General features: G+C 41.6%; 2 protein-coding genes across 7 annotated transcripts in view; both read right to left on the reverse strand.

Moving 5' to 3' along the window:
• Positions 1-8222: 8222 nt before the first annotated feature.
• Positions 8223-39048, reverse strand: LOC144521548 (A-type voltage-gated potassium channel KCND2-like). The gene is made up of 6 exons (XM_078256096.1): positions 37937-39048; positions 12383-12545; positions 11841-11939; positions 10841-10939; positions 9659-9879; positions 8223-8397 (listed from the first exon to the last, which is right to left on the reverse strand). Exons 1-6 carry the CDS (start codon positions 39046-39048, stop codon positions 8223-8225), a joined length of 1869 nt encoding a protein of 622 aa, XP_078112222.1.
• Positions 39049-60514: 21466 nt separating this feature from the next.
• Positions 60515-72089, reverse strand: part of LOC144521549 (filamin-C-like) — a 22565-nt gene continuing 10990 nt past the window's right edge. For 2 of the 6 annotated variants that reach the window (XM_078256101.1, XM_078256102.1), the window contains exons 18-44: positions 72063-72089; positions 71867-71984; positions 71506-71768; positions 70778-71375; positions 70087-70260; positions 69108-69270; positions 68691-69019; positions 68470-68593; positions 68179-68335; positions 67895-68098; positions 67427-67654; positions 67230-67329; positions 66925-67065; positions 66617-66745; positions 66322-66495; positions 66008-66172; positions 65683-65886; positions 65421-65573; positions 64787-64909; positions 64051-64317; positions 63765-63902; positions 63516-63631; positions 62567-62699; positions 62266-62442; positions 61899-62117; positions 61215-61442; positions 60515-60702 (exon numbers count right to left, since the gene is read on the reverse strand). The exon at positions 72063-72089 is cut by the window's right edge and continues 143 nt beyond it. In XM_078256101.1, coding sequence (XP_078112227.1) covers positions 60515-60702; positions 61215-61442; positions 61899-62117; positions 62266-62442; positions 62567-62699; positions 63516-63631; positions 63765-63902; positions 64051-64317; positions 64787-64909; positions 65421-65573; positions 65683-65886; positions 66008-66172; positions 66322-66495; positions 66617-66745; positions 66925-67065; positions 67230-67329; positions 67427-67654; positions 67895-68098; positions 68179-68335; positions 68470-68593; positions 68691-69019; positions 69108-69270; positions 70087-70260; positions 70778-71375; positions 71506-71768; positions 71867-71984; positions 72063-72089 — 5040 coding nt within the window. Of the gene's footprint in view, positions 60703-61214; positions 61443-61898; positions 62118-62265; positions 62443-62566; positions 62700-63515; positions 63632-63764; positions 63903-64050; positions 64321-64448; positions 64698-64786; positions 64910-65420; positions 65574-65682; positions 65887-66007; positions 66173-66321; positions 66496-66616; positions 66746-66924; positions 67066-67229; positions 67330-67384; positions 67665-67781; positions 67810-67894; positions 68099-68178; positions 68336-68469; positions 68594-68690; positions 69020-69107; positions 69271-70086; positions 70261-70777; positions 71376-71505; positions 71769-71866; positions 71985-72062 lie in introns of all 6 variants that reach the window. The other 4 variants (XM_078256099.1, XM_078256097.1, XM_078256100.1 and 1 more) reach the window with 4 other exon arrangements.

Below are 72089 nucleotides of genomic sequence, written 5' to 3' on the forward strand. Positions count from 1 at the left end.
GCAGCCAGCGCTAGGAAAAGTCCAGGATGTTCCAAACTTCTTCCATTTAAGATTCTTTTTGTGCTCGTCGGAACCTTCAATGCAGCGGAAATGTTTTTGTAGCTTTCCCCAGATATGTGCCTCCACCAGACTGTATAAAATAGGATGGTACTTTATTTCCCAAACTCACACAGACACCTTTTGTTCAATTATCGCTCTAAATTTCAACACTTCTCACTTAAGTTACGTGTTTACTTTGGTGCATGCCCGTTTAACGTTGGTAAGCATACGGTGCTGTTAGCTGGGCGTCTTGCTCCAAGGCTAATCCCTTCTGTCTATTGCTAATTAGCGTGCAAATAATGCTAACGTCAGTTAAATGAAATATTAGAATTTCACTCAACAAAAAAAAAGAGTGCAGACTTCTTGGAGTGTCTGTTGGTACAATTAAACGCACAACAAGCCACATCTTTGTCAGATATTTGTATGAATAATTCTGCAAAAGGCACAAAAGCAGTTAGGAGGATCAAGTTCCTCGAATTAGCTTAGCTGAAGTGACGGGGCTACGCTATGCGGCTACCATCCTGTCACTAGCCACCTGTCACTCGAAGTGACCACGCCCTTAATTATGCAGAACTTTAAGCCTGAATATAATTTAATCAGGTAATTTTTTTTTTTTAAATCACTCCCCAACAGTTGTCATGAAGGGTAACTTCGCTGTAGAGACCAAAGCAGTTTTTGTACCAAGCTGTAAACATGTTTAATTCTGCTGTAAATGTGGGCATTTTATACTCCTTTTTGGAGCCAACTCATAGACTGTTAATATTAATGGACAACGCATCCGGTTCGGCAAAGTGTTATTTATTCATGCTTTTATGTATTTATTCATTTATTTATGTATTTATTTATTTAATATTGAACAAAAAGGCATTCCATAAGTGACGTCACACATGCGCTGTCCATGAATATACAGTCTATGAGCCAACCTCAAGTGGCCATTCGATGAACTGCAGTTTTTGGCACTTCTGCATTGGCTTCATATTTCGATAGACAGTGAAAGAAATGGACACAGCAACGCCATAGACTTCAGCCAGCCTGGTTGCACAGAATTCCGTGAAATGATCACGAATTGTTAACAGCACATTACGTGGTACGGAATGTGTGAAAAATCCGTCTAGCCACCACGGAAAACAATGCCAATGTAAAGTCAATGAGAAGATGACGTAGCATTAAGAGCGACTAAGGTAGTGAGTACTATGTAACGCCAAAATTCCGCATAAGGAGGTTGGTTGGGGTGGTAGATGGGTCAAACAACAGGACTTTCACCTAGGAGACCGGGGTTCGTGTCCCGCATGTCAAGTTTCCTAAAGTTACTTTCTTCTTTTCCGCCCTGTTCTTCTCGCGTGTCACAGAACCATATGCCCACCCACAACCTTTTCCTGAACCGAGCCGTCCCGCTCTTCCCGCGTGTCACAGAACCGTAAGCCCACTCATGACCTTTTCCTTACCTTAAGGGGCCGTGTTTATTTAACGGAATTCTTCCGTGGGCCCATCACAGAATGTTTTGCGATTCTGTGAAACTGCCACAGATTTTGAGTTAACCTTCTAACACTGTTCCGGTCAAAAATGACTGATTTACATATTCCCTGTACCATAAAAATGGCATTTTTCATCAGATTGCCTCAAGACCTTATTATATCCTTCACAAAAGGCATTTGAACACATAACATTCATTACTTTCTTTGAATTTTTTGTGAATGGGAAAGAGTATACTTTTTATCCAGGAGATAAAAGACATCTCCATACACACACTCCTACAACTTTCCTGTGCTTGTGTACCCATTCACAGGTGCAAAGCTTCCATTTGCAAGGGACACTGCACCATGACTTCAATTTGCCATTTGTACGTGCGAACCCCCAATGTTCGCACACACATGCATGCACGCACGCACACACACACAGAAACACACACACACACACACACAAACACCCACACATACACAAACAGACACACATACACACACATATGTACACTCACTCTCACACACACGCACACACACACACACACACACACACACACACACACACACACTCGCTCACAAACACACATACTTTATGTTGTCAATTTATGTTGTCATGTTGCCACTTGTGCATGTGAACCACCAATGTTCGCACACACATGCATGCACGCACACACAGAAACAAACACACCCACACACCCACAAACAGACAGAGACACACACACACACACACACACACACACACACACACACACGTACACCCACTCTCACACACGCACACACACACACACACACACACAGTTCATGTTGTCATGTTGCCACTTGTGCATGTGAACCACCAATGTTCGCGCACACATGCATGCACGCACACACAGAAACACACGCACACACACCCACACACACATACAAACATATGTACACTCACACACACACACACACACACACACACACACACACACACACGTTGTAGATGTTAATGTTCTAATAAGGTTCTTTTACAATAAATATTCTATTAAAAATACTTTTGTCATTTGAATTGGCATGTATGTTAAAATAAGAGCAGTTAAAACTGTCCGGTCATTTCACGGAATTCTGTGAGATCAGGTTGACTTCGGCGGAGACCAGTGAAGTCAATTAGAAGCACCTTTCCGAGAAACTCCCCATACGCTTTCCTGATGCTCGCTTACCCCCTTGCATATTTCAGCACCTGAGGTTGCCGCTTATGTGTTATTATCACTATACACCCATGCTTGGCCTCGACACAATCCTCTCTCTCTGAGCTGTGCAGGCAGCTTCTTCGACCTCATGGATTGGTTTTTGCTCTGATTGCATTATCAACTGTGAAACCTTAGACATCATGTCCAATCAGTTACATTTACCACAGACCAATCGCGGTGTAGAAACATCTCAAAGATGATCAAGAGAAATAGAAAGCACCTGAGCTAAATTTCAAGTGTCATAACTGAATACTAAATTCTGTTTTTTCTTTTTAATACATTTGCAAAAAATTCTAAAATCCTTATTTCACTTTGTCATTATGGGGTATTGAGTGTAGATTGATGAGTTAATTCATTTACACAATTTTAGCATTAGGATGCAGCATAACGAAATGTGAAAAAAGTGAAGTAGTCTGAATACTTTCTTAATGCACTGAAAGTGATTTCTATTAGGCTACTCTACATACACCTTTTGTAAATAATATGTTAGGCCTTTTTCCATCCCATGGCACTTGTTTGGCACGCTGGATGTAGGCTAAATATTATAAATGGTAATCTGTTTCTAAATAAACCGCTTTTTCATTTGCAACTCTTTTGTCTTCTCGTTTCTATTTGAGCAAGTTGCTCATTATGTTGTCACAGTTTATGGTGTCCTAAAAAATTTACAGTTGTTTGTTTTGCACCAAGACGTTTGATGCATAGTTTATTTTCCAGAACTTCTAGTTTTTACCTACATGATTTTGACAGATAATGGATCAGTATAATATGTAGAATGGTCAGGAGGAACATGTATTATGTTGATCTAATCCCAGATTTGGCATAGTCCATAAGCCTGCACATTTGAAGCAAAGAGCATTTCACACTTTATCTTCAAACAGGATTACATAGTGTCATTCTATAATCCAGCAGCAATGCTCGCTGTATTTCCTGAGCCAATTCAAGAACTCCCAAGTCATCCATCTGGCATGCTTGATGCAAAGCTTTTTTCTTTGTGAGGTACTGTATTAGATTAAATGGACAGCTGTTCACTTCACACACATACTGTGATGCATATCCTATGTATCACAATGCCATACCATCATCATTAGCCTATTGCATTTCTGCTCTGAGCCATTTATTGGCTTTTTAAAGTTCTGAATCAGGATTGAAATAATAGTGACGTAAATACTTTTCAATTAACAACCATCCTTTTTTTCCCCAGTTGTCTATGCTGTGAATACACTGCACAGTCTTTAATGAATGTGAACAGTGAGGACTCCCAGGTGACGTTCTGCTGCAGTGAAGTGATAATGAAAAGGGCGGATACTTGTCCAAGCTACAGGTTCACCCATTAACATTATTCACTCAGTGGAGAATCTCTTGCCAACAAGCGAAGCTAGGCTTACTGTGGGAGGCGTAGAGAGAATGAAGATACTGAAATGAAGAACTAAACATGTTAACTCTTTGAACCTGGAGATGAGAGGCAAGCTTCCACCTGCATGGGACTCTGGGAACAACACCATTTGGGAGGAATACACTGACATCGCCTTTGTTGTGGCAAACAGCTTGATTCTGTTGATCACTTCTGCTGTGGGGATTGCAGCAAATCTTTTTGTTATACTGGCAGTTCATTACCAAAAATCACTGCAAACTATGAATAATGTGCTGGTGGTGAATCTTGCAGTCATAGACATTCTGAGATGTGTAGTTGACTGCCCCATTCTCTTAACCATCGTCACGACTGTGTATCAAAGAGGATATGTGGACGAGTTGATCTGTGATATACAAGTGGCCTTTTTCTCTTTCAGCTGCTGCATCCAACTGTTGACACTGGCCTGTATAAGTGGAGAAAGGTACCAGGCCATTGCCCAACCCTCCAAAACTAGTCAAAGGCGAAGACGGATAATGGTACTGATTCCTCTCACATGGGCCTTGGCTATTCTGGTGGCTGTTTTTTGTGTGATATTTGTGAAGGACTCACCCGTGTATGAAAAATGCAAAGGATTATCAAGAGTAACATCCTCCTCCTATGACACCTTTGGACTTTACATGTTGTTCCCACTTTGGGCAGCTTGTTTTAGCGTTATCATTGGATTCTATGCTCGCATATTTATCCTTGTGAGATCACACAATCGCAAAATATTTGACAGAGGTACTTTTCCTCTTTCAAAAACAGACAAAACAAAAGATAAGCAGAAGAAAGAAGAAACCACAGCGGTGGAAAATGGACACGAAAAATCAGAGCAAAACCAGACCCTGAGCAAAAGTGTTGTTCAGGTGGAACTAGTGACACAAGCTGAACCAAATTCATCCAAGAAAGATTCTACGACTGCTCTACTGGCCTCAACAAAAGCTCCACAATGTGCCTCCATCAGTTCAGAGAATAAAAAAGAGTTAAAAAATACATTGGAGATAACTGACTTGGAAACAAAACAACATCACCCTCCTGCAATGCCGACTGCAGTGCAGACTGAGGAGAAACCTTTTAAAACAGAGCAGTCCAATCCCTGTGGCGCAGATGTTGAAACAAACCCATCAAATGGAGATGCTGCTGCTAGTGTTCAGAGCTCAACCACAAAGCCGCAGAAGGTGTCAAGCAATTTCGACATAGAAAAGCAGTCCAAAGAGACAGTAAAAATTGACAAAACGCCCTCTGAAATGAAAGAAACCAGCCCCCATGTTCCCTCGTCTGCACAGTTCGAGAATACAGAATCCACTCCTGTTTTACTGATTGAATTAAAACAAGCTAAGAGCAGCAATGGAGGAGAAAAATTGACTGTAGATCAAGTGTCTTCATTACCTCCCGGCATAAGTAATGTCCCTGAAACAGAAGCTACAAAACAAAACATGGAGGTGGATGGTGCTGTTTGCATGATGCCTTCCAAAGCAAGTAAAGAGAGAGCGAAAAAAAAGAAGGAAAGTAAAATGGCGAAGCGTGCTGGCTATATTATTATAACCTTTGTCTTATTCTGGCTACCATTGATCACAACTATCCTGATGAATGCTGTTCACAGAACACAGGTAAGTATTTGTGAGACAAGGATGCAAGTTTTCTGGCATTTTCTATGTCAAAAATGTAAAGTTTTTCTTTGTAGTATAACTTAAACTGTAGTGTGTAGTAGGGCCTCTCAACTGTTTCTGGCCCCTGAACTCACCTTTAGGCTCCAAGAACATACATCACGTCATAATGCCATAAATTATATATACAGTATATATATATATATATATATATATATATATATATATATATATATATATATATATATATATATATATATTTATATTTGCATGCATATGTGCTGCTTACAACAGCAAACCAATTGTATTTTTATATTTTATATCAAACTAATTCTCTGAACCCTAGGTTTAAAAGCTGTGTAATATACTGTATATTGATAGCCGTTACACAAAGTCTTCTTTAATGTTCTCTAACACTTTTTCATTTTCTATGATTTTTTCAGATAACAATCATTCGGGACATGCAGATTCTGTCAGTCTCTATCGCCTGCATCACATCACTAAGTGACCCAATAATATATGCTGCAGTGAACCCTCAGTTTCGGACAGAGTTTTATAGGCTTAAAAACAAGTTTTTGTCCATATTCAATAAAGAATTATAATATTTCTACTTCTACCCACTTCTGAGTGGCACTAGACCAAATTACCATATTCAATATTCACTATGTAACTGAATATTAAAATGGTTAACATTTATCTAGTCATTGTTAAAATATTAACTAAAAGAAACCCCAGACGTCAAAGTGTGAATTTTGATTTGGGGATAGGAGGTATATTATGTAATATGCCGCTGTGTTATCTTAGATTTAATGCAGGCTGACTTTGCAGCAGTTACTAAACACTGCAGAGCAGAGGTGCTGCATGCTGCTAGAAACAGCCTGGGCCGACGCAATCAGCTCAGCAGGGGGACGCTGCCAGCATTCGTTGTCAAACAATCACTGAGGCCTGCTTGTCTGTCTCCAGAGATCCTGCAGGCAGGACCCACCACTGGGCCAGTCAAGTCCTCACGTGTCCTGGCGGCACCTAATTATTATTCCATCCTCTCATTGGTGATGATCTTTGAGTAATCAGGCAAAACGTTATGAGATCACATTATTGTGCTCTCATAAGAAACAAAAGACATGGGTCATTTAATGGATGTTTCAGTAGAGCTACAGTATTTATTCTAACCACTGCACCAAATGCACAATGTGTGATCATTTGTCCTTTTTCCTTACCTCTTATATATGTACTCCATGACAAGGTTTGCATTTCATTAAAAGCAAAGCTTTGCAGAATTTACATCATAATATACCAGTCTCTTTGTGTTTCCTTCCATCAATCTCATTTTTACTGACAAACCTCCAACAAGAAGACATACTTTTAATAAAACAGAATTCTGCAATGACAGCATGCAAATCCTTAATTCAACCAGTTAACAGACAGAAATAGTATGCCAACAACTGTCAACTAAATCTAGAAATAAGAGGAGCCAACTTCAAATGCAGTTGATAAAGTTCTAAATGAGATATTTACAATATGAAAAATGTACAAAATGGCCCTTTAACACAGTGAAATCTACCAAGTCTCACTTATTATAATGAATATTATAATTTAAGAGCAGTGCAATGGAATTGTTCAGTACTCTTTCATATGGTTTTCCAGGTCAATCTGTGTCCACATCAGGGTTAGTATTAGTTGAGTGTTGTGGAGAACATTCACTTAGATTTCTACCTTATCACCTAATTAATATGTACCCTGCATTGTTCTCAATGTCCATTGTTAATTAATGACAGTGGCTTTCACATAGATCCATACCAGGTTGTCAAATATGTAAGTTAACACAGATTTTGTCATTTTGACGTTCACTTGCACATTTCAGAAACATGTCAGGATGCGTTGTATTTTTTACTCATCAAGCTATGAAATCAACCAGTTAATGAGTCAGTTAATGAATATTCACAACAGTTATCCATTCCAGTGGATGCATGTTTTCTGAATTTACAACAGTGAGGGGACAATTAGAAACAGTGTAGTTGAAGGGTTTCAAAACAATCTATTTAACTGGGTGGTGATTGTTTCTAATATGTAAGTAGATGATTTAATATTCACAAAGATGGTCCTCAGTTAATTAATACGTGTGCTTTGTCATCAGAGGCTATCAAGAATGATCTTTTAACATCTGCCTTTCCTCCTTAGTATCAGAAGACAACAAATACAACTACATTACATGTTCAAAAATAAAGTTTTCTCAGTATTTTTAGGCAACAACGATAACCACGCAATACCAACACTTCCTTGCTCTGCTGTGCTTAATGGCGCAAGATGTGCTGGTTTGCTTTTATTTCCAAGGCAGCCGTCCACATCATTTTAATACCATGCAGAGTGTGACATCAGATGAGATCACTACTTCAAAAACCCAGATTTTATATTTATAATCCCTCTAAATTATGGCAGGTTGATGCTCGGTGGTCCCTCTCCTCAGCATCTGGTGCTTCTTGAGACCAGTTAGCTGATCAGATAAGCATGACATCTACAAGGCAGATACTCGGACAATGTTGCTCTGAGAGTATGCGGTGGTGGTGGAGCCGTGTCCGTCCGATGAGGTCACCACCGGTGCAGATAGGCTGACCATGGAAGGAGTGATGTAAGGTTTGTCACATTTCAAGGGCACAGTCTCATCAAGTTTGGCATTCAGGCTGGATCGGCTGTAAAAGAAACATAGGATGAAAGAGGATGAGAGTCTTAACCTTGTGAATGTATTACACAAGACTTTATTTCACAGAGTTCTTTATTCTTATACTGTACAGTATAAAAGCAACGATACAGAAATATTCATGTTCTTTGTACAGAGTAAAAATGTAAAGGTGCTTTGGCTTATGTTGCTCATCAGTTTTCAGTGTGAACCTCCGCAGCTTTTGTCAGTCTAAAGATAATACTGTGGAGGACTGTGCATATAAAGGTTGAGACTGACTATATACATCAAATACAACAAAAGAATCCTCACCTGTATGAAATATTTCACACTATGGTAAATGGGTGTTAGTTCACCTAATTTATGAAGTAACAAGTTTTCTCACTTACCACTCGTGGTATCAAGAAATAATAGTTTTACAGCACATGCCTGTATTCTGAGATATCCATCTCTGAGAATTATGCTGCTTACAACATAAAAAAAAAACATTCAACAGCAACACCAGATACAGTGTCCTAGTTGCAGTGGATTATCCACAGAACAAGCTGTTTTCACAGAGAGAAAGGATTAGTTATTTGGTAAAAAGAAGTTCCACTGAAAACTGCAATGTCTGTGGATTAACAGTGATGGGACATGTTGTTTCTATTTTTCTTTGAGCACCACAAACACAATTGAATTCACTTTTAATGTCTTTGGTTGGAAGCAGAAATCCCAGAGACAACCATAATTAAATAAAACCAAAACTATACCAATAGAGGTAGAGGTATTAGTAAAATAAATAAATAAATAATTTGGCTGAACTTGACTATCACATGCAAAGTGAAAGTACCTCACTTATGAAACCCAACATGTCAAAAAGTCACACTTGCTTTGAACTTACATGTGGTTGCTGTCCAATCAAAACCATGTATCTCCAAAATGTAAACATTTCATTAAATAAGAAAAACAGCCTTGTTTAAAGGTTCATGACAAAGCATTTTTGATCATTCAACCTAAGAACTAAGAGAAATTTCAGAATCCACAAAAGAACCTTCTGTTTACCTGAAACCCTAAAAACTATATATGGAGATACTTTTCATTGGATAGCAACAATATGTTGTTTTTTTCTTACTTCCTTATAATATATACTTGTTTATATATCTGTATAAATTAATCCATGATTTAATTTCCCAGCGAGGAGCAGCTGTGTGCATGCATATGTGTGTATTTGGTGTTTGTGAGTCGAGAGAGACAGAGATGTAGAGACAGACAAAAGAGCTAGACTGAGATACTACCTGTTGGCCACAGGCCTCTCTCTTATCTGTATGGTGCTGAGCTCCTGGTTGTTTGTGCTGGGCAGGCTGAAGCTGCTCTTCTTCCTGTGGCGCCGAGAGCAGCACGAGCTGAGGCCGTGTGGAGACGAGGACAGCGAGGACGCACGAGACCCTGACTTGTTCATCACAGAGATTTCCATGCAGTTAGCCTGAAATGTCTGCTCGTCCACAAACTCGTGGTTCTGCAGAGGAAGACGGTGGAACATTTTGATTCAATGTTGCTCATGAATCACTCTATTACATCAATGATTGGCTCTGCTAAATAATGACTAAAGATGTTTCACAGGACAGACTAAACAGACTGAACAGAATCCACAGCAAAATTGTTTAATAATTCGAAAATGAATCATCAAGGGAATAGAAATATATTGGCCCAGATGTTCTTATTAAGTGCCATCTGTGAAAACATTCACAACTGTTATGACTGTGACAAATGAGAATGACTTGAAGGTCAGGCTTCAAGTGTGTTTCAGGCTTAGCCAGCAGGTGGCAGAGTGACACTACGCAGAATCAGATGCATCGTGACGCCTTTCTTATACCTCCCCTCTGTCACTCCTGCCATCTATAAGGCACACCATGAGATACCTAATATATTTTCCAGCAAGCCTTTCACTGGGGGAGGATCATCTATAAGGAGGGACAATGATTTACTGCCTGTCCATGTCTTTGTGCAGGGTTTGGAGTGTAGAACTCATGTCACACCCAAGCATTAAAGAGGCTCTTACTGTATCTCAAAATTATAGATAGTGTTAAAATGAAGTATGCTGCTTTGTTTGGAGGGAATAATGTTAATGGCTGGCTGAGTCATGTTATGTTTAGCATGTAATGCTGGCGAGGGGACTCAACATTTCCCTGTCCCATTTACAGCTATTTTTAACTCATGTTGCATATAGAATAGATTGTGTACAGTTTGTGAATGGATGAAAAAACTCACTTTGTTTCAATTTGCAACACACTGTAACAGACGGTCACTAATGATGTTATAGCACAGACATAAGTGATGCAATTTAACATAAAATAAACAATTTTTCACAGTGAGCTATTTCAAACTGTCTAAAGTATGTTACCAAGATAATGAGAATGAAAGATGCCAAAGTGAGTGGCAAAGTGAGATTTAAGTTTTAGAAAAAAAATATATTTTACCGTGGTTTTCTCCAGGCAGTGCAGCAGGTGATTATGTTGGCTCTCAAAAGGAGGGCTGGGGGCCTTCGCCACCAGGGCTCGTCCTGCCTCCTTGGAGGCCTTCGAACACACAAAGTAAAAAATAACAACAGTGTAGATGAACAGGTTTGGATTTTACATAGAAACATAGTCTCAGGCAACAGCTAGCTCTGTGATGTAGCGGAGAGTATGCAAAGCATTGAGGGTTGAAATGCTGATCTGTAGCACGGCAGCCAATCTACTGACAACCTAGTGAGATGGGGATGTTTTAGAGATGCATAGAGACAGTGGCTGACTACAACATGTTTGACTGCTGGTTTTACCATTCTTTCTCTGATTTGGTGAGAATAATCAAAAAAAAGTCAAATTAGAGCTCAGTTCAGTGCAACAGCAGTGGCACACTTAGACACAGATCGAACAGATTGCACCAAACACATCACAGATTCTGGACCACAACAACACTACACATTTTGATGGAGCTCTGCACAGCTCTGGTATGGAAGGTATGTTATGTTAGTTGCAACCTTGATGCTCTAGAAATAACACACAGAACACACAGCAGATCAAAAACAGAGTTTAGAGGAGATGCGGGCCGAGCAGACAGCCACCATAGGCAACCTACTGTCCAGTAAGCCTTTGGTTCCCTCCTTCCCCTCCAAACCCTGTTGGACAGACATGCAGAGCTTGGTCATGAGTTAGTGTGACTGTAATGGCTGTGCTCCGCCAGAAGGCCTGCCTGGCCCTCCTGCTGTTTGGACAGAAAGAGAGTGTTGAGGAAGCATGTCAATGCTGCAACTAAGAGGTGTGATGTAAGAGAGAGGACAAATACACTGAAGCACTGGAATGACAGCAGTCCCTGTGTTACAGAATGAACAGCCCCCCCTCCCCAGTGCGTGGTGGCATGGCCCCCGAGCAGAGCGGCATGCAAGCGTCAGCATGGCCCCGGTCAGTCAGCCCCCAAGCCGGTGCTTGGTCCCGTTACCTCCTCCAGTGAGTTGATCAGGAGCCCATTTTGTTTGTAGCGCATATAGACATTAGTGCCTCGAATCTTCGCAGCGCGGATTTTACCAAGCCGAGCTTTCTGTTTGAAAAAACAGACCTCTGTTTTAGCCTCTGACGGTTTGTCTGTCACACTAATTGACTCTGGCAGCCACAGTATTTAGTAGGGAGAGGCCATGCTTAACTCTATGATTAGGAATTTTTGCCTTAGCAAACACTTTTAGAAAAAAATGCACATATTGCTATTGAAAAGCTGCTGACACTATACTCTGAAGATCATTTGTTCAGTCATTGTCATTCCCTCTCTTATTTCTTTCTCCCACTGAAATACATTCAAGGAAGTTGAGCCCACCCAATACACAGAAACACAATAAAAAAATTAATATTCTGGAAGATAGTGTTTGCCCTGTCATTCTGTTACATGCGGATAAGACAGGGGCAGAGGAAAGAGGCAGACAGAAGCAAAATAAAGAGAGATAGAGAGAACAGGGAAGAGAGAGGCAGTGGGAGGGGGAGAGTAAGTACCCTCTGGGCTCGCCGTTTCTCTGCCCGCTGGCTTTGGTGGTAGATACGGCTGAAGTTTGACACTATGACAGGGACAGGCAAGGCGATGACCAGCACCCCACTCAGAGAGCATATGGACCCAAACACCTTCCCCACGATTGTTTTTGGCACCATGTCACCATACCTGAAATACATAAAACGGACAACAGTGAGCACACTGGGTAGAAAAACAAGAAGAAAAAAATATTCCTTTGAAAGAATCCGCCCTGGAGGCTTGTTTCATCACATTAAGTTGTTGTCTGTTTAATGTTATTTTTAATAGTCTTGAAATAGTTGAAGTGACCTTGGATTATTTCACAACTTAAAATACGAAGTCACACATTTGAAGTGGGTGAGGAATAAATAGGACTTTTCTGAAGTCTCTTCTTCCTGGCCTACTTTCTACATGCCATCGTGATGTTCCTCTTTTAAAACCCTGTTTCATATATAATTACACACCTGCTGGCACCGACTAATGCTTTCACATCATGACCAAATGCGCAACGTATCCCCTGTGACCTCTGTAAGCAAAACAGCTTGAGAAAGATACGGGGAGTAGTATCACATAAAGTCAAAGCAAAATGGGAAGGGAACAGTGTGATGCGAAACGCTGGAGAAAAGGTTTTTGAAAGTGTGGGCCTCAGTAACAGGCACTCGTGTGATTTGTTCTTCCCACATCAAAATGGACCTTGAATAGTGAATGCAGATATGCAGTGAAACCATCAAAACAATTAATGTTCGAGATAAAGTGAAAAGCAGCTCTTTGGAAATTGTGCACAAGCACAAGCATGACATTTTTCAACATTATACAAATGTTGAACAGGCTACATTCAGCATGAGCATATTAATGGTTGTACATATGTCAGATGGGACTGAATCATCCCTATTAAAGAGATTAATGTGCCTGTCTTCTATCAGGCAGTCGGACCTGTCTGCGTTCAAGGTAAAGCTAAAATCAAACTGTCTTCATGATCTTACTTTCTTTACATTTGCCGACACATCCAGTGCTGCTTTCTAGAGGTGGAAATTACAAAACCCCTGCTTTGAATTTTTTCGTTTATTCGTTATTTCGTGATTTCTTTCTTCACTAAGAACTTGCAATACCGTTAAAATGCACTTCAGTGCGTACAACAGTAGATGAACAAATCCCTGTTCATAGTGACACAATGTTAAGCACTGATTCTGTTCAGTAGTAATATTTGTTATATGTTGCTGGTTCAAACTTATACGTTCAGTTCAGTACAAAACTATATACAGACACTGTTAGGGTAAGGTTAATGCCTAAGCAGCCAACTACGTGAGACAATGTTATCGTATTGTGATTGTTTCTGTGGCTTTGTGGTCTTTAAATATACTAAAAGCTACTGATTTGTTTGTGACAATGGTGATTCAGTAAAGCTGGTTCAGTTTAAGTTGGTTTTGAATTTCAGTGTTTAAGATGTGTTCGTACATACGTTCATACATATATATTCTAAACACCTCTACCACTTACCAGCCAATACCACCAAAACTAACAAAAATAACATTGATAACATTTTGCTGCATTTAGACAATCTGTTGCCACATAGAAAGGTGATTATCATTCAACATCACAAAATAATTAGAGAACAAACCCTGACTTCTCCAAGGCATAAAACAGCAAATTATACCCACAAATCATATGAACATAACCTGCATGCTCACAAATAGCCCTCTGCAGACACTTTTGGCCACAGGCAGCACTGGGACTTTAGAAAGCGAGTGCAAATAAATGATTTAGAGCATGTATGTTTTCTTTGTCTTCTAAACATCCCTCTATGTGCTACTGAGAACCTGCAATCCATATGATTCCATAGGATTGCAGGTGGGTGAGATGAATGATCGAGACCCTAATGCGCAAATGACCTGAGAAGACCATTACCTCCTGAGAGTAAGATGAATGCAGGTAGGAAAGGACATCAGCATTGCTCAGTGGCTGTGACAGCTGCGTGTCTCTCAAGTGAGGCAGGGTAATGTGAATGTATCGCTACACGGGAGGTTGACTTTTTCATAAATGAAGTTGTCTAATGCCCACGGCCGTCTGCTTGAGTCATTAGCCTCAGGTTTCCATCACGTTGGGCCCAACAGCCTGGGCTTTTACAGAGCTTGGGCGGAAAGATGTAAAAGTGGACATTTTAATATCATGCTTGATGGGACTTCATGTACAACAGTTTGCTTTCGAGTTGCGTAATCTTACACAGATGTCATTTGTTTTACAGTTCATTACAGGTCAAGTAATTTTCCTATGTAATTACCGACGAAGCCTGACAGTAGGTGTCCATTATAGATTCCGGATGTACTGCTGAAAACTTATTAAGAGATCCACATAAAAAATGCAGCAAAGCTTTCTCTCACATAAAACTGCTCACATGTGTTTTATTCTAATGGGAGGAGAGGCAAGATGCTGCTGGATGTAAAAATATGTCTGAACAGTCATCTGTGGAATGCAATAAATTGTGGTCCTTTCTTTTGAAAGCAAAGCAGTGAGCAGGTGAAAAAAGAAAGGAGCAAGCACACTCTGGAGAGAAACCCTAACAGTGATGGATTGTTCATATGGGGGAAGCTGAGATGCACAAAGCTCTGCCTCCTGGATGACGGCAAAGGCATGAATTAGCAGCAACAAGAGATTAAAGTAATGTTGCTGCTTTGTTCTTGTTGTCTCTGACTACCAGGTACCCACGTTTGCTACCCTGAGCTGACATGGGTGAGACACAAAGATGGATGGCCAGATCTTATCCACCCTGCAGAGGAGGAAGAGGAGTGTCGGAATGACTGAGTATCAATTCCCCAGTTCCACCCACCTGAAACCATACTGCGCTCGCACTCGCACCGATCTTAAAAACAGCGCATTCTGTACAATTGTCCTACAGTCAGATGACAGCATTGCAGATGAAGCCCGCCGCAGTGAGACAGACGGAAACTGGGGGTTCGCCTCAGACGGTGTGTGAGAAATGTCAGACTTAAAGGAATATTTGAATTCCAGAAGCGGGGGATGAATGTCCCCGCCCCGGCTCAGATAATAGACCAATCAAACATTCATGAGTCCCTGTATTAACCAGTGGCAGAGTTTGTGCGGTTGACCTTAAAAACGGTGTGGTATTCCATCAGGGGGTGCTCTGAGACAGATTTCTGTACATGACCTCACTGTCTCACAGCGAGTGTCGACACCAAAAGACATGGACACGCCTGGACACACAGGAAACACACACACACACACACACACACACACACACACACACACACACACACACACACACACGTGTAGTCACAAGTAGTCACAAGAACATACGCGTGTGTGTGTGTGTGTGTGTGTGTGTGTGTGTGTGTGTGTGTGTGTGTGTGTGTGTGTGTGTGCGTGCGTGCGTGCATGCGTGTGTAAAGAGGCCTTTAATTTGACATCTAGTTAAACCAATCCCCCTTCCTAAACAAGCAATCTTGTTCCTTGATTGTATTCCAGAACCCTGTGTCTGAAATCTGACTGCCATCTGGTTAGTGGGAAGCGAGCGAAGAAGAAGGGAAAAAAAATAAATCTGGATGACTTTACAGACACGTCATTTGTTTATTTCTCTTCTCAGAGACAGGGCAGGTTTTCTTTTTTCTTGAATCAAACAAAATGAAATGAAATATTTCCAGGAGCCTAAATTGTAAAGTCTGACCTCATCTGATCATTTGCACTGCTGCATCTGCTGCAAAGAAATAAACCAACCTATCAAAGAGTTTGGGGGTTGGCAGGAGAAAGGCAACACTTACATAAAAACCCCTCTTAAGTGAGGAGAGCACAGGCCTAAGTTTCTGATGTAATCAAGGTCTAAACTTTGTCCTTCTGTCCCACCAACTCACACCCCAGCTGAGATGAACGCCAACAGATTAGCAGGGCTGACAATTAGAATCTAAGAAGGATTGTGGCAGATCTTTCAGCTGAGAGGGCTTTGTCACCAGCATTAAAATCCAATCATCCACTGGCACCTCTGTCATGTTACTTCTAGCTTCCACTTCCTGGGTTTTACCGTGAAATTAAGTCGCCTCTTGCAGAAGTCACTGTAGTAACGTGCAATAATAAAAGCAAAGGGAAGGAATGGCCTCGCAACATTTGATTCCACTGATGTGAGCAATGATGGTCAAAGTGTTCAAATGAAGAAAACCTTGTGATAAAGATACTGGAGCTGCTGAACTGTGTAGTGACGTTCTATTAAATCCGTCATGGTAAAGACATTGAATCTCATCAAACTGCACTTTGATCTACTCCACTTTGATATTTCAATGAAAAGCAAAGGAACTAATTTGATTAATAGATTGAGCATTTTGAGTCGTCAGCTGATTAGAATCAAGGTGAATTTAAGCACACTGTACTCTGTCTCATGCATCATCTAGATACGTTGTTTCATGCCAATAATTGCTCAGGGGCCTGCCATCAGATAATCTGAATCTCAAATTAATTTTAATCTCACCTTCTTCCATGAGACTGATTTAAATTTGCACCTCACTCTGCGTTTGTGTCTTATTATCTGCAAGCGAGGGAAATCGCTGTGAGGCACATTCACTGGACTCACTGGCATCTGTTGTGCTTGTTGTGTCACAGTGGACTTACTATGAAACGCTCTTTGAGATGCTAAAACAAGAAATTCATTTAAAAAAGCACTTTATTGTGGAAAAAATGTCAAGGTCAACCACTTTTAGTCTGACACGGCTTTAGCATTTTTTATCATTTCAAAAAGACAAGATAGGTGAATTCCAAACATGCGTTCTGCATCAGCATGTCTTTGATAATTCAGTGAAGGCATGATTTCTTTCCTTCACCAACCATCCAATCGCACACAAGCTCCCTATCAGTGCTTCCTGAGGTAATTCACTCGCCCAGTTTCATAGTTCAATGGTTTGTACAGCACAGACAAGCCCTCCAAACCTGTGAGACCAAAACCTGTCAATTGTCCTGAAACTCCGATACTGTCACTGACTGTACCAATCAAAAGTTGATAATGACAAAGAGAGGCATTGAAAGAGTGCAGGGACAACGGGAGAGTGGCAAGGTCAGGAAGTATTGGATATCCTTCAAATTGGTGAGATGTCCTGCTGACGTGATGTAAAATGTGAAGCCACAGCAGAGGATCAAAGAGTGTCAGAGTGGACACAACATTAAAATGTTATCTGAGGACCTGACATAGAAGTGATGGAGCCCTACACTGACCAACCGAGAAAGGCTCCATTTCTTTACGAGTCATGACAAGGAGCAAATGGAGCAATGCTCCAAGACAAGACGGTTCTCTGTTCCTTCTCCACAAGGCTGAAAGAGCACAATATTCATCCTTGCTGACAGTTAAATAATAGATGTACCAATAGATGTACCAAAAAAATTTAATTTTCCTCCTGAACTCCATCATGCTCATACAACTATGAACTCAAAATCTGAAGAAAACGGATTACCCTGCCTGCATGTCAGCATGAGGCATACTAACATGAGTGACAAGAAGATATACATTTTCTGTGGTGTATTTGTGAAGATCGCAAAATTTATGGAGTACTGAGGAGAGGTCTTGAGGGTTGTTGTGTCATATTAAGAACTCTCATAAAAAATTGAGTGTGTAAAAACAAGAAAGGAAAGGCTATATGATTGTTTTTTTCTGTGCCAATAGGCATCATGAATCTGACCACAGAGTAAGAAAAGAGAAATGCAGCAAACAGAGACTGCTGCATTTACGAATAAACAAGGGTAAGTAAAGGAAAACTTTCTTTGGTGTACCATAAATCTATATTATTGATGAAACAAATGCAAATCTGTTTTGTGTTCTTGGTCAGCATGTTGAAATATTAAGCACATTCTGTATTTATCTATCTCCACCATAAACAGACTGTTAAATAAAATTGTGTAATGCCAGAGAGACTGACAGCATCACTGGTGGGTATCACCCTGCAGGAATTTTTCAATGCAGTGGCACGGCTACAGTATGTACCACTGCAATACAATCCTTGGGGGAGATACACCACAAGGTTTCAAGAATCAGAAGCACAATAAATGAACGTGATCTCCAACATGATCCCTAAACACCACGTATCATTCCTGATGTTCTGCACTGCATCTCTGGCTGCAGCCCGTCCAAATCCATCCAAAACGCTACCTCTCTTGGGTTTGGACACCAAAGACTGATGGGATTAAGAGTGTGTGGGCTGATAGGACTCTGCTCTGATGCTATCCCTCAGATATACATCATTATAGAGGGGGGAATCCCACAGGCACTGGGATTAGCCTGCTAGATTTTCACTGCAGGTGATAAGGGAATGAAGGAGAGGCTGGCAGAACTACACAACATAATGGGGAGATGGGAAAGCAGAGATAGGAGGAAGCCTATGACTGCACTGCCTGGTGTAATACGTGTGGTAGGAAAAACAGAGCACTCAAGTATGAGCAACTGCGAACAATAGCTACAGGGACGGACAACTTTGAGATAGGTGAACAGACTACAGTGCTCTGACTGGATGTTGAAATGCAGTAAAATGAAGGCCAGAGCAGATGTAAGAGATTTGTTTTCATGCTTTCCCCAGTCCAACGGAGATTCAGTCTTTGCAGATTTGTAAAAGGCGATGGGTAGAGCTGAAGGTTAGCATGTGAAGTTCAAGGAAACAGCCCTAGCATGCACGGCTACATGCCAGTTGGTGTTAATGCTTTGTAAATGAAGACTTTGTGATGCAGCAGTGTCAATGTCGCTTTGATCTTCCAGCTGGAGGTTCATCGTCTAGTCTCAGGAACTATACAGAACCAATAAAGGCCAGTTAAATTCCTCTTTTTTTTTGCACACACAGATAAACCCTATAGAATAATCCCTTACGTATAGCTTTGGCAAAGGCACCTCATCTCTCTCTCGCTCACATATCAAACATGTATTCCCTCAGCCCTCCAAATCCCAGCTTAACCCTCACCCCGCGAAACCAGGCGGCTAGTTATCACCGCAGCTTTGACATTAGCATGCACGCCCTCTCTCATTTGGGAGATCTTCTTAAGAGTCAGAGATGATAAAAAGCTTTCCTCTCTACCGCTCTTCCATTCTTGACTTTGACTCACCCTTCCTCTGCCTGGACCTGTCTGCCTCTAACTATGAGATGGAGATGAAACGCTTCATTCTCTTTCTTTTTCTCCTCCTTTTCTATTATCTTGCAGTGCTAGCACAGCCCTGCTTGACATTTTTCTTTTCTTCTGCTCTTCTCTAGTCTCTCAGTCTACTGTACACCTGCTGACACTTAAGAAACAACTGCTGTCCTATGCAAAAAAACAGCCCTATTCCACAATTTCTTGTGGCAATTTCTTTTAATTACAAGATGAGTGGCTGTTCTGTATTAATATAAGTTTTTTACAAGGGTTAAGTATCCACATGGACCCATAAAATACTGTAGTATGCTATCCTGCGCAGAGTAGATGTGAGAGCAATAATTTGTGTGCGTCAGGGGGAGGTCTGGATGATGCAAGTCTTCGATCAGTCAGGACATGATGAAACTAGGTAAACTGAGTCAAGCATTGCTCACAGTCTAATTTGTCATTCCATGTTTAGATTTCTGCCATCCTCCTTACATTAGTTTAGAAAGCCAGGGGCTAAAAATATGTTCCCATAACGTCAGTATAATACTTTGATAATGCATTTACACTGCTTCGTGGCTGAATGGGGAGGGCAAAGGAACATGAAAGAGGGGTTGAAAGCACGAAGGGGCGCCAGAGTTATGGATTATGAGAGAACGTGATAATAAAATGAAATCATCAGACACTCAAGCGATTATGCTAATGAACTCATTCCGTATTCATCATAGATTAATCGGTACGCGGGTGAGAGAGTGGTGGCATTATCTTGAACACAGAAAGCTTTGATCAAGCAGGTGGCAAGTTACCTCACATGAGGTGGGATTAAAGGTGAAATCACTGGCATTTATAGATGACCAATAAGAAAAACATCTGTGTTAATAGCAGCATTAGTTATGTATGACACCTCTCCTGAGTGAGAACATAGTCTCGTCTGTGAAAGAAGCTCACGCACGCTATAGATAAATAAAACTAACAGTGTAAATAAAAGTATATATAAAAGTGTAACCCTTGTGTTGTCTTATGCTGTCCACCATGCACTTGTTGTTTTGCCGGTTTATGAAGCATATGGTTTAAATGATCACCCAATTCTTTGCAACATCTTCTAGCCAACTTCATTCCAATTTATCACCACTAGTTTTACCCTTATTTTTTGGAATTCATAAACCTCATTTATATGAAATTGTACCTAATTTTGGCACACTGCAGTAATATGTTAGGATTTGATGTGGGGATTTGATTATAGCTTTGTTTTCTGAGTCAGAGCTACTGATTGACAGCGAGGAGTGAAGTCATCACCATGTTGCAATTTAAGCTAGTTGTGAACACAATTCTAACTTTGGGATGTTCTTACTTTTCATTCTCAAAGAGGCACCTTGGCTATTTTACAAGATCAGTTTACTCGTCACAACATGCAACATGCAACATGCTCCACAAACTTCATCACAGTTTCCTAAGGTCCAATGTGACTTCTTCAAATCTCAAAAATATTGAGTTTACCATAATGTTGTTTTTGTTTTGTATTCTGCAATGTTCCTCCTCACCATGGACCAAACTGGCCTACTGGCGCATGCTGTACATAAGGATCAATGCAAATGATCAACTAGTATCAACCACATGAGATTTCACAGTGACCCCTGTGACCTTTTGTTGTGTGGTCAGGTGATGGAGGAGAGGAAAAACGTGAAAGTTCTTGCGGATTAGTGCCTCTGCATTGGAAAGGGGAACTGGTCCAGGAGCCTCATTACACTGACAGCAGATTAGTGCTCCGCAGTGCCAGAGCAGACGGTGCAAGATTAACTTTGATGTGCGATTCCACACAGAGCAGCCGCTGGATATCAGCTCCCTCCACCAAATGGCCTCTTAACTCTGAGTTTGCAGCGTGTGCATTCAGCAACAGTATCTAAAAATCTGCTTTTTTAACAGCCACAGAACAGTCCCTGGATTCTGGACCCAGTGAATTTGTGCTCTTGGTAATATAACATTTACATGGTGTTTAATTCAAATGTGCCAGTTTTAGCATTTAGAGCAGTATTTACTGATTATTTTCAGTACCGATTCATCTATTGAGTGCCAATTTTAATTAAAGGGGCACTCCACCAACTTTACACATGAAGATTAGTTTCCTCATGATGAGGAGTACTCAGCTTGTAAAAAAACACCATATGGTATGATGGCTTCTGTGGCTCTGGAGGAGCTTTCTCAAGACTAAGAGATATGATGCTGTCATAGTGGTGTCATCAGGGTTATCTGTGCATGGAGTCTTTCAATTTAAACCACACGTCCTGATTTACAAACTAGAAGTGTGGAGTCTCAAAGAAGTGGGCATTCACCAGTCAGGGAAGGTTTTTGTTTTTTGTCTCTCACTTGCCAACACTTATATGGAAATGCCACAATAAATTGTGGAAGTACCCCTTAAATCTGTTAACTGTTTTAACTATTAAATGTAAATATCATAATTGAAAATGCCCATCACCAGACCTGATGTCTGATGTCTTGACCAACAGTTCAAAAGTGAAAGGTTATTTAATTGCGAATTATAGAAGCCAAAGAAAAGCAGCACTTCCTCTCATTTGAGAAGATGGAACCTGTGAATGCTTTGATATCAAAACTACTGAGCTTGCGTGCCAACAGATTAATCTGTCAGACAGCTGAGCAAACTCCATCCACTGATGAAGAAAAAAGCTTAAGTAGTAAGTGGACATCATATGGAATTGTTTAGTCAAACTACTATTCCCAAAGTCAAAAATTAACTTTCATGATTGCTTGACTATCATTCTGCAGTCTCTGGGCAGGTCAATGTCACTATAAAAGCTTAAAAAAGACTTAAGGTAAGCAAACAAAGTAATGCCCAGCAGTCCAAATATATAGGATAATACATGCTATGGGGAAAGGATCGATTTTCTTCATGCTCAACACCAGAAAACTTTTAGATTCTGTTTAAGTTGCAACTTTAAATTGTCTACATCAGCTTTTTACACCAAACAGCTGCAGCCCCTCATCTTCTTGTTTTCTTCCTGTAAATGCAAAACTACACTCTCATGCAGGTATACAGTAATGCATCGCATGGGATACTGTACAGAAAGTAGATACAGAACTCAACACAGAAATGGCCTCAGATTATTTGTCATACCAGTGAAATATACATTTTAAATTCCTCAGTCCTGTCTTTGAAACAAACATCAAAGTGTAAATTCCAGCCGTTTAAAAAAAAAAAAACAGCTGCAAGTTCAAAGGAACACTTTAAAATCTCACAGTGAAGCTGAGGGGAATGGCAGAGGTTGGGATGAGACAGAAAGATTTGTGAAGCGTAAAAATGTACTGAGCGCTCTCTCAGAGAGTGTGGACAGCAGCCAGGCTGGCGACAGCAGCGAGCCCAGATAACAACGAGTACCAGGAACCAGCGAGAACCTGTGGGGAAGTATTGGGAAGAGCAGCATCTCTGCCAACAGCTGCTGACTGGCCCCTAGGGCAGAGTAGAGCTGCTAGCTGCAGCCATATCCACCATCTCCCCACCTGCACCACGCTACTTCATGGGCATGGGGACATCATTACTTTTCCCATTTCACTCCACGAGACTTCTCCTGTCAAATCAAAAAATGACACGAAAAATAATAACTCAGGGCCATGGGCGGAACAACACAACCGAAAGGTCATTTTGCCGATGAAAATTGGTCTTGCATCCACACAATCTATCAGTCATCAACGGGCCTATATAGCTATGTCTGCTTGCACAGCAGGGCTAGCTGAAGCCTGAATTAAACTGAGCCTGGGCCAGCAGGAGAAAGTGTGCACTTAATGACATAACTCCCATTATTTATAACGTTTTTGTCACTGCAAAGAACAGGTCACCTGATGAATAATGATGTTACAGTAACACTCTGAAGTTAGGCGGTGTAAAGGCACAGCTTTGGCTCAACCACAGACAGCACATTCGAATGTACCGTTAACAATCGTGACTGAATGAAGGTTATTCATTTTAATCACACTACAGCACGCCCTCCCTCCCACTATCCCTGGGGATTGCTATATTTAAGCACTTTTTCATTTCTTCTCCTTTTTTTGGTCTTGGCTGATGGCAAGGCAATTGCTTTGTGGGACGTCTGCCCTTGAAGAATCAGACAACAGAACGAGATATTTTTACATACTGTAGATGTGGAGTGAGAACAAGTTGTATCAAATTCAACGCGTTCCCCTTTGACTGTGTAGTGTTAAGAAATCAAATCACAGGTACTTTTTTCCAGCCTGCTTTCTAGCTTTTATTTCTCTCTTTGTTAAATGTGTCCCCTCTAAAACAGATATGATGTTGGTTTTGTACCTATACTCTAAGATTAGCAGTCTTTCCTGAGGGAGAGAGAAAAAGTTGGAACATTTGTCTCCCATCTCTCCCATTCATTCGCCCGCTTTCTAATTGGACTTCTCCATCTGTTGAGGTCTACAAATTGTCTTCTGGGGATGCTAAAGCTAAAACATCCTATCAAACACAGAAATACTTCAGGGACATACTTCTTGGAGCGCTGCCATACCAGGCACTGAAAGAGTAGTCTCTGTGTGTGTGTGTGTGTGTGTGTGTGTGTGTGTGTGTGTGTGTGTGTGTGTGTGTGTGTGTGTGTGTGTGTGTGTGTGTGTGTGTGTGTGTGTGTGTGTGTGTGTGTGTGTGTGTGTGTGTGTATTTGCCTGTGTGTTGTAGCCTATAAACAGATGTCCAGCAGCATACAGCTTGGAGATAAGTAGATATATACGCTGAACCCTGATTTGAAGCTGGCAGGATTGGCTGCTTGGAAAATGAATCTACCAAACAGCAGATCTGTCGGTATTGAGTGACATACTTTAATAAGAATTATTTCACAAGATGACAAGGTTCCCAAAATAAAATGTCAGTAGTATCGACTGTATGTCTCGTTCACATCTGATAAATGTTTCTCCTCTGCAGTCCCCAAAGACAATATTTTAAAATTTTGGCAAGTTTTTGGATTATCTTCCAATTCTTACTTGGAGTCGTTAATGATATGAGAAATTGTGTTCCCCACACTTATCTCTTTACATCCCATTGACTGGGAGTTGAATACTCAGGAGTGAGCAGTGGGACGTATGACAGTGTATTTGTGGTGATGATTACAGCCCATTAACTTTGATGGATGCCATTTCATGGAAAAGACATTGGGGGGTGGAATGGCGGAGACGCAGCTTGTTTTCTCTCACCAGCATGTGTACACAAAAGGTTAACGGTAGCAAAGTCCATGCAAAATGGAATTTTGCATCTGAATGAGACTTCTTCACCTTTGGAGGTAATTGAATGTCACATTAGAGAAGCTGATCTGTCTACCAGGAAGCTCAGGCAGGATTCCCTTGTGACCTCCAGAGGACAGCAAGGACCCGAGGATCAAACATCACCACACATGCTAACAGCATTTACATCATATATGTACATAGTGTGTGTTTCCTTGCATGTGCAAGTAAATGAGACTAAGCTGGATCTGGAATTGACTGCAGTGCCTGGCTTTATTAATGCTAACTGTCTGAGCTGCTTTCTTCACTCTCAACTCGCTTGCTTGTCTTTGCTTTTCGACCCAATTGTGTGGCTTATAGTCATAATGAGACACACTCCATTTGTCTGTGGCCGTTATGTAAAGATAAAGCTATGCCAGAAATCTAACTCTTAAGCTCCCCCACAGGGATTACGCACAATTGGCTAAAGAGAAAAATACAAATAATAATCAACTGTTTACGGTTTTCCACTAATACCTTTAAAAAGAAGGGAAAATCCCCACATGGAATGCAATCCTTAAGCAGTTGAGATACTCCTCTGTAGGACGGCTACAGACACAGGCAGGAAATCCTTTAGATGGGAGTCAAACCCACACTTCAATAACACCTCAGTAAACATATCAATCTACAGTAACTATCATCTATCCCATTCTAAATAAAGCTTTTTTGAAAAACAATGTTGCCATTTTTAAGTCAATGAAATCCCACCATTACAGCATTAGAAGGCATTGACAGGATAAGGATTCATCATTTCAAGACTTCAATATGCTTACCTGGTGTGACCTTGCTAGTTGGTAGCCTAACTTCCTCACTTGTAGTGTGTATTCACTACCTGCATATAGGCTTTAAAAGAAATACCTGAACCGAATACACAAATTATTTTGCATAAATTACTTTTACATTCTCACAAGTATGGCTTGGGAGGATCTGGCCAGTACTGGAAGAAGTCTCAGGTTCTTTTCTTAAGTCAAAGTAGTAATACTTTAATGGAAAATACTCTGTACAAGTAAAAGTTAATTCAAATGGTTGCTTCAGGGGTGACCTCTAGCTCACCCAGTAAGTGTGTTTGCCCCATGTTGGCTGAGTCCTACAGCGGTGAAGGGTTTGAATCTGACCTGCTGTCCTTTGCTGCGTGTCATCCCCCATCTCTCTCCCATTTCCATATCTATCTGCTTTCAAATAAATGCAATTTATTAAAAGAAATTCAGAATGTCCCCTTTCAATTTTTTTATTATCATGCATTCATGTGTAAACAGTATTTTAACAATGCTGGTTAATGTGAGCCTAATTCTAACTATTGTATGCACTGCTGGGGTATTTTAATGTAGACTAGTGTATCATATTTTATTTCTTGATCAAATGTTTTGTATGTAAAATCTAAATCTCCAAAATAACTACAGCTGTCAAATAATTGTTGTGGAGTAAAAAGTCAAATATTTCCTTCTAAAATTTAGTGGGGTCAAAGTATAAAGCAACATAAATAATATAAATACTTCAAAATTGTACTTAAGTACAATTCTTGGGTAAATAGAGTATAATAATAAAATAATGTACTTTCCACCACATGATAAAACTGGAAAGCTACAAAACAATGAAAGCAAATTGTCCTGAACTGAGCATCTTTTAGCAGTGATATAATATGATCTGTGATAGCACACTCAAATGTGAAAGTCATCCAGTGTGATGGTAGAGCAAGACGTAGTAGGTCTTACCATTTTTAGACTGGTTGTACAGTTACCTTGACAGACTGTCACTACTACTAGTCTCGCTTTGCCACACCATCCACACGCTGTGGAGTGGAGAAGGTTCTAGTCCACATAACATTCTGGGATGGGAGAAAAACGTGCAAGAGAAAACTCAGATTGGACAGATAGTCTAGCTAGCTGTCTAAATTTACCCTACAGAGATCTGAGGACCATAGTCATCATAAATCCACCGGCGATGAAGAAGCGGAAGGAAACGAACATACATGCATCTGGCGGTATTTCCTGCGGCACCGGAGCAATCCCGGAAGTGGAACATCAAGGATATAGACTACTACTACTACTACTACTACTACTGACAGTCCAGGTCTGTGAGGCTGTACTCAGGCACAGGGATGCTTTGAGCTAAATGCAAATATCAGCATTCTAACATGGTCACAATGTTAGATTGTTGATTTTAGCAGGTATAATGTTCACCATATTCACCATCTTAGTTTAGTGTGTTATCATGCAAACATCTGCTAATTCGCACTAAATACAAAGTACAGGTATTTGGTCATAAACCAAAGAATTGGACAAATTAAAATTTTGACCGGTTGATGCCACTTGATGAAACATTAATGGAGTTCTTACAACTCATCCTGAGGGGAACATGAAGGTCTGTACAAACTTTCAAGGCAAGCCATCCAACAGTTCCAAAACTTCAAATGTCAACCTCATGGTGGCACTAGAGGAAAAGTCAGGGGATTACCAAAGTCAGGCGGCGTCATCCTCTCTGAACCATAAATATCTGTACAAAATGTCATGGAAATCCATCCAATAGTTGTGGAGATATTTCAGTCTGGATCAAAGTGGTGGGCCAACCAGCCGACAGACAAACATTACCATTCATAGAACCATGCTGCTAGTGTGGCTAAAAAAAAACAACTGCTGTCTGTTTATGCAGAAACCCTGAAAAATACTATAGTTTATCACCGTCGTAGTAAATTACGCTGAAATACAGACAAAAGACAGACACTGATATGTGAAGCCTTCAACCTGCCTTGTGGCTGCTCTGAATTTACAGGTGGCGGGCACAATAAAAGCATCATCACCATTTCCCTTAGTGAAGATTTAATGCTCAATCCCTGGTGAGACTGGCAGTGAAGTGTTGATTTAACACTGTGGTAATTCTTTAAGACCATAGTTTGTGGTAATTCAGTTACATCATATGGTTGTGTGTGATTGACATTTTGAATACCTCCATAACAAGAACCAAAAGCTAAAAAAAGAGCACTTTTCACAAGCAGGTAGTTATTGCAGGGCCATTGTATTGGAATGATTTATATTGTACAGGCTGTATTGTGTCCACCACCAATATACAGTAGCATATGATAGTAACTGTAATAATAGCAACTGATAGTTGTAATGATGATTGATAGCAGAATAATAACAGATATATTTATATATATCTCTACAAAGTCTATTGCACTTCATTGATCTATTGAGTGCTAGTTTTAATTAAAGGGGCACTCCACCAACTTTACACATGAAGATTAGTTTCCTCATGATGAGGAGTACTCAGCTTGTAAAAAAACACCATATGGTATGATGTCTTCTGTGGCTCTGGAGGAGCTTTCTCAAGACTAAGAGATATGATGCTGTCATAGTGGTGTCATCAGGGTTATCTGTGCATGGAGTCTTTAAATTTAAACCACCAGATATATTTATATGTATCTCTACAAAGTATATTGCACTTGCATTAGATTAGCAGAACTGGTCAGCTGAACGTGTCTGAAGGTCTGAACTTGACGTAACATAATAGCACTATATGATCGCCAATTAATATGTCATGAATCCATCTGAGACCGCATGAAGACAGGTAAAGAAGAGGAAAATATCAAGAAAGGCTGATACACCTGTACGTAAGAAATAACTTTGAGGTGAAAGAGAATAATATAGCCCTGGAGCACATGCCCTGTTTAGTTTCTGTTTGACCAAATGGCCTACATTAAGTGATATATTTAGCTATTAATAGAAGCTGGGGCAGACAGGAAACAGCTGCCATGCGTCAGGGTGACAGGCTGACATCCCTCATCTCAGCAGGACCTCCCTGCCAGGCAGGCAGGAGGAAGCTCTTTATACCTCAACTGAAATGGGACATAGCCTCTTATCATTCAGACTGCATACAGAAACTAATATTCTATGGAGCCTGTGGCAAAGACTCAACATTGAAACTGGGTTAACAGTGGCATGTATGCGCAGCTCAACTTGAAGCCACACTTGTGTGCTTTACAACGATCTGTATTCTGCCTTACAGTGAATGCTATGGATTTCATTCAAGTGGGATCAGTATTGATCATAAGGAGCTTTTATTGTAGTATCCTGGCGCTGTAAACTGGCACAAGATGCCTCAGCTCTGACAAAAATGAGACGGTTCATCAGTGAAACCAAGCTTTAAGCTGACAAACAGGGTGAATCAATATTCATGACTTTGCTGTGAAGCTGTTCACGTTGACATATTATGAATGGGCTGTAAACCAAATTTCAATTAATGTGTTCACATCAAAGTTTCACTGCTCTCTCTGAAACTGATGGCAAGCTATGCCTTCTGTTTGTCTTTGGTGCATGAAAGTCTATATTGATTTCAACGCTCTCACAGGATACGAGAGAGTAACTGGTGTTAACATTACACACTATCATACAATGAAAGTGTGTCGCAGTGAATTAAATGTATGCTACACATTTAAGTGTACAGACTTTAAAACTAAGGAAACTGACAAGGTAAAGGATTTATCTCATTTCACCCCAGTTTATGTTTTGCTGATAGGTTTGAAAAACAGCACAACTTTCATTTTAAAGCCTTATCTAGTGATATCACTCTTCAGATGAAGTGTCAGACCAGCAGAAGTTACATCACTCTTTGAATTCTTTTTAGTTCCCACAGCACACTGACGATTGCTGTTAGCTACAATCTCTGCTGATCACAGATGTTGGCTTGTTGGCTGAGGGGCGTTTTTGATAAAGAGACAAATGTCAGGGGGAGGGATACTCACAGTCTGGCATTATAAAAGCTGGCACCGTTTCAAGATATTGTGTTTTGCTATGCTGTCCCATGCGCCTGAGAGAGAAAATCAGTGCAAAGTGAAATTCACCCCTCCCAAACTCCTTACATTGACAGTTTGGACTATCATCACTTTCCTCATAACTTTTGTTCCCACATCTGTACTGCATAAATGGATTTCGAGGTCAGAAAGGGGGCAAAGGCTGTATTGAGTCTGGGAAATGCAGCATTATGAATGCTAGGTCAATGTTTACCATAGTGACAGTGGCATCTAAAAATAAAAGAACAACTGTTTCTCCCTCAACCAGCACTCATAACATTCCAATGCGGGGAGTAGCATAATGTTCAGGCATAGCGGACATTAAAATGTCTGCCTGTTCTTTGTATGCCGATTAGCTCAAGTGTAACACAGAAGTAACAAATGCAAGGCCAGTGACTTGCATATGTTTAACTCTACAAGTTGTTTTTTTTCTAATGCTAATGTGACCGTGTGGGAATTATTCATATGAATTCATTCCTCTGTTGTTTCAACACCATGTTGAGTTGATAATTAGTTGTCTGACCTTACAGGGAAACCCTAAACCTTGAAAATGTAAACAGGTAAGTGTGACTACAGTATTTCTCTCCAAGGAAACTTTTAGTGGCTGAACTTGAACTTATAAAACGGGTTTCTGCAATATGTGAAAATGTTGTATTGAAAGTGAGGCCTGACTAAAATGAAAGACATGAGATGACACAATAGAATAAAGAATAACCTTCACATTAATAAGAGGGAGAGCACTCAATCCCTATTTGACAATGCTCTGATAAGGGTTTGGATAGGTTTTATAGAAACATTGTGGTTTGGGTTAAAACGACTACTTATTTAAGATTAGGAAACAATCGTGGTCATGGTTAAAAAAAAAGTGTTGACCCATTAATCCATCCCAACCTCCTCCCTATGTGAATTTTGTCAGCCTATGATAGTCACATGACTTCCTCTGTTTCTCCTGTCATAATTACTATAGGGGCCAGAGGGCTTTGTCACGCAAACATAAATGTATATTGTTTTGGGGCACTTGCTGAAACGACTAATGCTAGGAAGCTAAAGCAAGTATGTGGTTAGCTTAGCTTAGCATAAAGACTGGAAACAAGGGAAACAGCTAACCTGGCTCTGTCCAAAGGTCACAAAATCTGCCTACTAGCACCTCGAAAGCTGACTAATGTTTGTTAATCTGTACAAAAACTGTAAAAATGTACGAAAGGTTAAAACGATTTCTTGGCCGGATGCAGTGACTAATAGGACGCCAGGAAACGAAACAAGCAAATGAAAAAAAATTTTTTCCATATTGACAACAGGTAGGTGGCATTAAGAAAATAAAAAATAAAATGGACACTGCAAACAAATAGACACAATCAAATCAAGAAACTCATTCACTAACTTGACACATAATTTATATAAAGAAAAGTGCCGCAAATGAAAAAAAAACAATTACCCCTTGTTAGTCTGCCATCATCTAGGGGCAGAGGGGTTGTTTAGTTGAATATGTTGGTCTAGTCTGCTTGACTCATTGATCCTTTATCTAACTGAAGTTTGACCCCGACCATGGCCCTGAAATATCAGTATTCTAAATGTGTATTGAGAAATCCATGGCGTTGTTTGTGGTGCTGAAATAGCAGACAGATTTGTAATTGCGACTTTTTCTCTGAGTCCCTTCTGCCAAATTCATCTTAGATTTATAATATTCTTTAAACTATATAGCTAGAGGGGTGGTATTAAAAAAATACAGAACCAAAAGAGTCGTTCATGGGGCGGTTCGCATGTAGGGAGTTAAAAATTAACAAATCGCCTACTGATGCAAGGTGTTTAGCATATTTCTCCACTAATATTTGAATCATGATATCACAGTATTTAAACTAAAATAAATATAATTCTTGTGTTTGTCAGTTTTTAGTTATTTGGAAAGACATCACCTTTGTTGTGTTTCTGTATTTGCAATTGCAATGTGCATTTCTGTATGTTGTGTATGTATTGTAGAGTGGTAAAGATATTTTGAGGCATTGTGCTGTAGGGGTGGGTGCATCGATACCTACAGGATTGAGAATACCGACAGTCTTACTCTGGGTATCAATACTTGCATAAATAAGATTGATACAAAAAGAAAACTGAATAAACACTCTTATTAATGCATAGACTCTTTGATTCTCTGCTGTTGTTGTGTGCATGCACATGGTGAACAATTTGTTAGCTTATAGAATTCACACAGCACAGGTTTTTATTTACCATTAAAAACTGATGGAAATATATTCAGAAGTAGCTTATTAATGACGATATGATGATAATGTTCACCTCATAAATGATGACACGTGGTCCTCCCCTACATGAAATTACATTACCACCTTTAATAATGAAAGGTCTCAGATTTCGATATCAGTGATTCTGGCCCTGGTATTACTTGGTATTTGATTGAAACCAAATTTTGTGGTGTCACCCACAGTGTCTCTCTCAGTCACCATAGCATAGCCTGTGTAGACAATTAAAACAGTATGCACCTGTGTCAATGGAGACTAATAATAATGATGATAATAATAATAATAATAATAATACATGTTTAGAATAACAAACTCAGCATATAGTCTGACAGTAATTTTTGTAGATTACATTTATTGTGATCCTGACATGACAATTGCATGGATCTAATGCTAAGCACAGTGTTATCCACTTAGAATACTGTTGTACATTTCAACAAAGTGATGAGGAGGCATTATGTGTGGCTGCATACCAATCTCCATGCCCGGACAAGCCATTTTCATCTGTATGTAAATGCTGAGTATGTAAATAAGCCACGCAGCACCAGAGGAGAAGATAGCTGTTGGGCTTGGGTTTATCATTTGCACACCATTTGATCCACTGATCTCATGGCATACACTTTACATTCAGTATCTTTTACAACATATCAACTTTCAAGATAGGACACAGTCACATAATAGGCAATTTTTCCCCATTTCATTCATTCTCTCAAGCTGGGTCAGGGTATCTGGGCTGTTAGATTGGATGGAAGTGGAACCAGGCAGAGCGAATACTTTCTAACAACAATGAAATCGAGGTAATGTGTTTTCTCACATATCTCCTTATTTCCTAATGCAGTAATGCTGCATTCATTCAGAGTAACTTTAATCTTGTTCTGGAAAATTCCATTAATCTTTGAAGTTGCTTGCAATACAAAGAAGAAGGTGAAAATACTGAGCAGTGGAAATAACACTGATAATATATTGTATGTCCTCACACTACGTTACCCTGACCCAAGTGCAGAACATGCCAGTCTATTTCCCTGATTAATGCAGCACATTCAAAGTGAATTATTGAAAACCCCCCGCATGGAATGAGTGTTATTGGTGCTGCCTCGAAGACGGGTTGTCAAAGAAATCAAATCAAATGGAGGGACAGGCATTTTGTCCTTGCCATATAGATTATTTATCAATCTGACCATCCGCAGTGACGCATGCCTGCTTTTAGAGTCAGTTCACACATACAGTATCCTCACATCAACCTGGCCATAACCTGTTTTTCAGTTCAGGGTTGACTGACCACAAATACATTTTCTTTTTGACATTGTATTATTCAATAAAAAAATATATGTACTACCATTAAAACGTTATTTAAGGTGAAAATGAAAGTCTTTGAAGTTTCTACCTATTATTAATATGATGTAATAAATCTGTAATATATGAATGCCTATAAAATGTTAATCAATCATTCAACTCACACCTCCACAACACCCTTTTAAATCTCTAGCTGCCAGTATGAAACTGTTTCAGTGTGATGAAAACAAAGAGAATAAAGAAGATGCAGGGGCTTGCATATTTTCAATTTAGCAGAAAGAAAGAGCATATCTGTTTGTTTTTTCACAGATTCTGTCTTTCACAATGATCATAATCTCCTCTGAGGAAGGCTGCCTGTTCCCGCCCTCACTTTTACTCTTTCATTTCGCAATCATTTGCATGGGCAGAAAATAGCTTGCACAGAACACATTTCAGTGCCAGGTTCCCCTCATTAAGTCACCTGTCACTTCAGGACCATTATACCAGCCTCATATTAGCATCACCTCTCCTCCCCAATAAAGCACCTGGAGAGGCACTCTGAGCCTGCAGGCTAATGGCAGCCTACACATCTCACATCAGCCACTTCTGCTTTACACAGTAATTCATCACATTGCTCATAATGGATTGCTGATTTTCATAATGTGCATAACATACACAATGCCAAGTGGTGTAATGTATTCTACTGAACACAAAAATTACACCCATTGCAGTACATAATCAAACGCACCAAATGTTCTCGCTGACTGTCGTGCTCAGAAGAAAAAAACAGAGTGAAAATCCTCTGCATTGGCTGCAAGGGGCATGAAAACGTATCCAACAACACAAGTACTATATCATCAAGAATGCATTCGTTATCTCATGGGTACAGAAACAGTAAAAGGCCCTCCAGATTGTTCTTGCACATTTCCATTACATTTGACATGTATTAAAGGGGTTGAACTTCAAAAAGATTTGCTCTGCACTATATCGAAGCATGAAGTTAATGCTTTGCATTGAAGGCTTTGATTGAAATGGGGTTGAGGTGTCAAAACTGGAAAGCAAGATAATGATTATACTTCTGGTGGTTTATAGGCCGACAGTGACCCTCATGTCTGTTAACCTCGTCTCCTCTGTCTTATAAATCCTATCCTGAGAGGTTTATAGGTCTCACTTGTCAGGCCTTTCCAGTCGTATTTGGTGGGTGGAGCTGTAGCACAGACATATGACATGGTGATAAATTCTGCATCTGTTGAGTGACTACAATGTACAGCCGTTTTTGTTGCACCACAGGACAATGCACATAGTAAATTTCATGACAAGCCAGTAATTTGAATAAGAGGCAGTGGCTGAAAGAAGGATATTGATATGACGATTGGGAGAAAAGTCTGTGTGTTTGAAAAAGAAATGTTTGTGTCGGATGCTAACGTCTATTATATCTATCAAAGGTAATGTCTGTTTGTGTCCAGAGGAACGTGTGTGCCTCTGTGCCACACTAAACCCTGTCCTCCCCACTCCTCTTCCCTTGTGGGTTGCGCTTGACTTCCACCGTTTTCACAGCTGCTCTCAGCAGTGCCCTCCATTACACCTTAAATCACTTAAAAGATCTGAAGCAACTAAAAAAATCCTCTGCAGCTAATTTACCCTGACTGTGTGGATCATCCAGAGAAAACAAGAGCAAGAAAACACTGCAACACCTGATTCCAGCCTGACAAATTGGAATGCTATCTTTATATTGAAATCTATTGCTGCCTTAAATGGACAGAATTAAATCAAGTCACAAAATTATACTCTCAGACATTAGTGCAGTTTTCAGAGATATTGCAAAACGCAATACCACGGATAAAAATCTCATATTTTACACCCAGTCACACAATTCTTGAAGATCTTGGCAGGAGCATTCTGACAGAGACAGATTCCTCTTTGTTAGGTTTCCGAAAGCAGCCACAGAGATTAGGCTCAATAAATAAAGAGGGATAAGTGGGTCTTGTCCTGTGTTTGGTGGCACAGAGCAGTAGACACACAGAGGCGTGACACGCAGCTGCACAGTGCTATTGATTCTCCGCTGGTCTCCAGGCACCCTTCCTTTTCATTCAGGCTGCCTGCCAAGTGCCTCTGAACAGGAGCCCCTGCTCTCCCAATGTCTGCACGTCTGCTTAAGCACAATCAATGGACCATCAGCGGGGAAGAGAACACATGCCACTGTCTTTACTTCCACAGGGTGTGAGTCAGGGAAATTGAAAATATATGTAGTGGAAAGGCATCATGATACCATGCAGGCATAAAGCATCATTGACTATCAGAATTAAATCAAATGCCTCAAATGGAGGTTACAGCCAGCAGCACCCCCGCTAGTCTTTAAAGAGCTTATTTGCGACCGAATGAAAATACTACCCCATTCATTTCTGACTTAAGTAACTATTTGTTAGACATGGATACATTTTTCTGTATGCTGAGATCTGAAACAAACCATAAGAATACCTCATTTCCCCTGATCAGACAAGCATTTGAAGGTTACTGGAGGAGAGTACAACAGATATTTCCCTCACTTCAGTGTGTTCAGCAGACAATGACAACCACAATTCAGCTCTACTGTAGGGTTGTATGTTTTTTTGAAAGCACAACTCAAGACAATGAAAAATCATGAGGAACCGACTTTGTCTTTCAGTGATGGGTATTCAGCCTCTCCATCGGTGGTCCACTATGCAGCATTCTGCACCACTGCAAGGCTTCAGTTCAGGTTGCAAATCTGTCAGCCTGGCTGTCATGATTCACAATGGAGTGACGGAAACGTCCCCATTACCAAGGACATTTCAGTTTTGTTCTCCCACGACAGAACATATTTTTCAAATCCATCTTAAGTAACACAAAGAGGATTACCAGCTCCCCAAAGATAAATAATGTACACTCTTACACAACTCATCTGTTATCTGCGCTTTGAATCTGAATAGAAAGCATGACCATTGCAGCATTACGTTTGAGCTGGCAGCTTCAATCACCGGATCGTGCATATCACTGATTATGCACTCATTGGTCATTTCGAGGGTGAGTGGTAGTTTGACTGGTATTGAGTGAGTGCACGAGGAAGCTTTGTATGCCATTAAGAAGACAGGAAATCCACTAACTCAGTGTCACCAGCTGCATGAGGGTTGATAGAGAGAGGTTGGCGTAGTGACAATGAACAATAACTATTATTATTACAATAATATTAAGAAGAAGATATGTTGCCTGCAGAGCTGAAGGGTAACCAGGTGTCTGCACCAATGCAAATATGAGGATCAGGGAGGATCCATATCAAACACATAAAAAAATCAAGAATATAATTCAGTTTGTTTGTATGAAGCATGAACATTCCTGTATCAGTTAAACCAAAAATAATACAGAAAAGTGTGCATCTAAACTTTATATTCACATAATTATGCCTGACACGTCTCAAGCACATACACAAGTACACACAGCCAGTGGCAATTTGTTTTGCAATGTTTGATCTGTGATGTTATGACTTTGAAATTAAAAGAGAACATTATTTCAATAGGACCTCATTTCTGTGTCATCAGTGAAGAGCAGCGCGTGAGGGCTAACATTGGCTGAGTGGCTGTTCAATTTCATACGTGCAGCAGCGAGTAAAGAAGCAACCAGGATATTTTTACATACAAATTAGAAACAGTCCGATTATTATTTCCCACTGTATAACTCAATAATAGTGCTTCAGTCAAACGCCACATTCACTTTATTTATTTGAGCAGATAAAAACCAAATGGCAGCCAGTCGGCTCATTGACAACTATTTTTCAGCACCTTGGAGAGTGCACTGCTCCAGAATGTGAGTGAATAATGAAATAATAATAATAATAATAATAATAATAGTAATAATAATAATAATAACCCACGCGAGCATCTCAGCAGTTGAGTGCGTTCATCAATACAAATTAATTTGATGAAATCGTTTTAATCACTTTTAATTATTTTATGCTACATCAGCACATAGTACAGCTGACGTTGTTCATGAGCATGAAATTAGCATTCAAATATTTACTATACCTCGTTAAAGGGAGAGAGAGCGGGAGAAGAATGAGAGGCAGAGAGGAGGAGGTGTAGGGAGGGGGAGGGTGTGTGTGTGTGTGTGTGTGTGTGTGTGTGTGTGTGTGTGTGTGTGTGTGTGTGTGTGTGTGTGTGTGTGTGTGTGTGTGTGTGTGTGCAGTCTATACATCTTGTAAACTACTGCCTTTAATTCAATCACTGCACATGTGTGGCCTGTAATGCGGTATGCAGGATCTTGGCCAGTTAGGAGCTTTTTTTGGTATCATGAGCTCTCATGTAACATGGAAATAAAAAATAAAAAGACCCCTCCACTGTCTGTTTATTGACCACAGTGTTTGTGTTCACTGCAGTAACCTTTCCAAAAGAGCCCGTCCAATAATGAACCTTGAAAACAGACAATGACAAGGCCTAACCTTCGGATAAGGGCTGCTTGTGAGGTGCAGGCTCATTGATAGGCAGTGAATGGAGCACAGAAGCCTCTATAAAACAGACCGCTCCTGCAATCATATTGGCTGAGCCGCACTCGAGGCCGTTAATATGCCCACTAGATGCACACCTGTGGCCGCACGATAATTAGTTCAAATAATGGCCGAAAATGTCTGATAATTAGGCTATACGCTGATTTACTACTCTTCAAGAATTAGAAAAATGTATTTTGAAATGAAATGAAATTGTGGATTAATACATGGTATTACTTTAATTAAACAATTTGACGACCTGTTTTGTACCGTGTTTCGCTATAAATATGGGTGTTTCATAGAGGCAATAAGCTGTTTCATGCGGAGATTAATGGTGAGTTAAAAAAGCTTATTAGATTTTATGGACTTACAATATGCAGCCACCTACCCCAGTGTTGTCATGGTGACAATGGTGTACCAAAACGCTGCGGGGATACTGGTGAACTTGCTGGCTGTGGAGCCCTTTTCTGCATAAAACATGACCGTTGCAAAAATAATGATGGCCATGGTGAGGGAGAATAGTAGGAAGCCCAGCTCGGAAGCGCAACTCTTCAAGGTGTAGCCCAGGATGCGCAGCCCCGCGGAGTGCCGGGAGAACTTGAAAATCCGAAAGACCCGGAAGACTCTCAGTGTGACGAAAGCACCGCTCACCTGGTCATTATCGGTCATGACCAGGCCAATGTAGTAAGGCATGATGGCGACCACGTCAATGACGCTCATCACACTCTTCATGAACTTGTACCGACTGGGAGCTGCTATTAGACGGAGGAGATACTCAACCGTGAATATCATGACGCACGCAGTGTCTAAACAAAAGAAGGCCAGTGCGTAACGGTCGCCACAGGACATCTCCTTTGACCTGTTGGGCAAAACCCCACACGGAACCGTCTCCACCACATTGGCCATCACTGATATGGCAATGAAGAAGCCTGTAACATAGTAGAAGACCAGAGCTAAGGTGCTGGTGTGAGGGTTTTCAAAAGCCCGCCACAGGAACTCCCGGTACGTGAGGTTCACCGGCGGTGCGTCATTGCTCATGTCCATCTCCTCGTCGTCTTGAAGCCTCTCTGCATTTTCGCGCCTCCGGTCCTTGTACTCCTCATAACAACAGTCACCAATGATTTCGGGGATTATACCAAAGAAAGCGAGCTCCTCGTCGTACGCTGCTATGCATTCCTGGCGCGGATAGTGTAGTTTCCCTGTGCGGAAAAAATTGAGGATATGTCTAAAGATGTCAGGGTCACGGTCGAAGAAGTACTCATTTGTCTCTTCGTGGAAAAAGAAGTCTCTCTCCGTGCTCCCCAGCAAAGTGTCCGGGTACCTCTCTAAAGTAGTTCGCCACGTCTGAAACTTGGTCCCACTCACGTTGAGGATGATGAGCCCGTCTTTGCCTTTCGTCTTTTCTTGCGGAGGGATGGGCATCGGGGTGCTCGCCACGGGCATCCATCCTATGGCCGCCGCTCGGGCGAATGGGAGCCATGCCGCTACACCTGCTGCCATGCTGGCCTATAGTGTTTAATACAACCCTGTTCCGGTTATTACAGTGCTATGGTTCAGAGATGAATTGCATCTGCAGGAAAAACAGCAGATAGAGACACTGGTGGTTAGGCTTCTGAAGCTCCAAGGCTAAACAAAATGTGAAGAAAACACACAAACCCATTTACTTATACTGCCACTGCGCTTAGCACTGTTGAGTATCACTCTCAAGCCTTTTCCTCATTGTAACTGTTCAGTTATGGAATTGCGGCAGAATATGAATTGGATTTCGAAAACGTCACGCATCAATAAGCAGATTGAAAGTAAAAGAAAACCACCCACCTTAGGAAAGGCTGCTATTTAAACTGCATCCACGGTGAGTTTTATAAAATACCTATCCTCGGAAGAGAATACTGCAGCCAGACGATAGAGGAAAAACAGTAGAATAACGTCGCATCAACAAGTTAAACAATTCGAGCAGCAGTTTCTCTGCAAAGTGGTCAGTCGTCCAAGTGCGATCTTTTTTCTCTCTTCTTTCCATCCGCAAGGCAACGGTACTCAGTTGCATGCGTTTTTCCTCGCGTTGCAGCTACTCCTCAATAAACTCCTGTTCCTCTCGTCGACTGCAAGACCACCCTCCCCCTTCTCATCACCGAGCCCCGACTGTGGAGAGAGGAGAGAAAATCATATGCAGAGAGAGGAGTGGTCCTATCTGCACCCAGAAATTCCTCTGCTGCTTCACTGTGGGGAGACTAATCAATGCGTAATGGTAGTCCAAGTAGGCGGCATATCCAGAACCTCAAGTTAACGCTTATGTTTGTGTTTCCTCTCGCTGCACACCGTGAACCCTCACAATTCGACTTACCCCAAATGTATGTCACTGTATATGATACAAATCATGACATAAATAAGGTGTCTTATTTTCTGTGGCGGTCGTAATGGATGTGGGATTTCTCTGGCCTCATTAATGCACACAATCCTTTGAAGTTTTCCTCATTTTTTCTTTCGAAAATCCGTAATACACAGAACAAAAAATAAGTCTAAATTTGGGGAGTTAAGAGTTATATTGTTGTTTGCTTTGCTATTTAAACTCTTACAGGATGCCATGCACGTGGTTGTTTGGCTATATGTATTTTAATTTCAATATTTGGGCTTAAATACGGATTTCAGATCTGCAACAAATCGTGATGAATATTGTTTCTTGGATTGCCTCGTTCTGTGATGCTGCTCAACGGAGTTACACAGCTTGAAAGGTCAACATAATCGAGCACTGACATTTTCCAAAATAACCATAATCAATGAAATGTCTCTTTTGTTCTATAACATAACACATCTTGGGATTTGAGACAGATGCGTACACTGTGAAGCATGTGTTGCTGCGGGGACCGAATTTGGCTTCAGATCTACGTATTAGGACATGCAGAGCACGTTCCCACTGAGCCGTTTTCGGTCCCATTTTAACCAGTTATGTTTTCAGCACCACGGACAGCACCAAAGCTTTCAACATCTTGGCATACATCACTTTCCTAAGCCCCTGTGTGCGTGCAGGTTACAGTTTTCTGGTATCTTTTAAACTGTAGTCACTTAGCTGTAGATCTTCTCCAGCTTCAGCTGAGCACAACATGGGTTCAGAGTCATGGTTAAGTACACACAGCTGCTGAGCTTCTAGAAAATGGACGTTCTCTTTGACCATTGACACAGTATCCAATCCTAACAGAAATTAGATGTAGATTAATTCTCTTAAAAACAAATACCACAGTTGTTGCTCTTATTCAAAGTACTGTAATTTGTAACGAGAGAAGGAAGTGGCCCAGTGTCTCGTTCAAGGACAGTTTGACACTATAAGTGGTTGTTGATGGACACGTTGTGGAAACGTTGTAAGAGTCAGACCTGTGGCCTTTTGTTGTGCAGATCTTCAGCCAGTGCATTACATTCACACCCAGCCTCTGGCCCCCTCTGGCACAATGCTGAGTTTTTGTAGGCTGAATGCACAGGACTGTCAGAAGTCCCATTAGTGTATGCTGAGCATGTCAGAGCACACCCAGTGTTCAGTTTGAGCAGTCAGGCCCAGGGGCTATGTATTCATCAGGGCATTTAAATATTCCAGCGGTTGCCAAATGGCACCAAACACAGGCGTCCCAGCTGAGTTGGATGCCAGACTAGTTGCAAGCTTGTCAGAGCACAGATAGCCACAGTGTTTTGATTTAAAAGGTAGTCAAAGTGGTTATTGAACATTTACATATCCTGTAATGTAAAAAGCAATTTGTTAAAAACGTTCTGAATTTCAGATTTTTTTACAAAACATGGTAATATTTGCTTTAGAAAATTAGTGTGGGTGTGTGACAAAGAAAACATACATGGCATTTTTTTTTTAATCTTTCGTTCTGCATCCAGAAGCTTCGGTTTGTAAATTCTAAATTATTAGAAATTTTAATTCTACATTATTATTTGATCTTTCTACAAGTAAAAACCACAGTTCTATCCTGTTTTTCTCATAGTACGTTGACAGATACATTATATAGGACTAGTCATTTTGTACGGTTGTGGTCTGAGGTGTAGTGGGATGGTCAGAATGACTCCATTCAAGGTGCTGACATACTTCATGAATATGCCACTCCATTCCAAGAAGTTCCAAGGTCATTTCAGATGATTGGTGTTGACACAGAGCTGTGCAGATGATTTAATTACATCGTCTGTGTGTTTATGGATTTACTCTTTGGATCTAGTAATTAGCATGTGTCCTCAACAAGGTTGAACAACTCATCTGGCATTTTTGTGGTATTTTGTGTGGACATCAGTTCAAAGATGGAAACTGCTGATCTGGATATAGATATAATAAATGCATACATCTCAACAAGCATGCAGACATGGTTTTCAGTGTTTTCCAGTAATAATAATACATAACCAGGCTCTTGATCTGTACAGCCAGATAGCGCCTGTCAACATTTTGAACTTGTAGCACTGAAGTGACGCTGAAGCCTTTGGGATTAGGTTGTGTAACAGGATACATTTTGCAAACAGGTCCTTAAGTGTGCTTAGTGTTGTAACTCACAGGCAAGCATTCAAAACAGCACACACAGACGGTATGATAAACCTTTAGACTTTCATGCAGGCTCTCACAACACACACAGACATATTTTTTGCATTTGATCCATTGACAGTAACAGTCTGTTCACTGTAGTACACTGGTGCAGCCCACACTGCCGCCTGTTTTCTGTATTCTATATTTAGTCTGGTCCAGCTCACTGATTGAAATGATTAAACAGATGAGTCCCCTTCACTGGAGACATGCCAGGGCTTGTTAAGGTAGAAGTGAAGGGACAGCCGCCATTTGATTCGGGTCAAGAAAAAGAAACTCAAAACATTTGAAACTATTGAAGCGATTTGGTAAGTTTAAGGCAGAAATAACAGCAGAATGAATCATCTGTAGTACAAATAGTTGCTTCAATGCCTACAGTGCCTTTAAAGACAATCATATAGGCCAATGCTCTGCACTGTGTTGGTAGTAGGACATAGGTCTGGTTTAACCTCATAATAAACTTCATTTTTATGGAGCATTTCAACGAGATGCAAAGTTCATGACAAGCGATAAAAGGGTAATAAATAAAAAGCCAATAGGATGAGCAATAAAAATCCCAGAAAGGCAGAAAAAGGTTAGAGACGAATAAAACAGGCAAATTACACACAGTACCCTATTTCAGGCCTGCGAACACCCGGGCATGTTTTATGATATGCTGCTAATGAAGTCATGAATCGTCCTAGTGACCTCTGGGCACAACGACATGCTGATACCCTCAGGTGAACAGCCCACAGCCACACAGCCCATCTCCCACCACGTCATCTTCCACAGCTGCCGCTGCCTTTCCTCCACCCTAATGAGTTATTGACCCCTGTGGATGTGTAAAATAGACTAGGTCTTCTTGGTTCTTTATTGCACATAGCAGCTGGGTGTGTTTGTGTGTCTGCATCTCTGAGTCCGTGTGTGTGTGTGTGTGTGTGTGTGTGTGTGTGTGTGTGTGTGTGTGTGTGTGTGTGTGTGTGTGTGTGTGTGCGTGTGTGTGTACATAAGCATGCACTCCTGTGTGAAGCTATTTAAAATGTGCGTTGATGTGTGTGTGTGTGTGTGTGTGTGTGTGTGTGTGTGTGTGTGTGTGTGTGTGTGTGTGTGTGTGTTTGTGTGTTTGTTTGTGTGTGTGTGTGTGTGTGTGTGTGTGTGTGTGTGTGTGTGTGTGTGTGTGTGTGTGGGGGGGCTACTGTATGTACTGCAGGGAAGGGAGTTGCCGGGAGTGGGAGGCTGTTTGTGCTTGAGGACTGTATGACTAGTTTTATCCCTGTCAGGATTGCTGGGATAATCTGTAATTTAACAACTGCTGCTTGTCAGAAAGCTTCAAATGGGCCATATGGCTGCGGTTCATAGCACTTGTAATGTTACCTGTGTTTTGTTTTAGCATTAAAAGCATATTCATTATTGTAACTCAGAGATGAGCCAAATGTTTAAGCCTGTGTTACTAGCACCCTTACAGGCTGGCAAAAACACAAAAGTGTTGTTTAAATATGGTCCTACTCATTAAATCATTCTATCATTTATATATAGTACATGGAAAACAATGAGATAGGGACAAGTGTTCCACCCACTAGTGCCTTTTTAATTATTTTTCACCTAGCTCGTTCACACTGTGTCTATAGGGAAAGTAGCTCTTGTCATCTGGTGAAGAGGTGTAGAAGGGATTAGAACAGAAAGGGAGGTGTCTGTCACTGTGAGTGCTTGTGCCTATAGCTAAAGCACATACACTGCAGCATCTGTCTGGGGCTTTGAGAATTCCTCAAGTACAGTACATCAGTGAATGATCAGCCATGAGTCTCTTAACTATGCACACGGGCACATCGGCTGAAAAATGTAAAGTGCAGCCATGAAACTAAACTGAACCATACCTTTCCTCACCTTGCCTTGTCATTTCAACCTTGCAGTATTTCTTTTGGCCTTGTAGCAGTACAGAAAAATACAGATGTAAGTTTATCTCATGGTGTATAATTAAAAACCAAAGACAGCATGGCGCCCAACTGGCAAACCCTTATTGAAATAGTAATTACAAGGACATTGTATTGTTTACCAGACTCATCTGTTAAAAACAATCCCCATGTACTGCAGAGGTGTTGAGCAGATGCTATGTGAACTTCTAAACACAACGCTTTTAACAGGTTCTCACACAGTCTGTGCAGTTGCACCCCCAAATTGAAAGGACGCTTCTTTTTTTCAACAATGTTCCAGCTGGTTCTAATCACTGAAGTGATGGCTAAAATGCAGAAATTAGCTGTAAAGTACAGCTCAGGTCCAGCACAGACATTAACCAGCACATTCAGAGTTCATTGCCCATCATTGGTGCACCTAGATTTGTGTGACAGTTGTGTTGGAGCACAGGTAGAAAAAATATGATCTAATCTGCTTCAGCATTGAAATCATATTTGTTTGGCAGATGTGAAGGGCCACTTCATTGGATTGTGTTCAGAATTCCATTGCCATTTCAGCTGATTGATACTTAAGTGTCACTGGCTTCAATACAGTTGGCTCACTAAACTTCTCTCTAATCCCTAAAGCTATATTATACTTGTTTTAAGGCATTCAGCTTTTTTTCCATAGAGACTGTCACTAAGTGCCATGCTAGGATAAGCTTTAATTCCTAGAACACCATCGCCATCATTACAAGCCACAGACAGTGAGACAAAGGGTCAGGAGGGGATCGACTTGACTTGATGCAGGGTTGTTTGTTTGGGCAGTGGCAGTGAGGGCTTCTTCTGACGTCATTTGTCGGGACTTGGCGTTGGCTAGCCTGACCAGTGGCATTTGCTTTCCCACCATGTGGCCTCTGTACTTTGAGGCCAGATGGCAGATGATGCCTCCAAAGCAGACGACACACAAACAGTCATGCGGGCCTATCCGCACACGCACAAACAAACATACACACACACACACACACACACACACACACACACATTTACATAAGCACACAAACACACACACACACACACACACACAGACACACACTGCAATCTAGTTTCCCTTCACTCAGCAGAGAGAGGGGCAAAGCAACAGATCGATTTGTCATCCAAAATAATTTATAAAGTCCTGATAGAATGCCAGAAAGTAAACTTGGTGAAAAGTGGATGTATTATGATTGGACCCGGGTAGATCGATGTGTTCCTTTCGCTGTAAGGCTCAGCTTGTTTGTTTAGGTTGAAATATCATAATTAAAGGCACAGCACACAGCACTTCCGCCTCTCCTTTATCTGGACTGCAAAATTTGTTTCTCTTCTGCTCTCTGTCTCGTGTCCCCTCCTTTTTTGCTTGTGTTCCTTAGTCCCAAGTGAAGGAATCGTCAGTCACCTGTGAATAGTATTCAGTGGAAAAACCAGGGAACTGAGATTTGTCATTGAACTAGATATCTCGTGATGTAGTCCAGAGGCCCAGGGTTGAAAAGCAAAACTGAACACTTTTTAGGTGTATATAAGTGTGGTCTATTAATCCCGCTGGGAGGAGGCAAATCAATTTACTCCCTTTGAAAGTTTTTTCAATCATGAGCATCGCAGCTTTGAGGAAGACTAAATGAAGGAGGGCTTTCTCTAAATACATCATATCAGTAAACTGCGATAAGCATCAGCACTTTAATCTAAAGCTTCTTTGAGCTGCATTTGTCATGTGGTTTCTGCTTTACTGTACTAGAAAGAACACAAACCACAGAGTCACAGGACATCATATGGGCAGATAGATGACAGGAAATGCACATGGTGATCATTCCATAAGAAAGCCCAGTGCAAGCTGCTTCTCTTTGCATATTTCATTATTTCCACATTCGCTTCCCACTGCTTTTGTTTTGTAACCCACCAGACTATAAATGAACAATTATTTTCTGTGGGGAACGGAGCCCAAGCAATCCTGAATTTGACCAAATGAATGCACACAGCATCATATTGTAAGCTGATGTTTTTACCAGTGGCAATTAAAGGAATAGTTCGACATTTTGGGAAATATGCTTTTGGGCAGAGAATTAGATGAGAAGTTCATATCTTTCTGTTTAATATAAGGCTACAGCCAGCAGCCATTGAGCTTAGCTTAGCATAAAAATTGGACACAACGGGGAAACAGCTAGCCTGGCTTTGTCCATAATCTGCTACCAGCACCTCTAAAGCTCATTAATTAACACATTACATGTTTGTTTAAGCCATACAACAACTGAAGTGTAAAAAAAAAGATCATGTAGCAGACTATTTCTTGGCTGGGAGCAATAACTTCCTGTAGTCGCTGCTGGTTGCCTGGCAACTACACAGAGCCCAAATTTGTTTTGGCACATAACCCCTATGGAACAAAGAATTTTCGTTTTTACAATTCAATTTTTGTATGGATTAAACAAATGAGGTATGACGTATTATTTTTTGAACTCTAGAGGTGCTGGTAGACAGATTTTGCTTCGGACAGAGCCATGCCAGCTGTTTGTCTCTGTTTCCAGTCTTTGTGCTAAGCTAAGCAGCTGCTGACTGTTGCTTCATAGTCAATGGACAGATATGTGAGTGGTATTAATCTTCCTATCTAACTCACGTATTTCCCAAAATGCCCAACTATTCCTTTAAATGTATTGAGGTCTAAGAATTACAGAAGTAGCTATTTTAGAGTAATGTAATAATGACGAAACCTTGTAATCGCCATCTTTAGTGATGAGAGTGTGTGCAGTAAAAGTGAAAAGACCAGTGGAGATATGGATATTTGCCATAAACTCAATTGAAATTCCATTAAGCACACAATTGTCTTACCCTTAAAAGAAAATCTTTACATGGAACAGCTTGATACAAAGATAATTATGTATTTCCGTCTTGCAGAAAGAGCAATGTAGCAAATGAACGGGTGAGCTGCAATGAATGAACGAGATAACCTGCCTATTAAAGATAAAAGGGAGGTGTTGAGGTCATCAGCTTCAGAGCAGCTGCTATTGGATGGCAGTTCAATTTAAGAGGGGATAGACCATACTTTGAGAATTTTGTAATTAATCAAAGTCCCCCTTTTAAACTCAACTATTTCACTTTCAATTTTATCTTCTCGTCTCCTACGTGCAAAGCCCTTGTGTGATGTGAGCCCATATCTTAATTACTCTCAGATCACTGATACACCCCCCCACACAGACACTCACGATATCTCTTGAGGAGACAGAAAATCATTTTACAGCTGAGCAGATAAGTCCCTTTGCTCCTTTTAACACCCCCCTAGCCAAAGCACATCTGACAGTATTGTAATGACAGACAGGCAGCAAAGGGCCTTACTATGATAATTCCTCGGCTACATACTAGTAATGAGGCCCTCACACCCGTGATGGATTTCAAATTGAGCCCTGCAAAAATATTATAATTTTAAAGAAGACATACATTGTTAATTTGTTATTAATGGCAATGGCTGCTGGAACTGGCCTGCTGCTGTAGAGGTTTTTCAAGTTGAGTGAAGGATCATTATCGAACGTATGTTTGAGCATGGATATGTGCATTTGTAAGCATTTACTAAAGATGTGTCCTGCTTTATTACTGACCTATAGTAAGGCCACTAATCAGTGAATCTAATTTGATGTCATGTTCTACTTAATACAACATTTGATCTTATTTGGTCGCCTGCAAGAAAACAGTAGAGTCACACTCTGCGGTTCACCCCATTTCAAGTGCAGATCAGTCACCCAAAGCATTGGAGATGTTATGTGGCTGGTTTTCTCTTGCTCTTTTTTCTTTGGTTCTGCTGCTGTGATGCAGCCAACTCCCTTTAAAGGGGTGATAGAATGCAAAACTGATTTTACCTTGTCATAGTTGAATAACGACAGTACGGGTGGGTAAATAGGACATACATAGAACCTCAAAATCCCATTGACATCCCTTTCCTCTGCAAATCTCACAATTTGAAACTGCCTCTGAAAACGGGCAAATCTCAACAAAGCTAATAGTTGACGTCAACTTGGTGGCTCCTCCTTATTTGGCTCTGGTCTCTATCTTTGTCATGCCCCAACATTTACATAGGCTACACCACTGATCTGAGATCAGGTAGTCTTCTGAATAGGTCGCACATATCTCAGAAATTGTATACATTGTTCATCTGCTGTTTTATCACCAAATACACTTCTGAGACTTTTTTATGCAAAATCAACTATGTATGGGTGAAATATGGGCCGTTTTATGAAAATTGATGGCTAATTGCAAATTTTGTCCAACTGTGTGTCAGAGTTCAGCGGCCGGTGCTGCCTGGGTTGCTGCCTCGCCGCCCGGCCTGTCCTTCACAGACCTCCTTCACCCGGCCCGCTGTGAGCTAGATGGAGCTCCGTCTCCGTCTCCGTTACGCCCGCAATTTATTACCACAGGTTCCAGTTAATCTTAAAATGGATATGTGTGTTGAGTTATTTAAACAAACGATCGGGGAAATAAATGCCTCTTGTCCACGAGTGAGCTGGGTGGAGCTCTATCAATGGGAGCTAGCTTGCCTCCTCCTAACAAGACCTCTAAAATTCACAAAAATGCATTAAATTGAAATCGGACAAAAGTTTTAGCTAAGCTTTGTAAGACCTTAGGGTAGCTGTGATATACATGCCGTGACGAAATTCAAAGTGTAAATATACTATAGTTATGCCGAAAGTGTAGCGGCGATCTTTTCCCATAGGATTAAATGGGACACATATCAGCTGCTCCTAAGGAGACCCCTCAAATTCACAAAAATGCCTTAAATTGAAATCAAAAACAAAAGTGTTAGTGTTAGTTTTAGTGTTAGCTTTGTAAGACCTTGGGGTAGCTGTGATATACATGCCGGGACGAAATTCAAACTATAAATATATGATATGCCAGCAGCTCTGCGGAGCCCTGAGTCCCGGTAGTCCAGTAACCCAGAAACGGTGACTTTCCCCTGGGTATGGAGCCCAGCCGGCTGCCGTTTTCTCGTCAGACTGTGTGGAGCTCCGACACGTCTTACCAAATTTGCAATTAGCCAACAATTTTCGTAAAACAACCCATATTTGAGCTTTATATAGTTGATTTCTCGCATAAACAAGTCTCAGAAGTGAATTTAATAACAAAATAGCAGACTTCTTATGAGTTTCTCCTAATGTCAGCAAAAAATATGAGACCTGCTGTCTCGTCTCCAATGTATGTGTATGTGGTTCGCTCAACCAATCAGCGCGCAGCTCATCTAAATATTCATGAGCATACCATATTTGGCAGAAAAGCTGTCGTTCCAAATAGAGACATTCCACAGGGATACATAAGGGCCCAAAGAACAGCACCTGGGGCATTTTCCGCCCAACCAATGTTACATACCCTATTAGGAGACCTTAAGGAACAGTGTGAAATACCCTATATAATCACTCTATCACCCCTTTAAAATGAGCAACACTGGTAAAAATTATGTTTCATGGGTAATTAAAGATGTGTGCACCTGTATGAGCAACTGTGAGGGCTGTACAAGTGATTGCAAAGGTATGTTTTGGTTTTTTTAACTCATGAATATGTAAATGGCAAAAGTTTGGACACTGAGCATTATTGAAATCTCACGAACACACTGTCAGAATTGGACTCTTGTTCACACAGTACACAATGAAGGGCCTGGAGCTGCTTGTCAGATATTATGATGGCAAGTAGCACATACAAACTTTAGAATGACACAATCCAGCATATCTTTTGATGCTAAAATAATTATAAATGTGTCCTTCTATATATAAACCTGCCACATTAAAGTGCAATATTTTGATATGCTAAGCCAGGGGTTCCTTTATCTGCAAAGGGAAAACAATGCCAGAGGGCAATGCTGGGGCTTTGAGCTTAAGTCAGGGGCTACACTGACAGCACAAGCTGGTGGATAAATTAAACAGGAGACTGAAATAAACACAAGGTGAACAACCAAAACTGAACTGCTGATATTAAATATATTTTGACTTTCTGATCTGCCTGAGCACACACGGCTACATTAAAGCACTTCCATTTTATTGTGCCTTCTGTCTAAATGATAGTAGTAAAACCACATTTTATAACAATTTAAGATTCTCATCATGGTTGGGCTTACCACCACGAGTATAAACATCATTAGAACAACTATTATTGCATAAAGCAACACAAATATACACCTGCAGCGGTTTGGTTTTTCTCACTGGCGGGTGAATCAGTGCGCAGTTGTCTAATCACCTCCTTTCACTCTTTCAGCTTGTTACTGGCTAATCATGCTCATTTAAATGGCTCACATGTGTAATTACCGCCGTCAAGCAGTCCCAGGCCTAACAGGTCAGCTTGCTTAGAGGGCCAAGCCCATTATGGAGACATTAAGTTATGATCACAGCTGTAGGCCAGCTGTAGTAGTACAACCCCGGGGAACAAATGCCAGCCCTTCTCATTGGGAAAATAAAGTGTTTGTTTAACATAGAATGAGGTGGGTGTAGTGTGTAGCTTCGATTAGCATAAATGACCATAACTCATTTGTGACTCACCAGTGGCTGCTGTTTCCCAATCAGACCATTTAGTGAAACTCATTGGACCTGATAATGACAACAATGACTTTGTGCTTATGCATAAAAATTCTAATTGTTTTGGTGAAAGCCAATGATGGTCATGATGAAGCAAAGCTCATGCAGTTGATTGTGTGTTATTCCAAGATGGAGCAACGGAAAGACGGATGGAGGGACAGGGATATTCAAGTCTTAGGAAGTGTCTGTACTTAGTGTACAAAAAGGTTCTCATTTAGGAGAGCGCAGTGACACTCAGAGGATTCCATAAAGCACTCTCAGGACACCTTCAAGTATTTCTCACTTTCCCTTTAACTCCCTGTTTCTGAGAGGGAGAGGAGGAAGTGAGAACAGGGTGAACATTAATTCACTAGGTGTTTCACTAAGACATTTGTGTGCTTGCTGGATGGGTGTGGGGATACACACACAGACAACTGTGAGTGTCATGGTTCCTGCAGGCTATAAACCAACGTTAAAAAAGCAGTGCAGATCCGCAGCTGGATTGAACCAGTGTTATGGCTGTTTTATGGACTGTGCCCATCCAATCAGAGCTCTAATTAAGCAAGAGCAGTGTGGGAATGGTGAGAGCATAGCACGTAATAGCCCTCAAGATTATTTTGTTGTTTACTAGAGCCAAAAGACTTTACACTGTGTGACTGCTGCAGCGCCATGTTGACACGGCTGTTTTATTATGAGCAAATTCAGTTTTTTCCTACTCCTTCTCTACTTAAAAGAGTCTTGGTGAGGCAGACCCAGGAGGCTGTACATTCTATTTCATTTCCATTTGAAAAACAGTGCAGTGGAAATGACAAATGTGTGAAGCCTATTGAGGAGCCTTCAGGGCAGTAATGTAAATAGCAGAAATTAATCATCTTTTCCAAAGAGGGAGAAGCACGCCTCACAGTCACAACAAAGGTCACAAATACGGCCCACACCTTCACATCTTCCAAACAAGAAATGACAGACTTCTGACACGCCACTAAGATTTCACTGTGCGGTCTGTATGTGTTTTACGGTTTACTAACTGTGTTTTCATGTTTGTATATGGGTGTGTGCAAGCATCTCTCCGTGAGTGCTTTCTGAATCTGCCTTTGAATTCTTTGGTGTGTTTGTGTGCGAGGTTGTGCATGTGCATCTGCATCCACATGCATATGTGCATGCACACCTCTATTGTCTGTTTGAGTGAGTGTTTGGTCGCAGATTCGCAGGATACCTTTTTCTCTGAGGCTGAACCATCTACTTTTAGCTGACAGCAAATAGTTGAGCAGAACCAATTTAATCTTGTTTTTCAGACCAGGATGACATACAGGAGAATAAAGCAGTGAAGCTTGTCCTAACTCTCCTGGTGGAGGCAGTCACTACGGGCAGCCGTACACCGAAGAATAGATGGTAATTGCAATGTGTTGATTTGAACTTTATGGGCGTCATGGGAAGCTATGGCAACACTGTGGTATTAACATACACTGGGTAAAGACACTGCAACATTCTCATAGTTAGTCTAACAGCTTCCAGGGAAACTAATTTGCAGCTTGGGAAAAAACTACCTGACAGATCGATTTACCAATTGTACCCACGATTAATGGACGATTCACTCTCATTGAAAAAAGAATCCTCTAGGTAGATTCGGCACAAGAGAAAGGGAGCACAAATGTTGCTCTCCCACATCTCATAAATGTCACAATTAAAACCAACCACAAGCTCTGTGTACATTACAATACCTCTCGGGGGACAGCTTGACATTTGGACAATCATGTCGAGTTTCTCATCACGAAAGAAGTTGGATTTTATGTACCCTGAAGAGCTTGCGCATTGCAGCATTATTGGACTCATTTGGAGAGAAAGAGGTAATTGCATTGAAAATAAAGCACTGCAGAATGTTGCACATATATTCATAGCAGCAAGAACCACTGAAATAGGGTTTTTCTATGATGGCGATCTATACATAGAGCTGTCTGAGCTGAAGTGTTGCTGGTGAAGAGCACACACCAGCTGCCAGTGTGGGGAAAGAGAAGGAAATAGCTTTCATCACAGAGGGGAGAGGACTGTCGGGCAACGGGAGGCAGAGACTGAATCAGTCATACATTTTCAAATAAATTCACATGGGTAAACAAGAATTTGACTGCAGGAATCCAGAGTGGTACGTAACCAAACTGCTCATCCTCCCCAGAGAATCTGCAGATGAGCAGAGTGAAGCTACAAGCAACAAATCCTTTCAGCTCCCAGAATTCTGCAGAGTCCAAACCAGATTAACAGTAGATTTGCACCAAATAGTCGATGAAGATTTAAAGGAAAATCCTCCCCATTGTTTTACATAACACCAGGGTGGATGTAACTGCACTGGGGTTGATCCCATCTAGACTTTCTCCATTTTGAATGGCTGAAGCTCGGTAGCTTAATCGTTGCCCTGTTGCTTATGTTTTTGTTGATGGACAAAATTATGGGATTTGACTAAGAGGATTAAAATGCCAGCAGTTAATGAGACACAGCTGGGACTGGATCACAACAGACACAATTGCACCCCCCATTGGAGTTACAAATCCATAAACACATAAACAGACAACACATGTACACATGGGCATACACATCAGCACACAAGCACATATGTATGTGTCTCCCCCCCCCCCCCTCTCTTTCTTTTTCTCTCTAACACACACCTAGAGGCCAGGAGACAAGCTGCCACTCACTCATACTGTATATAAAATGCTAATTACACAGGGTTTATTGTCCCATTCAAATGAACCAGATTAATTAATGTCTTTTATGCTGGATTTGAAGTATTTAGCCTAAAAGGACACACTGAGAATAATAGCATAATTGTAAGCTCTCCCTGTCCCCTTCTCTTTTAATGTTGGTTATAGGGACAATGAGGCTTCTGATGTTGTAAAATAAATTCAAGATTGATCCACATCACATTACCACCTTGATCCATGTTATTATCTCTTATAAAGTTGGCTACTGTGACAGGATAAACAGGAGTAGTTGGCATCTGTTAGACAAAATATGACTGATCTCTCTATTCTGACATTAAATTAATACTGATACATAAAGCAAAATTGATTGCTGTTTTTTGCGACTTGGGGCTAAATCGGAACAATCTTTAATCACAACACTGACATATACTGGGCCCCTGAAACTAATAATTCTTATAGGCACAGTATCGTCTCATATCTTCTATCTAAATGTCGCCCTGTGATATTTGATGCTAACTATAGGATCCTTTATATGGAACAGAACTTACTTTCATTAAATGGTCATGGATTTATTTATTTTTCTGTGATCCGTCATGAGCATTTCTGTAACCGCATTTGTCTTCCAATTTTTCCAAAAAGTCAAACTTTACATCCTTATCTTTCCACTCTTGAGTAATGACAAGTCTACTGTATGTATCTAATGGGATGTAGGTTGTCTGATGTACATAAAATGTTATTCTTGGACATTATGACCTTAAAGCCTGCAGCAAACTCACACACACTAAAGATAACATGCTTGGTTAAATTCATGGGGCCCGAGATGGGCTTATACATGACACTAATGTGGCCTGAACCTATATGATAATGTAAAATGCATGTTAATAAAGAGGCATCTAGTTTAAAGATTCTAAATAATGTAAGCAACACATTATTAATCACTAGGTGAGAGCACATCTAGAAGACAGAGTGCCTGCAACAAATGCATTTTGAAATAAGTGTGTGTGTGTGTGTGTGTGTGTGTGTGTGTGTGTGTGTGTGTGTGTGTGTGTGTGTGTGTGTGTGTGTGTGTGTGTGTGTGTGTGTGTGTGTGTGTGTGTGTGTGTGTGTGTGTGTGTGTGTGCGTGCGTACGTGTGCGCGTGCGTGTGTGTGTGTGTGGGTGTCCATCTGTGTGGGTGGTTTAATCTATGTACACCTTGTGACATTCACACACGGCAATGATGCATTGTATTATATTTTCTCATACAGCAGTCAAAAATGACATTCCCAGCATCAATTTGCTGCGGCATATTTATTGTGATTCCTCTCATCTTTCAATCTTACAGACAGCCCAGTGTTTAGTTGGTACATTCAAAAGGGAGTGACTGTATTATAATCAAACTTTGACAAAACTAGCTGTCGATTTCAACACGTAGCTCTGTTGTTTGTAAATTTGGAGTGGTGGTAGTAGTGAGAAAAGCGAAAACAATCAGTGCTGCCTACACCGTGTTATCCTCCTGCTAGTGTTAGCACCCAGGAGGCTGAAACCGGGCAAGTTTTAAACGTGCTTTTAGCCTCTTAACATGTTCGAAATGTCATTAAAAGTGCCTACCCATGTGAAGTGATTCCTTCACAGTGAACACAGTGAATCTGACTGCAGTAGATGTGAAAGAAATGCATAACATTTGTGCTAATTCAGTTATGTTTAGTTCCGGTGTTGAGATGGCAAGACAAGTGCTACAAACTACAACACCGAAAAGCGATACAAAAATATTTTCAAAAATATTCATATGCTTATTTTAGTGAGTAAGTGCTGTAGTACAACTAGCAGGAGACAAGTTATAATTGAGGTAAGTTTGGAGACACTACCTTATTTAATCATTAAATTAATAAATATTTTTTCGGTGTTATACTTTGTAGACGATCCCAAAACACTTGTCTTGCCATCTCAACACCGGAACTAAACAGAACTGAATTAGCACAAATTGTATGCATTTCTTTCACATCTACTGCAGTCAGATTCACTGTGTTCACTCGGAAGGAATCACTTCACATGGGTAGGCACTTGTAATGACATTTCGAACATGTTAAGAGGCTAAAAGCATGTTTAAAACTTGCCCTGTTTCAGCCTCCTGGGTGCTAACACTAGCAGGAGGATAACACGGTGTAGGCAGCACTGATTGTTTTCGTTTTTCTCGCTACTGACAGCACTCAAAATTTACAAACAACAGAGCTACGTGTTGAAATCAACAAGAATTCTCCTTTAAAGTGAGACCTGCTAGTCAGGCAGGTAGAAAGGACAAAATGCAGAGAAGCAATGTTAATCAGAGGGAGATCACAGAATCAAGGCCTGTAAATGTCACCTTTACATGGTGTGATGTGGGGTGAGGGATAACCTGTCCGTTCAAAGTTTCCCTATGGTCAAGCCACAATGACGGACAAGACATCTCACCATGCAATGCTGCCTGCTTGTATGAAGATTCAACAATTAAGGCCAGCATTTGTTTAGGCTGTAAACAGTCAATCTGCTCCTATATTTGGAAACATGTTGCCCTTTCAAAGCTCAAGGGCCACAGCATTATTTAGCTTGGTCTGATGCTGTGATGAATTAGTGAATTTCTGTGAGTTTGCCCTGAATGCCATTATGCTAATATTACCAGACGGCCCATCTGCAAGCAGCATCAAATAGGATGCATTTCTGTTCAACTGAGCTATTTCTATCCGATGGGACATAGATTTAACCACCTGTACCCATATTCTAATACAACATGATTTTCATAGAAACACTGCTGCCATGACCGGAGAAATACTCTGTAATAGGAATTGGCATATTCACAGAAATGTAAAAAGCTGTGCATGTGGTGCCCAGTGACCCACAGGGCCCTATCATCGCTAGGTTAAAAGCTGATTGAGACCAATGACTTTGACTCTTACAGTAAGAGGGAACAAAAAGTTATGCCTCCATTTCAAATCAGCCTGAGTTTCAACCCACACACAGGACATGCTTCAGTGATCTGAGAAATTACAGGATACCACCCCTTCCAATTTCACCATCACTGGACCAGACTGTTGCAGGCTTCTGAAACAATTACCCCAAGGGGACCAGAGTAACCTTGTTTATAGCTCATTGAGCTTCCACAGTTCCAATTTCGCACAGGTAATTACAACATTGTTATCTTCTCCTAAATCTTCACCAGAGGTGTTATCACAAAAAGCTACCTTTGGCTCAGCTGTTTGCCTTTTTAGACACTGATCAAAACACACACACACAGTATCAGTATGCCCATGCATTTCTTGGACAGGCTTATGTTCGTTCTCCAGGTGTCATGACCCAGCGCAGCCTGTTCACCCAGAACACATCAGTCACACTAACACACATCTGTCGCACCGGTCCACCCACTCCATCACAGCCATGGCTGGTCTCTCTCCTTGAATGTCCCGCCCCGCTTGGAGAGGACAAACAAATCTTCTGATTTGCCTCTAATCTGCAGTCTACCCTCAGCGTGGGCCACCGGCAACCCAGCACATCAAGGACAAGCACTCCACGGGGGGGGTATCCATTAGCACAGCATCCTGCTTCCACCATAGTGTGGTAGGGACAGGGCAGAGGGATTCGCTCCAATTAGAGATGGAGACATGGGGACTTTGCCCCTGACACGTCCCTGCTGCTCCACAAAAGAAGTGTGAGCACACCTTTCTCATACAAAGGAAGGCTTTCCTTCCTGTCATGTCTCCTGCATCGAGCTGTTGCTGTTCATTCACCTCAAACTATTTCACACCATGCTGTTTTCTTTTCATGTGTGTGGGGTTGCCTGTAAGTATATGAATGGCTGGTCAACTTGATGTGTGTGTTTATGTCTATGGGAAAAAATGTGTGTGATATTGTGTATGTGTGCTTTTTGGCACAAGGGTGATAATGCTATGTTGGGGTGGTCTTTGGCATGCATCTCTCGTCCGAGGCTTCTATCAACAGAAATCCATCCCTCTATAGAGTGCAGCCTGTTCAGCTTGCCTGTACTGGGTTGAGATAGGTTGGACTGGCTTCATGCTTCATGCATTTGCATGCTGCATGAACACAATCTGCTGACGCCCAGTGGGACCTCCTTTCGTCCATTTGCATTGTTTTTACGCTCCTATGCAAAGTGAACCAATTTGTGGTCATAGTCCATCTGATTTTCAATCAGGATTTGTGTACATGAGAGGTAAGAGACACAGAAGAAAGCATAGCAACAATATGCTATGAATATTTCATCTTTGTTCTATATGAATAAAACACAACATGTTCCTGATTCAACCACAGGACAACATACCTTTCACTGGTCTCGTGTGTATTTGTCTATTCTAAAGCGGAGAGATGAGCGCTTAGATATGAATGAGCCTTTCTATTATAAGACTGCTTCTATTGAATATAAATGCCACAAATGTAAATGCCTGTAAATGCAAGTGCAGCCTTCAACATAAACACAAAAAAATCTAGTGTATTTGGTTGATTATGCAGTGTATCTGTAACTATGCATGAAGCAATTACATACCAAGGCCTGGGGCTCGGATAGAAAACGAATGGATGAATTCCTACAACGATCCCCCCCTCCACTCTCTCTACATGTCCATTCATTAATCCAGCCGGGCGGCCATTTGTTTGTGCAAACATTCGTTTAGCTGTTTGTTTGTCTGTTCGCTCAGCCGTGGAAGTTTTCCCTTTTTTTATCTGCTTCAAGAGACGTCAATGTACTGTCTTTTGACCCAATCTATAAAGATTTCCATCTGAGTTAAAGAGACTAGCTGCATTGATAAAGAAAGGTCAAAGGTGGAAAAACAGGCCCCAGAACCATGCTTGTGGTGACAGAAGTAGTGAGACGAAAAAATAAACCACTGTATCTGCAGAGGCTTGGATTGATTGGAATTTAGAGAGAGGGAGGAAAAATGAAATTGGGGGAAGGGAGGGAGAGGCTGGATCAGAGTAGATTGAAAGAGAGAGGAGAGCAGGAGTCAGCATGATGGGGGCAAGCCAGAGAATGAGATTTTTGCCCTGAGAGCACCAACTTCAAAAGCTTTTGGGGGCATGCCTTTACACAATTTTACTCTTAACATAATCCAGAATTCTGAGAACGTGTGTGTGTGTGTGTGTGTGTGTGTGTGTGTGTGTGTGTGTGTGTGTGTGTGTGTGTGTGTGTGAGAGAGAGAGAGAGAGAGAGAGAGAGAGAGAGAGAGAGAGAGAGAGAGAGAGAGAGAGAGTGCGGCTGGGGATGAGAGAGATGTAAGAGAGACAAAAGCATCTCTGTGGCAACGCCCCCCATTGATCCTCCATGGAACAGAATGAATAAGTCATCACCCATTTTGCAAGTCCAACATTTATGATTGCTTTGAAGGTTAAACTACACACTGCATTAGCATGTTCTAAATGAATTTGGAGCAGTGATTGACTCATATGCAGTGTGTGTTTTTTAGGTGGTCTCAAATGTACTTTTTTCTTGTTTGTTTCTGTGTGTCTGTGTGCCTGTCTGTCTTCCATTCTTCCATCTGGATTCTTTTAATCCCATTCTCTTCCTTTAATCCATCTTTCTTCCTCTCCACATCCCATACTCTCTTTGCCCCCCCCCCACCATCCCACACACACACACACACACACACACACACACACACACACACTTCTCTATCTCCCCCTCTCTGTCTCTATCTCTCTGCTTGCTTGATCGCTGCTGTCTGCATAGCGAGGAGCTGTATCTTCCACGCGGTTGTGATTCACTTGGCAGCCACTCGAGATAAACATGTTGTGGTGGACAGACGCCTGGGTCCCGGTCCGGAGGAGCAGGCTGACGTGGGTGGGCCCTGCCCAGGTCCCAACGTCAGCATGGATAGCCACTTGGCCAGATGGTCCGGAGTTGAGCTCTCGCCACTGTTCATCAAATGCACCCACTCGCTCTGTCTTGCCTCGCCATGGCCCCCAGCATGATGTCACAGTGGAACCAGAGAAAATTAGCACCTAATTATAGGCTCCTCTCTGTGAAGAATAGTACTGGTGCTGGTGGTGTGTGTCAGTGTGTGGAGGCTGGGTGGTTGACTCACTGTGGGACTGTGGCCTGTGGACCACGCAGAGGACATACAGAACACATGCACAGGCCATGGAGGAGACACAAGTGGTGACACACACATATGTACAGGGACACACACAAGCAAAAGGCTGAAACTCCTTTCTGGTTGATTTGTCCTCAGCAGGGTCCCCCCACCCCACCCCAGGAAGATGCCACAACAGAAACCAATTCCATCGCTGATCCAACAGGATTAATTACACACACAATGGAAGCTGATACCTGTGGTTTCTATGCTCCACAGGCTCCCTTGTGTTATGGACGGAGTAGTTAATCTTCACTGGGAACAATGGAGATTTTGTACTGGTGTATTTGGTTGAGACGTAAAGGAGAGCTTGACTATGCTGCCATCTTGTGATTGCATCTGAACCAGACTGGATATAAATGAGAGGAGAGGAAGGATATCCTGGATTGCTTCATCAGTGCAATACTAATCTGTAATGTTGAATTGATGTCAAAGGTAAATAAAGGGCTATAGGAGAGTCACTATCATGAGATTCCCAGATGTAAAACAAAGAATTAAAAGCATTGCAATCTATCTATTAGATACCCGCCGGATACTCAGTCGAGAGACTCTGTGATCAAGAGAAAATATCCTGACAGCTGCTCAGATGGAGGAACCAGCAGTGGTCAGAAAATAGCTACATGAAGAAACTATGAAAATCTAAAAACTAAGAAATGCCTTCTGCTGAACTGGCGAATGGTCTGCCACCACTGTGAGAAATTAAATAAATTCTTGTCTGGAAAGTTAGCAATTAAATTTTTATTAGGTCTGCAAAGGCTTACCAAAATAGTTTAATATAACAAAAACAAAAGTCAATATCTCATTCTTAAACCATACAAAACCATATTGCATCACACTTTAATACTGTTGATAACTCCCAACGTCTCTAGACAGAACAGAGGGAGGAAATGTTATGGACCGAGCAAAACATCATTCAAAGAATCTTAAACCACACTGTTTGCCTTTACATCACTCTGAATGTGAATGCATACTTGTAGATATAATTTCTGGAGTTAATTCAAAACTTTGGCACAATAGATTTATTCAAGAAAAACTAAGCAAATGTCCTTGCAGGATTTAGTGCATGTTGAGTATATTTTAATCCGCTGAAGAGCGAAGAGCAGCACAGGAAAAGAAATACCAGGGATTTTGATTAAAGCGTGCACATGATGAGAAAAAGGTGGTGGGTCGGTGGAGGGGAAGAGACAGGGCACCGGTGCAGTTTGTTTTTAGGGTACAACCACTTTGTAAGGGCTCCCGGGGATGTTGTCGTCACCCCATTTGACGATGACGGTGTAGCTGCCCTTGTCCTTGACGGTGTAGGTGACGTTATAGAGCTTGTTGCCCATGTGCTTGACATACACCTCCTCGCAAGGAGTATGGGGTCCATGCACGCCAACCATCAGCATGTTGGAACCTGGACAAGAAGTAAGAGGAGGATTTAATGATCGTGGTGTACAAAAGTTGCACAGGTGTGTGTGTGTGTGTGTGTGTGTGTGTGTGTGTGTGTGTGTGTGTGTGTGCGTTGTCTTAAAGCTGCACTAATCAAAATGTTGATGCAACCAATGGATGAAATGATTATGTATAATGTAAGAGGGTGTCTCCTTTAGCTCTTTGTTTTGGTTTAAAGGCCCGCAACTTTAATGTTTTGTTTACTCTCACTCATTAACATCAGTTGCAGCATCAGCAGGCAGCTATTTTCAGTAAAAAATAAAATCATTTTGTAATGTGTCTGAAATAATGTGTCTGAAATGTATGCTACTTGCCCAGCACCAAACATCAAACAGGCAACTAGTTCCTGAACATAGTTGAGTACGGAGATGCTAAAGAGCCAGATATTTCCCTTAGGAGTCGATGGAGACCAAAGCTAACTAAAAGGAGAGTAAATACTATATTTTACTTTTGTCTTTATCTGGGTGATCATCTCACCTGCTTTGCTGCAGTCAACTGTAAAATTGTTTTTCTGTCCGACCACAGCCTTGGACAGCCCTGTTCCATGACAAACCACCATGCTGGCATCAGATGTCAGTTTTGTTGAGGTGGTGGAAGAGGAGGAGCTGGAACTGTAGGCACCGCCCACTTTGGAGGTTTTGGTAACTGTTTCGACCAAGACTGAGGAAGTCTCGTGGAGGCTGTGTCCCCCTGACAGCCGAGCTCCTGTAGGAGAGACAGAGAGTGAGAGAGAGAGAGAGAGAGAGAGAGAGTGAGAGGTTATCTAATGTCATCATGACAGTCCAGACATTACATTATACACTCAGTATTGACAAATATATGATGGAAGCAAAGATGCTGCTGCTCGTGGGGAGAATTTCCCTCCACAGACTAATGCTGGACTAATGCCTGAGCTCAAGTAGCAACAGTTCAGTAGGAAGTTCTTCTCAGTCTTGAAAGTATTAGTCACATTAATGAATAAATAAAGGAATCTGTATGCACCAAGTAGTGACAGGATAATATCTGTGTAGTGACAGAGAAAGACAGCCTTTATGTAAAATGTACACTAAGCAGTATGAACAGATGAACACACTTTTTTTTCAGAGGAACATTTGTTTCATAATCGAGACACTTGTCATGTGAGATCCACAGATCAGATGGGAGAGGGACTGTCAAGCAGACCTGTGATTTTAGCTTTGAAAGGACTGCCCACTATGTGCTGTGGCCCTCCGTATTTAATGGTGATGAGATAGTTGCCGGGTGCCATGGGGGTGTAGGTGATCTTGTAGCCTTCAGGACACTCCCGACAGTCCATCTTGACCTTGGATGGTCCATCGATGTTGACCGATAGTGTGGCAGAGCCTGCGTTACAGGTGTTGACCACAAACTCTGAGGGTGCGCCTGGAAAAAAGACGGCAATGCAAAGAAAGATGAAGAGACTGCTCAAACAGTGCACATGATATTAAATTAAAAAATAAAAATCACAAGAAAACTATGCTGAAACAAAGCAAATGTGGTATATATTTGAATTACTGGTGGTTATATCTACCTGTGGTTCCTCCCTGCAGTCCAGGACCATGCGCTGTCACCATGCCTGGGTCTCCAACCAGCCCTGGGTCTCCCACTCGCACATTAAAGGGACTTCCGGGAATGTGGCATCCGTTGAACTTGACATCTATGGAGTGAACTCCATTCTCCCGTGGAATGAAGCGGATTGTACTCTTGTCTGAACATGATACACAAAACAAGTGGATATATTACTTCTAAATGATGCTTAAAGATAATAAAACAAGCTGAATTATCCATCTGCTGAAGTCTACTTTGTACTACAAAGTGAGGTTTGTGTGTACCACTGTCAAGCTCAGTGACATAGCATTCCTCAGAAGAGCCGGCAGGGGTGTGGATTTTGGCGTCAACCACACCTCGAGCCCCATTGCGCTGCAACATGAAGGATGCCTCTTGGTTTACCTTCAAGTCCTTCTCCTACAAAAGACAGGGAAGAATATGATCAGAATACAGTATATATATTTGCGTGCATGTGTGTGTGCCTGCACATCGAGGGACACAAAGTGTGTGACTCATCACGCCTGAACGAGAATAGATTGAGCATTTGAGTGTGAGAGGCAGAAAAGGTCAGAGTTTACAGCGAGGCCGGCGTTTAGTGTTTTTGCCCTACAGGCGGACTAGCGGTCCTACCAGGCATAAGAGGTAGTGTGACATTCTAAATGTTGGTCTGATATCGCACTTCACCTGGCTTCTAGTGGTACGAAAGCACTCTGAAGTGGCATTTCAGTCAACTAAAAATATACGTTTTTAGCATTGTTGGCAATTGTTATGGAAACTGTTAAAGCAAATAAAACAACATGTTGTGAAGTGAGGAAAGCAATATTGTAAGCTTTCACAGGAATCTTTAAAGTAGTCTTTATCTTCCGCTCACTGTTTTCTTGCTCAGACAGAAACACAATCACATAGACTTGCTGACTGCCCACATATAGCACAGCTTGTGTTGCCCCACATTAGCAAAGGACAGTTAATCCAGCCCTTAATCACTGGCCAGCATCACAGAATTATATTTGCATTTGATACTGCTCCAACACTGGCATTCAATTACACTTCAAGGGCAAAGTGCTATTAGACAGAAATATCTACTGCCACTCAATCATTATGTTACACGCAATCTGTTATTCAACCTGGATATTTTGTCACTGTGCATGTGTTGTGTCTGTGAGTGTTTCATGCAACAAATTAATGTGGCTGCTTTTGTCAACTCTGTGTGTGTGTATGTGTGTGTGATCTTACCTGAAGGCTTGTGAGAGTGAGCCTGCGGGCCTCGTCTGACAGTGTAGCGATCGGAACGATGAACGGGCTGTCAGGGATTTGCTCGTTGTTGAACTTGATTGACACCTCGTAGTCACCTGGGGAAGCAGACCAGTTATTTTCTTTCACCACCAAATGAACTGAAGGAAGTATGAAGGAATTACTGAAACATTTAGCAGTTTAGAGATAAAAAAAAAAAACATCTACACCTGTGGGCAAAAAAAGTTGTACCTGGTTCTTTCACTATGTAGGAGACACCGCAGGAACCATCCTTTCTGTCCTCAAAGGAGATTTCAGCCTTGCTGGGGCCCTCTACAGCGATGGACAGACCGCCAGCACCTGCCTCTCTGGTCCAGATACTAAATTCAGCTAAAGAGGATAAAATCAAGTTTCACCTTAAGTATCAACATTTCATGAACATTTTGGAATCATGTCCTGAATAAAAAGACATGATAATAATAAAAAAAAAACAGTTATTCCTACTGAGAGCATGTCCACGTCCACAGAGTTAACTTACAAGGTGCTCCAGCCACGCCTCTTTCCAGGCCTGGTCCTCCTGCACGGACCTTGTGTGCTCCTCCCTCCCCCATGGGCCCCACAGTAAACTGGAAGGGGCTACCAGGGACGTGTTGGCCTCTATACTTGACGTTGACCGTGTGGGGTCCCATTTCACTTGGGATAAAGCGCACGCTGTAGGTGCTGCTCCCTCCATCCACTATGTCAGCATCCACTGTTTTCCCACTAGGGCTGGTCACCTGAGCCGTCATGGCCTGAGAGCCACTCTCTACTGGATGAGGCAGAGCAGCACAGAAGACGAGTTTAGACATTTGCACAGGACAGATATTCTTAGTTGAAAAATACAAAGAATACATGTTTTCACATTTTAAAAAATGGAGAAAAATGGTGGATTCTCACCCTCAGGTCTGGCAGTGATGCCAGCAAAGCTGCTGAGGCTCTCTCTGCCCAGAAAGTCTCCAAAAACGTCTCTGAACGGGCTTCCTCCTCCGCCCAACTGGGTGCTCTCCTCCACTCGTACCTCCCTCTTGGTCTCTCCACCACGGGTTTTGCTGATCTCAGTACGCTCAGTGCGGGTGTAGGTGTGGCTGCTGCGGGTGAATGTCCTGGTCAGCCTCTCCTGAGCTGAAACCATCTGGAACCAGTTTCCTACAGCGAGGAGAAAGAAGTGAGAATATGATTGTAAGCGCATTTATTTTAAGATTGGTTGACTGCTGTCCTCTAACCACTGTACTCACCTGGGATCTTGAGGTTAAGGCCACATGTGCTGCCCACTGAGGCAATAGAAGACGCCTGTCTCTTTCTAGTAATACTCTCCTTCATCCTTCCTTCTCCGGTCACCTTTACTGTGAAAGGACTTCCTGGAGGGCATAAACACATATACAGTGAACAAAATAAGATTTATTTTATTTTAAGATGTCAAATGTTTTTGTTAACGAATTCCTGCTGACTCGATTGTTTTGTTACTTAATGACGATTCAAAATTACACCTGCTTGGGAGACAGAGACAATTTGGCTAGCCGGCTCCACTGCAACCAAGAAAATGATAGCTCAATGCTTGCTCCCCCCTCACTGGCTTTGTATGAAACAGTGGTTGGCGTATTTTCTAGACAGAGTTATTCTTGAGCGCTCTACAGCAAGGATTAACAAGGCCAAATCACCAACTATAGACCTATGGAAAAGCGCAGCAGCACAAATATCAGACCTAATGACCTCAGCGCCACAAGAAATATAGGAGAGTGTCTAGGCAAGGTGTTTGTTTATTTGTTCTGTTTTCCTCGAGACCACAGAAGGTGGGGGGTGGGAGAGGGTTTTTGTTCTTGTTCAATTTGTGTTTCACTGTTCTGTATGTTTAATGTAAAATATTCTAACCTGGGATGTGTTTTTCAGCAAACTTGATGTTAACAGTGTAACTTCCAGGTTCTGTTGGACAGTAGGTGACTCTGCACGTCCCATCTTCCACATCTTCACAGTTAATATCCACTTTGCTCGGACCCTCAATTGACAATGCTAGACCTCCATAACCTAAAGGAAGATGAAAAGTAGAAGATAAGTTGAAAAAGTATGTGTTGCCTTTGTGTTTTTTACGACCATGTTTGCTATAAAGGTGAAACACACCTTCTCTAAATCTTACCTGCGTTCCTTGTATCCACAAAGAATTCAGCCATTTCTAAGGTGTGTGCCTCCACCAGGCCTTTACCAAAAGCCTTCACTCTGCTGGCCTCGCCAATCTCTGACTGGCCAACCATGATTTTAAAAGGGCTGTTGGCCACGTGTGCCGCATTTTTCCTCACGCTCACTTCATGCTCGCCGACCTCCTTAGGGGTGAAAGAAATACCTGTGAACATAAAAAAGGCAGAGAGGGAAAAAAATCAAGACAAAAAAAGAAAGAAATCCAAATACATTTGTCTTATCCATGTTATACTCTTCATTTTATTTTGGGTATCTGGTAATCTCACCGAGGTGTCTGTTGGGCAGTCTCTTGAGCAGGCAGGGCTCCTCGTTGCCTGATGGTGCTCTGATACTGGCAGTCAGAGAGCTCAGATCAGTCTCTGTGATCTTCAGGGACACGTCAGCCGCTGTTCCAACATTCAGCTGTGATGTCCTGGTTATGGCGTCATCCCCTTGACATAAAAAAGGTGGTTTAGATGTTTGTCAACCCCTAAAACCTAACCTAAACCTTAACCGAAAACCTGTTTTAATGAACACATCCACTATAAATATACAGTCCAAAAAAAAAGGGTTGAATGGGAGAAATGACTGATTTCCTCACCAGTGATCTTAGCAGTAAAGGGACTGCCAGGAATGTGCTTGTTGTCAAACTTGACAATGATGTTGTAGTCTCCAGGAGCTGTAGGCAGGTAGGACACAGTGCAGGTACCGTCTTTGTTGTCCTTACAGGTGATCTCGGCCTTAGAGGGTCCCTCCACTGCCAGTGACAGACCACCTGAGAGGGAGAAAAAAAAATCTTACTTTTCTGCGGTGTATTAAGGGTTAATTGTATTACTATTAATAGCAAATATTACTGCTTAAGTAAGGTGGGGAACTGGGGAAGTAATGTATAGTACCTTCTCCTGCATTCTTGGTGACCACAGTGAAAGTGGCAGCCTTGTTGACCATGCCGTAACTCAGACCTGGACCATAAGCAGTCACCACTCCACTGTTTACAGCATCCACAAAGAACTGCAGAGGGCTACCTACAGTATAAGGGATATACTCATTGGCAAACAGCAATGACACTAGGAACTGTGAATAGTATCTATTGCATTTAACTTAAACTAACAAAAACAAGAGAGCAAAAAATCCTTGAATAAATCAAGGTTATTTTTTAAGTTGACAATCGCTTCCCATCCTTCTAATGCGGTGTGTTTCTGACCTGGAATGTGGTTGCAGTCATATTTGATGTCCATCTCATGCAGACCTCTCTCTGTGGGCTGGTACTTTATTGTGATGGTGCCATCCTTATTGTCAGTGATATGCGGGCGGGCAGTCTTGCCTGAAGGCATCCGCACCTCACCTAGAAATGACAACAGTGTGTTGAAATGTCAGTGACCTAAAAAGGAAGTGTGTGTGTGTGTGTGTGTGTGTGTGTGTGTGTGTGTGTGTGTGTGTGTGTGTGTGTGTGTGTGTGTGTGTGTGTGTGTGCGTGTGCGGGCAGAATTTTCTGTGTGTTTGTCACACCTGTGATTTCTCCTTGTTGTGGCGTGAAGGGGACAAGGAAGTTAACAGGACGGAAGAGAGGATCCACAGTATCGCGGGGAACAACTGGCTCATTTGTGGCCTGTCAATACAGAAAGAAGAGAAATTGTTGGTTTCATACACCTACATGTCAGAACAGAACAGCACTTCAGCAGCTGGTTAAATACTCCTTTACTCACCACCACATGGAAGGGGCTCTTAGGAATGTTCTGTCCCCCAAAGCGGATGGTAATAACATATTTTCCAGGTTCAGGGGCTGTGTAGTAAATGTCAAAGGTCCCATCCCGATTTTCCACCACATCCATATCCAGCTCCATCCCTTGTGGGGTCTGCACCTTACAGGTCACCTTGCCTTTCCCAGCAGCCTTGGCATCCACTGTGATAACTGTATCCTCGGAGGTCTGCAGCTTCTGAAGACTTGCTGTTAGGGACAGAGAGGGAATAAGGATAAATGGAAAGAAGTGCTACATAAATACATGGATTCTAGGATTTTCTTGCAATGTGTCACAGAAATAAAAACAAAGCCTCTGTTACTCACACACGCCATGTCCTCCAATAGAAACTGGAAAGAAAAATTTTCAGATTTTGAATATAAATATATAAATGCTACGACTATAATATATTAGTTTTATTTATTATGTATTCACAGTGGTTTTCTTACCTGTGAGGAGACATTTGCTGGCGTCTCCTGTGGGCAGGGACTGGATGCGGTATGGGGAGTAAGGAATCTCATCTCCTCCATATTTAATGGTGATAGTGTAAGGGCCTGTAGAGTCAGGTACATAGGAGACAGTGTAGGTGCCGTCCCTGTTGTCCTGGATGGTTGCATTCTTTGGCTTGCCCTCTGGGTCCTGTCAATTGACAATATTAAGTTATTTTAAATGGTGACTTATGGTTAAAAACGTATTGTGTGAAAGTTAGTTGAACCCACCAGAATCTGCACAGTGAGCAGTCCCTCCCCAGCATCACGAGCATCAATGGTGAACTCAACTGGCAGGCTTGCAGACACACCTTTCGTGTCTAAACCAGGGCCACTGGCGCGTACCTTACTGGCATCATGCCCAGGCTGAGACATTACCTTGAATGGACTGTGGAAGAAGTAACAGACATCTCGCTGAACTACACTTTTCTTTTTAAATCCAGCCAGACAGAGCTGAACTTTAATTAAGACATATCTGCACATACTGCCTGGCTTGGCGTTTTTACTAAACTCGTACTGCACCTGTGTGGGACTTCCTGATCTGCATATTTGACAGCTACAGTGTAAGGGCCATCCTGGGCTGGGGTGTAGTGAACTGTGTGGGTGCCATCGCCGTTGTTCTTCACACCAACTGGCTCTACGGTACCTGGCAATAAGACATTATAGAAATAATCATATACTTTCCCTCATTTATCAGCTTAGAGTAGGCAAGAGGTTTTCATAGTCTAACAGCATGTCCTTACCTGTTGGGCCATAGAGTTTGACATCCAATGGGGCCTGTCCAGCTTGGGTACAGTCTGCTGTGAAAGTCTGAGGAACATGGGCTCTCACTCCAGTGCCCAGACCTGGACCTGAGCACTTCACCTTGCTGGGGTCCACAGGGTCCTTCACTGGTACACGGAACGGACTACCAGGGATTGGGTGACCTCCATAGTTGATGTTGACGTCATAGTCTCCAGTAGTGAAAGGGATGTACTCCACACTGCAGCTGCCATCTTTATTGTCCTTGCAGGATATTTTTGCCTCTGAGGCTCCCTCGATGGTTAGGCCCAGGCCTCCTGTACCAGCACCCCTGAGAGAAAAGCCAACGCTTTAATTTAATTGCACATGTTTGAGTTAAATTCCCACAAATGTTGCCTTTAAATGTGATCCAACAGTACCTGGTCTCCACAGTGAAGCAGTTGGGCTTGTTGGTAATCCCTCCCTCCAGACCTGGTCCATAGGCACGGACCCGGGTCGGATCACATCCCTCCACCACAGATACTCTAAAGGGACTCTTGGGCACCGGCGCATCGTCATACTGCACCTCAATCAGATGCATTCCTGCGCACAAAGAGACTCATCAGTTCAATGTCTGATGTCATACCTCTCTGGCTGAATGTTCTCAAAGCAAGCAAATACGTTCTGTTATTTCCGCTTGCTTTTAATTATGAGCCAAACTAATTCCCTTTTAGGGAAATAAACATCTGTTTATTTATAAAAGGCTCCATCTAGAGTGCAGACATTCTGGTGAACGTACAAGTCATTACATCTGTTCCCTATTCATTATTCTGTTACAACATTTTTCTGACAGAGCCCTCTCAGTAGACCTATATGCCAGATTCCCAGCAGCAATGCTATGATATTAGAGCATGTCTGGTAGTGGAGGAGTGCTATGTGATCTCTTTGCTTTGTGTTATAGGTCTCTATTAATATCCCCTGTCATTCCCCTGCTGTATAACTGTGTGCAGGCAGCCTTCAGCACACATACCTGCCTGGTTAAGAGCTTATGTTCCAGAGCACACTATTTATAAAACAGAGCCTCCCTGCTCTCTGCCCCTCACATCATTGCTCCACTGCATCATCCTGTATTTATACCCCTCTCTTTCCTGTTCTTTCTGTTCCCACTCTTCTGCTTTATTCCCAAATGGCACCCAATACAAGCACCTGTTAGTGATTTCTCCGTCTATATGCTCTCTTTTTACATAGACTGCTTATGTAAAATCCCCTATCTATCTGCAGCAGGTTAGGTTTCTTAATGTTACAGATTTGACATAGATCTTACTTCCATTATTGTTGTTCCGTGCCTCTCCACCTTATGATCCTTTAATTACATGAATTAATACACTTAAATGAAACAAAGTAATATTTTTCTCCTACCATCCTCAAATGCTGTGTACTCCACTCTGTAGGTGCCGTCTCCCTTGTCAGTGACGTAGGTGTCTGTGTTGGTGCCGGAGGGGCTGATAATGTGAACCTTCACATGATTTCCTCCAACCTTGTTGAGGGCACGAGCATCAACAATGAAGTGGGTTGTTACTTCTCTGAGGACCCCTAGAATCAGAAAAGCCCTTCAGGTGATTTGTTGCCAAGTGGGCCCAGTCATTTTAAGACTTGACATTATAAATATGATATATAATATATATATGTATATATATATATATATATATATATATATATATATATATATATATATATATATATATATACTTCGATATTTACACATATTTATATATATTTAACAGCAGAGGCAGATATAAGTAACACATTTTAACTTAATTTAAAAAAGTACATACTCAGACTGCAACTAACAATTCAATAGAGCCCAAGGTGACATCTCCTAATAGCTTGTGTTTTCAGAACCACAGTCCAAAAGCAAAATTGGAATTATAATGACATATGACAGAGAAAAACAACCTGCATATGTTGGCCATTTTGCTTGATAAATTATTTTAATTGCCTTTCTAACAATTAACTTATCATTTAATCGACTAATTCTTTATGCCTAGGTTTGTTAAAACCTAACATGAAGTGAAAATTAACTTTAATCTTAGGTTCTTAGTATCTTTACCTCTGGGCTCCACTCCTGGCCCATAGACATGCACCCCGCTGGTGTCCACAGAGGGCTCGACCTGCAGGACTTTGGGAAACTGGGGAATCATCTGGCCGCCATACTTGATCGTGATGGTGTGCGTGCCGTGGAAGGGTGGGATGTATGTCACAGAGAAGGTCCCCTCTGCTGTTTTCTGGATGTGTACTTCAGCTTTAGTCCCGGTCTCTGACACAATCTCAATGGTGAGCTCAGCGTCGCCTGCCCGGGTGCAGTCCACAGTGAAAGTCGCCGGTTCGCCTGCCTTGGCCTTCTCCAGGCCTGGCCCGCTGGCCGTCACCTTGCTGGGGTCTAAGGCTGAGCGCACTGCAGCTTTGAAGGGAGAGCCGGGGATGTGCTGTTCAGCAAACAAGATATTGATGGCATACTCCCCAGGCTCAGTGGGAAGATAAAACACTGAGCATGTGCCGTCACCATTGTCTTGGCACTCAATCTTCGCCTCGCAGGGACCCTCCACGGTCAGGCCCAGCCCACCTGCACCAGCTCCCTTTGTGTCAATAGTGAATGGAGCTGGTTTACCCACAATGCCTCCCTTCAGGCCTGGGCCAAAGGCTCGCACCTGTGATACAACATTCAGGTCAGTTTTCTGAGATGTGCTATACAAAACATCCAATATTTGTATGTTATGTTTCATGAGCCTCAAGTATGAACACAGTGTAGAACTACATGCAGCTTTCATGAACTTTTACCTTTGAAGGATCAGCAGGCATCACTGCTTCAACCCCAAAGGGGCTTCCCATCACCGGGTTGCCATCATAGCTGACATCAACCTTGTACTGCCCCTCCTCTGGGGGAATATACTTCACACCATGAGTGCCTTTGGCTTTGTCTGATTCCAACTTGCATGGGATTGGTCGGCCAGAGGGTGAGGTCATCTTCACACCCACGTTGCCCTGCCCACCAGCGCCCTTTGTGTTAACTGTGAACTCCTGATCCTTGCCAACCTCAACTTCTGCAAGAAAGATTGACATGAAACACTTAAAACCTTGCAATTCACTACTTTTACATGGTGTAAATGCAAGAGTATAGTATGTAGTGTTTGTAACTTACTGGTGTCTAATCCTTCCACTTTCACCTTTCCAATATCCAGAGCTGGTGCCACTGTAATGTGGAAGGGACTCTTGGGAATGGGATCTCCTCCATGACTGACTGAAATCACCATGTTACCCTGAAAAGACAAAAGATGATTTGAGGCGTCATTGTGAATAATCTCTCCATCCTGTTCTTCAAAAAAGGCCTACTGTACCTGTTGAAGAGCTGTGTACTTGACAGT

The sequence above is a fragment of the Sander vitreus genome, chromosome 8 (genome assembly GCF_031162955.1).
Source record: "Sander vitreus isolate 19-12246 chromosome 8, sanVit1, whole genome shotgun sequence".
NCBI lineage: Eukaryota > Metazoa > Chordata > Actinopteri > Perciformes > Percidae > Sander > Sander vitreus.

Bases quoted from the DNA above. Each gene is read 5' to 3' on its own strand.
- LOC144521548 (XM_078256096.1), bottom strand. From the start codon at position 39,048: ATGGCAGCAGGTGTAGCGGCATGGCTCCCATTCGCCCGAGCGGCGGCC. The intron at 10,940-11,840 runs GTAACGGGACCA...GTGTGTTCGAAG, and splicing joins TGATCAACTCACTGGAGGAG to GCCTCCAAGGAGGCAGGACG. The intron at 9,880-10,840 runs GTAAAATATATT...CTTCCTCTGCAG, and splicing joins ACTGCCTGGAGAAAACCACG to AACCACGAGTTTGTGGACGA.